Source organism: Taudactylus pleione, unplaced genomic scaffold, assembly GCF_031769625.1.
Source record: "Taudactylus pleione unplaced genomic scaffold, aTauple2 ptg000384l, whole genome shotgun sequence".
NCBI classification, from domain to species: Eukaryota; Metazoa; Chordata; class Amphibia; order Anura; family Myobatrachidae; genus Taudactylus; species Taudactylus pleione.
Window position 1 is genome coordinate 1,636,842 of NW_028284785.1, and position 72,089 is coordinate 1,708,930.

Consider the following 72,089-nt stretch of genomic DNA (forward strand, 5'->3'; position numbering starts at 1 on the left):
TTACTTTTTTTTTTACGTCCCATCCTCCTCCGCCATTGTGTCCAGAGAGGAGATGTATGAAGCTCTAGAATGTGATAAAGTGGAGAGTGATAAACGACCAGCCACTCAGCTCCTAACTGTCATGTTACAGGCTGTGTTTGAAAAATGACAGGAGCTGAGTGGCTGGCAGTTTATCACTCTCCAATTTAGCACTTTCCAGAGCTTAGTACATCTGCCCCCATGTCTTGAAAATATTTGAAATCAATAAAGTACTTAGAAACATGACGAGACTTTATTACAAAGCTGTATTGTATTTTGCTATTACATCATTTGAAGCTGGTTATAACTGAGAAAGCCACTTGAGGAGTTTATTAGAAATAATTATGTAGTTTTAGGAATGTAGCTGCTTTGAGTCATAACGTCAGAACAGAGGAATGGAGAGTTCCGTTTGGGTTTTTTGTTTTAAATGGCGCTTGCAGGCCAAGTAGCAACGTCGGCTATGAATACCAGGTTTGCGTTGTCCGTTCATGTGTCGCTTTTTCCCTGCAAAATATAGAAAATTAGCTCATACAATGATCCAACAAGAAGAGCTGCAAGCAATGACACAGATTAACAGCACGTTAAAGATAAGATGAAGCACAGAGTAGACGGTGTACCTGAAATGAGTACAATATGTACTAAGTAAGAGTTTAGGTGATAGATACATGTGTGGAGTTTGTATGTTCTTCCCGTGTTAGCGTGGGTTCCTTCCAGATATTCTCTACAATTTTTAAATAATTTAAGGTACTATATAAAAAAAACTATAATAATAACGATAATAAGTAGGTAGCAAAATCATAGTAATTGCTGACGTGGAAAGCTGGTCAGCAGAATTACTGTATCAGTGTACAATAAGTCAATGGTGGTGGGGAAAAATGAGAGACAGCAAAAGGAGACATGAAACATAAACTAATCACTGCAAAGATTTTCAGTCAGTAGGATGCAGGGCAACCAACCTTCACCATTTATTTTAATGAGTGCCCCGCGAGAGAGAACCAGAGAAAGGGAGTCTAGAGGGAATCAGAGAAGGGAAGACTAGAGGTAACCAGAGAAGGGAAGACTAGAGGGAACCAGAGAAGGGAAGACTAGAGGGAACCAGAAAAGGGGAGACTAGAGGTAACCAGAGAAGGGGAGACTAGAGGAAGCCAGAGAAGGGGAGACAAAAGGTAACCAGATAAAAATACAGACATTGATTCGTCCCTTTTTAGGGTTTTACTATATTTTTGCAACCAATGCTGCTAAATAACAACATCAGGATAAGTACATAGGATAAATGAATCAAAAGGTTATGAGTTAATAACTAACATCCTCCAGCTTTATAAATGGTTAACACTAAAGCTGCATACACACACAACGATTTTGTTACCAACGATTTTATGAACGATTTTCTGTCAGATTATCTGTCAGATTTTTTAAAGTGTAATGAACGATTTTATTGAACTACAAACGATTTTTGTATATTCCCTTAATGAAAATCGTTGAGTTGACAAGTCTGACTGAACTACAAACGTGAACGCGCATGAACGATTATCGTTCATCGTTTGACTCAGAAAGTGAACGATTTTTTCAAAAGATTATCGTTAAACCATATCGTTTAACGATAATCGTTCAAAAAATCGTTGTGTGTGTATGCAGTTTAAGATTAACACAATAAGGTAATTAAAGTGTTAACTATTGGGGGTACTTTCTCTGAAGACGTAGGGAACAAGTATTACAGAGATTTTGATACTGATCTATAATTAGCCTATCCCTATACTGTAATGCGTGTGGCATTAGAAAATGTATAAAATATAAACACCAATAAAGCACATCATAAACACCAATAAAGCAAACGAGTTTTTAAACACATCTTTATTTTTCTTACACACTCTATTCTGTTTTATTTTGCTTACTCCTCATTTGTAACGTGTTAGATATAAAATAATTCAATTTATTGGATAATTTAATAAAAGTTACGTTTTAACATAACATTTGTCCTGTTACCTGTGTGCACCAGCAAAAGGCTTCTTTTTCCTCTTTCCCCATTGCTGTTATGTGACAGTGTCTTTGGTAGCACTCCCTCCTTTATGATCGTCCAATTATTGTAATATATCATCTTAAATATATTATTGATCTATTCAGATGAGTAAGGTAACCTCAAAACTTAATATACTGTATATGAGGCTTCAGTGCAGTGGATACACTTTAGATTACATATAAAGAAGAGTAACAAGAACCATGGAGGGCACTGTAGAAGGAGGAGAGGTGACACTGGGAGCACCAATAGCCACGCCTCCTACCGTGGGATAGGGTCCTAATGAGCCTAATGATGGATTTCACATATGGGGCCTTTAAAGACAGCTCAGATACAGGTGGCTATGCATTATATTTATGATACATTTTAAAGCTATACATCCTGCTGGCTCATTTTACAGGATTATGACAGCATTAAGAGATGCCAGGGCATTCAAGTGGAATCGGTATGAAATGCCGCGATTCCCGGCAGCGTCTGGCCAACGGCAGCAGAGTTCCCGGCAGCGGAAGCCCGACAGCGCTGGAAATCCCAATCGTTGACAGGTATGTATTGACTAACCTACCCTAACCCCCCAACCCTCCTTAGGGGTGCCTAACCCTAACCTCCCCCCCAAGTGCCTAACCCTAATCCACCCTCTAAGTGCCTAACCCTAACCCCCCGTTCCCCGCTGCCTAAACCTAAGTCCCCCGGGGGGGTGCCTAACCCTAAGTCACCCCCGGGGGTGCCTAACCCTAACCCTCCCTCCCCCTAGCTTAACCCTAACCCTCCCGGCGGGGCTGCCTAACCCTAAGTCCCCCATGGGTGCCCTAAACCTAACCCTCCCCCCCGCAGCTGTCCGGTCGCGGCGCCCAGCATCCCTTCGATCGGGATGCTGGGCGCCGGCTCCCGGCGTTGGAGAAATAACAGGCGTCTACATCTAGACGCCCGGCATTTCACCCTCGCCGGGATATGACAGTCGGGAAGCCGATTGCCGGTATTAAGGCAGCCGGCTTCCCGATTGTATACCATTCAAGTTATACAATGTTGTTGGAGTCAACTTGTTTTAAATTTATGGCACTACTCCGGCATTTGTATTAGCGGCGCTCATTGCCTCGGCTTATCTGCAGCCTGTTCCCGGAGTGTGTGCCTATAAGGTCTGATAGTAACTTATTATCATTTGTTACAACATAGTGTGTGGGCCTCTTAGACTGGACATGTGCGTCCTTCTGACCCAGCGTGCTTTCAGGTGCCAATGTACATTTCGCAGGACATCCGGCTTCTTCAGGGCAAGCCGAGCGCTTAGCCTTACTCAGTTTAAATAACCATTCCTAGGCAACTGTAGTTAAGGGGTGTGTCTGCCCTGTTCTCAATAACTAATATTAGTTAATTTTTACTTACGTAGATATGGATGGAATAAATCCATTCTCAGGATATAATCGTTTCAGTTAATTTCTTATACTTTCAAGTATCTTATTGGATCAATGATCTCTTTACTATTATATAATAGATAGCTAATTGTTTATTAAGTAGCTGCATTGCTACAATAGGAATCGTAAGTTCTATTTTATATATATTTATACATATGATGTTAACAATTAGTATCTCTGATCTGATCAATTTTTAATATGCATTTATTATATACGTATAATCATTAAAACATTTGTTATATCCTTATATATAGTAATAAAGTGACTGTGCAAGGTGCTTCAACAAAAAAAAAAAATTATAAATATAAATAAAAAATAAATATTTATGACTCATTTTACTATATATAATACATCAATGAATTTGTGGTTGTATTAATCTATTGTATATTATATTAGATTCTGGTATATGCGATTAATTTAATTATCACTACTGTTATAATAATTTGATTCATTTATAAATTATTCTTTGTTCATATACAGGCATAATACATCATTTAATAAATTATCACATTTATCTGATATGTGTAAAATTGTGTATAGTGGTTGGAATAGGTGACATAATGATAAGTAAGAAAATTATTGTGTGTTAATAATTTATATTAATAAACTATATATAAATTAATATTATATTTATAAATATTATAAAATTATGTGAAAGTGATATATTATGGTGATAAGTGTAAATTAATATGTGAGACAAGTGAATGATATTAATATAAGTTTATAAGTATGCTGATTGATTACAGATTATTATTCTTAAATGCCAGCTACTGACTAGCTGGGGCGGAAATGTTTTAATCAAACCCTCTTTGTTGTAATGGAATCATTTATTCATAACTCAGATCCCATTTTCCTATTGTATAAATCACAATTGGAAGTACATATACTAGATCCATAAACTATAACATTCTTATAATGTACTAGTCTTTTGGGACTAAATACTCTTTCACTTATTTACAGTATGAACACTTTGTATAACTCGAAATTAGTCCAAAAAATACCCATATCATGAGAGCCCAGCCCCTCTCTTTTCTTAATCACCCGAGAGTGCACTCACGAGTCTCACATATTTTTTTCTTTTTTCTTTAATTAGTATACATTAGGTGAGCAGGGTCGCACCACTTCCTTTATTTCTTTCTATTGAAAATGACTAGATCAATGTAACTAGGAAGAGTTGACTAATTATTACAGAAATAGAAAACCAATTGGAAGGGTGAAAGAGGTTAAGGATTAATTCACAAGGTTCAGTGCGGATTCTTCTCACTATTCATGACTCAGGAAGTGCAATGATTGTGATATATATCACTACACTGTGACCTCTTCACCAGAGCAGCCTCTTATCATTGTGATTAGGGGCCTGATTCAGACCCGGTCGCAAGCGCTGAGTGCTCGCAACCAGGTCGATGGTGTCCCAGAGAGCATGCGCACGATGGAGCTGGCTCCATCGTGCGCATGCGCGAGACCCGGATAGCGACGGGCAAACCGTCGCTCCGGGTCTCGTACCAAAGGGGGCGTGCTGTTGATGTTGAGTGACAGAACGCCCCCTTTGGTGGGGGGGGGCGGGGGAATGGCTGCCCAAACGGAGGCGTTCCCATGTGAACACCTCCGTTTGGGGCCGGCCCCACTGACATCACGAGTGATGTCAGTGGGAGAGATTTCGGCTCTGTTAGAGCCGAAATCTCTCTGGGGCTTGCGGCAACGATACCCTACCACAAGGGTCTCTGTCGCAAGCCCGATGGTCACGATGGTCTTGACCATCGTGACCATCTTCCTGGCCGCTCGCTATAGCTGTGGGTGGTCACCCACAGCTATGCGAGCGGCCAGGAGGTCATTGTAAAAAAAAAAAAGACCAGCCCTGATTCAGAGCGACCGGCTCTGAATCAGGACCTCTATTCTGTTTTATTTTGCTTGCTCCTCATTTGTAACGTGTTAGATATAAAGTAATTACATTTATTGGATAATTTAATAAAAGTTAAGTTTTAACATAACATTTGTCCTGTTACCTGTGTGCACCAGCAAAAGGCTTCTTTTTCCTCTTTCCCCATTGCTGTTATGTGACAGTTTCTTTGGTAGCACTCCCTCCTTTATGATCGTCCAATTATTGTAATATATAATCTTAAATATATTATTGATCTATTCAAATGAGTAAGGTAACCTCAATACTGTATATGAGGCTTCAGTGTAGTGGATGCACTTTAGATTACCTATAAAGAGTAACAAGAACCATGGACGGCACTGTAGAAGGAAGAGGTGTGACACTGGGAGCACCAATAGCCACGCCTCCTACAGTGGGATAGGGTCCTAATGAGCCTAATGATGGATTTCACATATGGGGCCTTTATTTGCAAAAGACAGCTCAGACACAAGTGACTATGCAGTATATTTAGGATAGATTTTAAAGCTATACATCCTGCTGGCTCTTTTTACAGGATTATGACAGCATTAAGTATTGGGCATATTTATTATGCAATAATGCTGGTAATATCACAGATATCTCCTGCAGTCACATAAGTACCACCGTCCTCATAGTTCTGTTTTAGAATGATGAAATGGGAATAGCTGATGGTGTTAGTTGGTTGAGGCTTCTCCCCTCCCTCCCGTGTTTAATGTTTCCATGCGCAAGTGCACCATCACCCAGTACTGTAGGTATGACTCAGGAAGTGTACTAATTAAAGAAAAAAGAAAAAAATATGTGAGACTCGTGAGTGCACTCTCGGGTGATATGGGCTCTCATGATATGGGTATTTTTAGCATCATAATAAAAAATAACTTATTTATACATTTAAAAATGACATAAGATTGATAAAATATAAGAAGTGGTGTATAAAGTTAGGAAAAAGTGTTAATAAAAATTCCTGATAAAGCTGCTGGGTCATGTAGTAATCTAGAAGTTATTACTTCTGTATTAATTAGAACAGAGGATGCGTATCATTGCTCATTGATTCCAAACTTGGATTGTACTATCTTCTAGAGCAGGGTTGATATAATGTATCATGCAACAATAGCAACAATAGCCATCAGTTACTATGTTGCAATTATTTTTTATATATGGTGAAGGCTTAATCTGTATCAAAGTTCGTAATATTGCAGTAATTTATTCTGCCCATGGATGTGTTGTCCAGTTAATATAATATGTGACTAGCTTCACCAAATGTACTCATATAATTCATAATTCTTTATATATCAACTATCAGTTAACCCTTTGTTCGAGGCATACACTAAATGTAGTTCTATTCTCCTAGTAATGTTATTCCTGGTTGATTGAACCCACAGGGACCGTCATTAGAATCACATAATTTAGTTATTAACATGTATACCCTGACATAAATCTCATATACTTGGAGCAGAACTAGGTGTGCTATATAAATAGTTCTTACTGTCGCCAATGTAGTTTTACAAGCATGTTGCAAGCTGTGATTAGTGCTATTCAGTGTAAAATATCTTTTACTAACAGTCAATATATATATGAAAATATTAAAGCACCAATACCATGCTTTGGGGGTCATTCAGACCCGCTTGCGAGCAAGTGACGCTCACAAGCGGGTCGATATTTGCCTAATGCGCATGCGCACGACGGAGGGAGCTCCGTCGTGCGCATGCGCGAGACCCGGCGAGCGACGAGAAATACGTCACTCGGGGTCTCGCACCAAAGGGGGAGTGCTGTCGATGGTGATTGACAGCACGCCCCCTTTGGTGGGCGTGCCGGGGGCGTGGCTGCCAGGTGGAGGTGTTCCCATGGGAACGCCTACCGTCTGAAGCCGGCCCCACTGACATCAGTAATGATGTCAGTGGGAGTGATTTTGGCTCTGATAGAGCCAAAATCACTCCTGGGCTTGCGGCAGCGAGACCCTACCGCAGGGTCTCGTCGCAAGCCCGATGGTTGTGATGGTCAAATACCATCTCGACCATCTTTTTGCCCCGCTCGCATATGCTGTGGGTGGTCACCCACAGCTATGCGAGCGGCCAGGAGGCCGCTCCATTTTCAGGTAGGAGGGCACTGATTCAGTGCGAGCGCTCTGGTCAGAGCGTTCAGCTCTGAATCAGGCCCTTTGTGTGGCCATTGTATGATATATATCACCACAGTGTTAGAACAGCTGCCTCGTTACTGACATGAGTTAACCTTTGTTAACATAAATCATTGTGAGGCTATTATTGCATGCAGTGTGTCAGATTACAACTGAGATGCCAGGGAATTCAAGTGGAATCGGTATGAAAGCACCGGCGGTTTGATTCCCGGAAGTGCTTGGCCGACGTCAGCAGAGTTCCCAGCAGCGGAAGCCCGACAGCGCTGGAAATTCCAATCGTGGATAGGTAAGTATTGACAAACCTAACCTAACCCCCTAACCCTAACCCTCCTTAGGGGTGCCTAACCCTAACCTCCCTCCCAAGTGCCTAACCCTAATCCCCCCTCTAAGTGCCTAACCCTAATCCCCCCTTCCCCGCTGCCTAAACCTAAGTCCCCCACGGAGGGTGCCTAACTCTAAGTCCCCCCCGGGGGTGCCTAACCCTAACACTCCCTCCCCCTAGCCAGACCCTAACCCTCCTGGGGGGGTGTCTGACCCTAAGTGCCCCCTGGGTGCCAAAAACCTAACCCTCCCCCCCCGCGGCCATTCGCTCGTGGCGCCCGGCATCCCTTCGATCAGGATGCTGGGCGCCGGTCTCCCGGCGTCGGTGAAATGACAGGCGTCTACATCTAGATGCCCGGCATTTCACCCTCGCCAGGATATGACAGCCGGGAAGCCGGTTGCCGGTATTATGGCAGCCGGCTTCCCGATTGTATACCATTCAAGTTATACAATGTTGTTGGAGTCAACTTGTTTTAAATTTATGGCACTACTCCGGCATTTGTATTAGCGGCGCTCATTGCCTCGGCTTATCTGCAGCCTGTTCCCGGAGTGTGTGCCTATAAGGTCTGATAGTAACTTATTATCATTTGTTACAACATAGTGTGTGGGCCTCTTAGACTGGACATGTGCGTCCTTCTGACCCAGCGTGCTTTCAGGTGCCAATGTACATTTCGCAGGACATCCGGCTTCTTCAGGGCAAGCCGAGCGCTTAGCCTTACTCAGTTTAAATAACCATTCCTAGGCAACTGTAGTTAAGGGGTGTGTCTGCCCTGTTCTCAATAACTAATATTAGTTAATTTTTACTTACGTAGATATGGATGGAATAAATCCATTCTCAGGATATAATCGTTTCAGTTAATTTCTTATACTTTCAAGTATCTTATTGGATCAATGATCTCTTTACTATTATATAATAGATAGCTAATTGTTTATTAAGTAGCTGCATTGCTACAATAGGAATCGTAAGTTCTATTTTATATATATTTATACATATGATGTTAACAATTAGTATCTCTGATCTGATCAATTTTTAATATGCATTTATTATATACGTATAATCATTAAAACATTTGTTATATCCTTATATATAGTAATAAAGTGACTGTGCAAGGTGCTTCAACAAAAAAAAAAATTATAAATATAAATAAAAAATAAATATTTATGACTCATTTTACTATATATAATACATCAATGAATTTGTGGTTGTATTAATCTATTGTATATTATATTAGATTCTGGTATATGCGATTAATTTAATTATCACTACTGTTATAATAATTTGATTCATTTATAAATTATTCTTTGTTCATATACAGGCATAATACATCATTTAATAAATTATCACATTTATCTGATATGTGTAAAATTGTGTATAGTGGTTGGAATAGGTGACATAATGATAAGTAAGAAAATTATTGTGTGTTAATAATTTATATTAATAAACTCTATATATAAATTAATATTATATTTATAAATATTATAAAATTATGTGAAAGTGATATATTATGGTGATAAGTGTAAATTAATATGTGAGACAAGTGAATGATATTAATATAAGTTTATAAGTATGCTGATTGATTACAGATTATTATTCTTAAATGCCAGCTACTGACTAGCTGGGGCGGAAATGTTTTAATCAAACCCTCTTTGTTGTAATGGAATCATTTATTCATAACTCAGATCCCATTTTCCTATTGTATAAATCACAATTGGAAGTACATATACTAGATCCATAAACTATAACATTCTTATAATGTACTAGTCTTTTGGGACTAAATACTCTTTCACTTATTTACAGTATGAACACTTTGTATAACTCGAAATTAGTCCAAAAAATACCCATATCATGAGAGCCCAGCCCCTCTCTTTTCTTAATCACCCGAGAGTGCACTCACGAGTCTCACATATTTTTTTCTTTTTTCTTTAATTAGTATACATTAGGTGAGCAGGGTCGCACCACTTCCTTTATTTCTTTCTATTGAAAATGACTAGATCAATGTAACTAGGAAGAGTTGACTAATTATTACAGAAATAGAAAACCAATTGGAAGGGTGAAAGAGGTTAAGGATTAATTCACAAGGTTCAGTGCGGATTCTTCTCACAATTCATGACTCAGGAAGTGCAATGATTGTGATATATATCACTACACTGTGACCTCTTCACCAGAGCAGCCTCTTATCATTGTGATTAGGGGCCTGATTCAGACCCGGTCGCAAGCGCTGAGTGCTCGCAACCAGGTCGATGGTGTCCCAGAGAGCATGCGCACGATGGAGCTGGCTCCATCGTGCGCATGCGCGAGACCCGGATAGCGACGGGCAAACCGTCGCTCCGGGTCTCGTACCAAAGGGGGCGTGCTGTTGATGTTGAGTGACAGAACGGCCCCTTTGGTGGGGGGGGGCGGGGGAATGGCTGCCCAAACGGAGGCGTTCCCATGTGAACACCTCCGTTTGGGGCCGGCCCCACTGACATCACGAGTGATGTCAGTGGGAGAGATTTCGGCTCTGTTAGAGCCGAAATCTCTCTGGGGCTTGCGGCAACGATACCCTACCACAAGGGTCTCTGTCGCAAGCCCGATGGTCACGATGGTCTTGACCATCGTGACCATCTTCCTGGCCGCTCGCTATAGCTGTGGGTGGTCACCCACAGCTATGCGAGCGGCCAGGAGGTCATTGTAAAAAAAAAAAAGACCAGCCCTGATTCAGAGCGACCGGCTCTGAATCAGGACCTCTATTCTGTTTTATTTTGCTTGCTCCTCATTTGTAACGTGTTAGATATAAAGTAATTACATTTATTGGATAATTTAATAAAAGTTAAGTTTTAACATAACATTTGTCCTGTTACCTGTGTGCACCAGCAAAAGGCTTCTTTTTCCTCTTTCCCCATTGCTGTTATGTGACAGTTTCTTTGGTAGCACTCCCTCCTTTATGATCGTCCAATTATTGTAATATATAATCTTAAATATATTATTGATCTATTCAAATGAGTAAGGTAACCTCAATACTGTATATGAGGCTTCAGTGTAGTGGATGCACTTTAGATTACCTATAAAGAGTAACAAGAACCATGGACGGCACTGTAGAAGGAAGAGGTGTGACACTGGGAGCACCAATAGCCACGCCTCCTACAGTGGGATAGGGTCCTAATGAGCCTAATGATGGATTTCACATATGGGGCCTTTATTTGCAAAAGACAGCTCAGACACAAGTGACTATGCAGTATATTTAGGATAGATTTTAAAGCTATACATCCTGCTGGCTCTTTTTACAGGATTATGACAGCATTAAGTATTGGGCATATTTATTATGCAATAATGCTGGTAATATCACAGATATCTCCTGCAGTCACATAAGTACCACCGTCCTCATAGTTCTGTTTTAGAATGATGAAATGGGAATAGCTGATGGTGTTAGTTGGTTGAGGCTTCTCCCCTCCCTCCCGTGTTTAATGTTTCCATGCGCAAGTGCACCATCACCCAGTACTGTAGGTATGACTCAGGAAGTGTACTAATTAAAGAAAAAAGAAAAAAATATGTGAGACTCGTGAGTGCACTCTCGGGTGATATGGGCTCTCATGATATGGGTATTTTTAGCATCATAATAAAAAATAACTTTTATTTATACATTTAAAAATGACAAAAGATTGATAAAATATAAGAAGTGGTGTATAAAGTTAGGAAAAAGTGTTAATAAAAATTCCTGATAAAGCTGCTGGGTCATGTAGTAATCTAGAAGTTATTACTTCTGTATTAATTAGAACAGAGGATGCGTATCATTGCTCATTGATTCCAAACTTGGATTGTACTATCTTCTAGAGCAGGGTTGATATAATGTATCATGCAACAATAGCAACAATAGCCATCAGTTACTATGTTGCAATTATTTTTTATATATGGTGAAGGCTTAATCTGTATCAAAGTTCGTAATATTGCAGTAATTTATTCTGCCCATGGATGTGTTGTCCAGTTAATATAATATGTGACTAGCTTCACCAAATGTACTCATATAATTCATAATTCTTTATATATCAACTATCAGTTAACCCTTTGTTCGAGGCATACACTAAATGTAGTTCTATTCTCCTAGTAATGTTATTCCTGGTTGATTGAACCCACAGGGACCGTCATTAGAATCACATAATTTAGTTATTAACATGTATACCCTGACATAAATCTCATATACGTGGAGCAGAACTAGGTGTGCTATATAAATAGTTCTTACTGTCGCCAATGTAGTTTTACAAGCATGTTGCAAGCTGTGATTAGTGCTATTCAGTGTAAAATATCTTTTACTAACAGTCAATATATATATGAAAATATTAAAGCACCAATACCATGCTTTGGGGGTCATTCAGACCCGCTTGCGAGCAAGTGACGCTCACAAGCGGGTCGATGTTTGCCTAATGCGCATGCGCACGACGGAGGGAGCTCCGTCGTGCGCATGCGCGAGACCCGGCGAGCGACGAGAAATACGTCACTCGGGGTCTCGCACCAAAGGGGGAGTGCTGTCGATGGTGATTGACAGCACGCCCCCTTTGGTGGGCGTGCCGGGGGCGTGGCTGCCAGGTGGAGGTGTTCCCATGGGAACGCCTACCGTCTGAAGCCGGCCCCACTGACATCAGTAATGATGTCAGTGGGAGTGATTTTGGCTCTGATAGAGCCAAAATCACTCCTGGGCTTGCGGCAGCGAGACCCTACCGCAGGGTCTCGTCGCAAGCCCGATGGTTGTGATGGTCAAATACCATCTCGACCATCTTTTTGCCCCGCTCGCATATGCTGTGGGTGGTCACCCACAGCTATGCGAGCGGCCAGGAGGCCGCTCCATTTTCAGGTAGGAGGGCACTGATTCAGTGCGAGCGCTCTGGTCAGAGCGTTCAGCTCTGAATCAGGCCCTTTGTGTGGCCATTGTATGATATATATCACCACAGTGTTAGAACAGCTGCCTCGTTACTGACATGAGTTAACCTTTGTTAACATAAATCATTGTGAGGCTATTATTGCATGCAGTGTGTCAGATTACAACTGAGATGCCAGGGAATTCTAGTGGAATCGGTATGAAAGCACCGGCGGTTTGATTCCCGGAAGTGCTTGGCCGACGTCAGCAGAGTTCCCAGCAGCGGAAGCCCGACAGCGCTGGAAATTCCAATCGTGGATAGGTAAGTATTGACAAACCTAACCTAACCCCCTAACCCTAACCCTCCTTAGGGGTGCCTAACCCTAACCTCCCTCCCAAGTGCCTAACCCTAATCCCCCCTCTAAGTGCCTAACCCTAATCCCCCCTTCCCCGCTGCCTAAACCTAAATCCCCCACGGAGGGTGCCTAACTCTAAGTCCCCCCCGGGGGTGCCTAACCCTAACACTCCCTCCCCCTAGCCAGACCCTAACCCTCCTGGGGGGGTGTCTGACCCTAAGTGCCCCCTGGGTGCCAAAAACCTAACCCTCCCCCCCCGCGGCCATTCGCTCGTGGCGCCCGGCATCCCTTCGATCAGGATGCTGGGCGCCGGTCTCCCGGCGTCGGTGAAATGACAGGCGTCTACATCTAGATGCCCGGCATTTCACCCTCGCCAGGATATGACAACCGGGAAGCCGGTTGCCGGTATTATGGCAGCCGGCTTCCCGATTGTATACCATTCAAGTTATACAATGTTGTTGGAGTCAACTTGTTTTAAATTTATGGCACTACTCCGGCATTTGTATTAGCGGCGCTCATTGCCTCGGCTTATCTGCAGCCTGCTCCCGGAGTGTGTGCCTATAAGGTCTGTATATAGTGTATATAGTAATAAAGTGATTGTGCAAGGTGCTTCAACAAAAAAAAAATTATAAATATAAATAAAAAATAAATATTTATGACTTATTTTATTATATATAATACATCAATGAATTTGTGGTTGTATTAATCTATTGTATATTATATTAGATTCTGGTATATGCGATTAATTTAATTATCTGTTATAATAATTTGATTCATTTATAAATTATTCTTTGTTCATATACAGGCATAATACATCATTTAATAAATCATCGCATTTATCTGATATGTGTAAAATTGTGTATAGTGGTTGGAATAGGTGACATAATGATAAGTAAGAAAATTATTGTGTGTTAATAATTTATATTAATAAACTCTATATATAAATTAAAATTATATTTATAAATATTATAAAATTATGTGAAAGTGATATATTATGGTGATAAGTGTAAATTAATATGTGAGACAAGTGAATGATATTAATATAAGTTTATAAGTATGCTGATTGATTACAGATTATTATTCTTAAATGCCAGCTACTGACTAGCTGGGGCGGAAATGTGTTAATCAAACCCTCTTTGTTGTAATGGAATCATTTATTTGTAACTCAGATCTCATTTTCCTATTGTATAAATCACAATTGGAAGTACATATACTAGATCCATAAAGTATAACATTCTAACAATGTACTAGTCTTTTGGGACTAAATACTCGTTCACTTATTGATAGTATGAACACTTTGTATAACTCAAAATTAGTCCAAAAAATACCCATATCATGAGAGCCCAGCCCCTCTCTTTTTCTTAATCACCCGAGAGTGCAATCACGAGTCTCACATATTTTTTTCTTTAATTAGTATACATTAGGTGAGCAGGGTCGCACTACTTCCTTTATTTCTTTCTATTGAAAATGACTAGATCAATGTAACTAGGAAGAGTTGACTAATTATTACAGAAATAGAAAACCAATAGGAAGGGTGAAAGAGGTTAAGGATTAATTCACAAGGTTCAGTGCGGATTCTTCTCACAATTCATGACTTAGGAAGTGCAATGATTGTGATATATATCACTACACTGTGAACTCTTCACCAGAGCAGCCTCTTATCATTGTGATTAGAGTCTCTGCACACTGTAACACCGCCGTTGATTCTTGGCATGCCACCATCATGTGCACCACCTACATGTGCACCAACCCTATGGCAGGTGCAGTGTCTCCATCAGACTCTGGCCTCTATGCCTGCAGATCTGTGCATCTGGGAATGTAGCCGCTATCTCTGACACCCTCGCCACACTTCCATGAGACTTATTTTTTGCGTTCACATCAGCGCCCTCCCAGGAGCGGCCATCACTTTGCCTCCCCATATCCGATACCATATGTCCCGATCACAATAGAAGCTTTGAGCCTACACTCTGTGTAACACATGCGCCATAGGGGTTTGCTGCATTTTTCACGCATGCGCAGATGCAAATAATCGCTCAACTGCATAAACATCGGCTCTGTGTTTGATTTGCGTGCACCAGTGAATCAGGCCCATAGGATTTCTGTCAGGATTCTCAGTATTATCTGTGGCTTACTCTGTAAGGGATCAATGTCACAGACACATGATGGGTTTCTCCTCTTGTGCTTCAGGGATCCAAGAGAATCTGAATGAGGAAATACAATATGCAATTGATAAAAGTACATAAAATGAAGCAGCCACTCCCTCGCCAGTAATGTACAGTACATATAATTTTGTTAATGAATACCTATTCCATTAATTAATTTAATAATACATTAAAACAACCTGTGTATCATGGCAGTTATCATTGGACCTCTTACTTTTTTTTAGCTATCTACCTTTCTCTATATGGAGGTGGAAGAGCTAAATGTATCAGGATTTATGTTATTCTCAGATTTGCAATATTTCTGTGAAAATCTGTCCCAAAAAAGTCACAATGTTAGACACAAATATGACCTGTGCTGTTAGTAGTAATAGAAGTAATGATGCTTTCAGGGGGCACTATATAATGGGCACTACTGGGGGTACTGCATAGGGGGGGCTACTACTGGGGGCACTATATAAAGGGCACTGCTGGGGGTACTGCGTGGGGGGAACTACTACCGGGGGGGCACTGCAAAAGGGAGACTACTAATGGGGGCACTATATAAGGGCACTGCTGGGGGCACTGTATAAGGGCATACTTGCCTACTTTTGATAAACACCGTCAGGATGACTGTAGAATGCGGCAAGCTGTGCGCGGCGCGCTGTTGTGGGAGTGTGGTCTGCACTGCCCAAAGGGCGTGTCTAGCTCCACCTAAGGGCGTATATATATTCCTATAAACTGACACCCTAGCTCCCCCACTGACATTAAGTTATCTGCCCTACCACATTCACATTAACACTCGATCTCCGCCCTGTCACATTCACATTAATAGATCCCCTCCACACACATTCACATTAATAGATCTCTCCCAGTCTTCCTCCCCCTCTCCTGTCCCACAGCACTGACATTAATAGACTTTGCATGAACTACAGTGAGCTCTAAAGATGCGTACACACTAGTCGACTCGCACAAGATGCAATGTCGTCAACGATTTCCCTTGAACTCCCCTGCACTCCCAGACAAACGATATCGTGCATAAACTGTCCAATCTGACAAACGATTTGACCAATGACCTGAACCTTGTTAACAAGATTAGCAGATCTTTCCTGCTGTAGGCCAGATCTGAAGATGTGATGTACGACCTGCGGGGTCGCACATCAGCATAGTGATCGTGAGTGGACATATTTTACACGATTTGTCGAAATCGGGAAAATCGGGCAAAATATCTTCTAGTGTGTATGCACCTTAACACACACTGGCCCTGATTCAGAGCCGGACGCTCTGAAAGAGCGTTCGCTCTGAATCTGGGCATTTTTTTTTCTTGTGTGGCCTCCTGGCCGCTCGCTAGCTGTGGGTGACCACCCACAGCTATTGCGAGCGGCCAGGATGATGGTCGCAATGGTCAAGTCCACGCGGCATTGCGAGTGCTGAGACCCTACCTTAGGGTTTCCTTGCAATGCCGATGGTCGCGATAATCGTGACCATCTCCAGCCCGCTCACACAAGCTATAGGTGGGCACCCACAGCTTAGCGAGCGGGCAGGAGAGAAAAAATTTTAAATCCCCGCCCTGATTCAGAGTGAGCGCTCGCAAACAGCGAGTGGCTCTGAATCAGGCCCACAGTCTCATGCAGCTCTTCACTCCTCCAGCATCGGCTCCTCCTCCCTCTGTTATTACTGGCTGGCCAGGGAAAGCGGGGAGCATCTGTCTCTCTGTCTGTATTTGCCTGGCGAGTGAGCTGGGTGCAGGGGGGAGGCGTCTCCGGGTCCTGACTCCCGGCATCCGTGACCCATGGTGAGTACGCCCCTGCGTCTTGACACAGTCAAGCTCAGGCCCTGACCCCTTCACCTTCAGACTCGAACATGTGCGTCTGGATTTTTATATGGGCAGAGGGAATGCAGGGGATTCAGCCTACTTTGCGGGGTAGCGGGAGCTCCCACCTTAATGCGGGAGGGCAGGCAACTCTCAGAAAGGACCTGACTTGCTGTGTGACATTTTATGACAAAAGGTAGAATCTACATTTTGTTAAGTCCTGATTTATTCAGTGGTTGAGTTAATAGTGGTAACTGGTGAGCCAGAAAACCAAAGTAGAATCTAAAGATGGCTGTGAGTGGCATTATACTGTTTTAGCTTTTTCCATACAACCTGTGTTTTGGATTGTCCTTTCAGCTGGCCTCTCCACATTCTAACATTGGAATGCCCAATAACTTGTGGTGTGAAGCTTTGTAGAGAGGAAAATAAGGAGATTCCAATGACCAGCTCCCGTATAGTATTAGGTTTACAATAAACCACATCCGTCTTGTGAGCATTGAGACGTGCAGCCAGCTATAGGATGCACTGGGACAGTTCTTATCTTATTGTCCAGTTAAAGCCAGATGGTGGACTTTCAGCTGGAATGTGACACTCTGCACACGCTGGGTTTGTTTATGTGACAGATCAGTATTTGTTAGTTAGATAGCAGTAAAAAGAAGGAGCCGAAGGGGAAAGCATGGGTTTCAGGGGCTCCGGTACATGCAGTTACATACTGTAATATGTTATAAAAAAGAATCGAGGAAAGCTCTACATGTAAACTTACATTCTTATACACACAGGCACTGGTACAGCAAAAAGTAGATCCAGACACCTGCAGTCACTCTCACACTCCCTTCCAGACAGGAAAGTCTGCTGCAGCTCAGAGTCTCCACTCGCACTGCCTTTACTGTCACATGACACATTTGAGATCATCCTGTGCGGGACCGAGCAACAATGGGAGAATTTGGAAATCCCATACAGGCTATAACACCAAATAAGACGCCCGCGGCGTCCTCTCCTCCAAGCCCCGCCCACATCACTTCACGAATGCGCAGTCAGCTTCCCGACTTGGCAGTGGGGAATCCGGGGGTTTGATTAAATTTTCCGGGACAGCGGGAGGCTCCGCAGTGAAGCGGGAGTCTCCCGCAGGAATCGGGAGAGTAGGCAACTCTGTATAAGGGGCACTACTGGGGGCACTATATAAGGGGCACTACTGGGGGTACTGCATAAGGGGGACTACTACTGGGGGCACTATATAGGGGGTACTACTAGGCTCACTGCATAAGGGGGTCTACTACTGGGGGCACTATATAGGGGGTACTATTAGGCTCACTGCATAAGGGGGTCTACTACTGGGGGCACTGCAAAGGGGGGACCACTACTGGGGGAGGGGGAATCTTTAATAAATCCTGCTGGCTGTATTTATTTGCCTGCTGCATTCATGTTTTTTAGTGATATAGGTGTGTGTGTGTGTGTGTGTGTCTGTCTGTCTGTGTGTGTCTGTGTCAGTCAGTGTTTGTGTACCCCGTCATAGGCTGAGTGGTATATTTTACTGTAGTGGTCCATAAATCCTGTGTAAGCTGTTGTTTCGTTAAACAAGGATTTGGAAACCCCTCTTTCAAAATCCTGCATTTGCCACTTGTGTGGCCCCATGGCTTTCCCAGTAGGCCATTATAAATGGGAAACTGTCTGATGGGATGTTGGGCCCCATAGTGCAATCTGTCTGGGAACGCGGTCTGAGAGACGGAATGCATTGTATATGCAAGTAGGAAATTAAACCACTGAGTCTGTAGTCTGCCTCTGGACAATCATGGGTTAAGGTTTTTAGTGAGATAATGGGGGGAGGAGTTAAAAGGGGGTCGGCCTATTGAATGATGTTGTGGGAAGGGTTTCAGGGCCATTTTGTGGAGTGATTCAGATCCATTTAGTGTGTTCTGGTTTGGAAATCGGTTCCCGCCTGCCCTCCTCTTGGATTTTTGTTTGTTTAGGTGTCGGCTTTGTTAAGGCGGGAAAGAACGGTTGCAGTTGCTATCTGTCTTTTGCAGCTTGAGGTGCTCTCCCTCCCAATACATGGCTTAGACTGATTATACCCTACTGTGGTCAGCGGCAACCACCTAACCAGGTGGGCCTTATGTTGTGTCATTGGGGCGGGAGGTGGATACCTTGAGGATGGTAAAGTGCTGGCTGCTCGCCTCCCATTTGGAAGATCTGAGTGAGTGTGCAGATTGTGATATTGCTTATTGGGGCCATTCTTTCTGTGCCACCATACTATGTCTATTATTTCCTTCTTCTACCTTTAATTAGTTAGTTGAAAACCTAAATAGTAGGTTAAATAGTTAAATAGTTTATTATTCAATAAAGCTGACCTTTCTTTCCCCTTAAGTAAGTCTCTGTGTCTTTACTTCATTATGGTTAAAGTGTTAAGATGTTTTACTCATGTTGGTAGGAGGGAGCACATATCAGACGATGGGGAGTTTAGTGAAATATATTTGGCATTGGGGTCTGTGCAATTAGGATGCCAGTGGTATCAGTGTATTAAAGCCAGCAATGGGGTTTGTGTAGTCCTGCTGATAAGATCTGGATATTTCTGGATAGAATACACTTCTGTGCATCATACTGTTGTAATGACAGTGGGTGCCAACGCTCAACATGCACATCTCCTCCCCATCCACATCTACATATATTACATATAAAAGCATTTAGAAAGTGTATTATGGTGAAGGTTTCTGTGTTTTCAGTCTTCTATGCTTTATGCTCTGATGTTGTGTTTCATTTTCCTTTATTTACCTTTGTGATGAATCCTCTTGGCTAAGGCTCTGCTGTCATCCTTGGTTCCTGAAAGACAAGACTGTTTTTTAGTTGGAATACACAGAAATGTGCAAGAGTTTCACCAATCTGTAAGTCTTACTAAACAGCCTAATCCAGGGATATGCCAATAATGAGCCAACTCAAGTCATATGAGTGCCAGGGTATCAGGGGTATCAGCTGTGGGGCCCATCAAGAATGCTTGATGGGCCCCACCCGCTTCTAATGACACCGGTTGTGAAGCTTTGTGTATGTAGAGACCAATTCACGTCATACGACCAGGTCTATGTATTCTTTAAAAGTTTATTAAAATAAACAGCTAAAAAACATGTAATATGGACCATTTTTTGTTCCTACAGTATTATTAACATCAAAAACATTAATTTCCCATCATTTCCAGTCAATTTTGAACACCTCATAAATCACAATTTTGTTTTACCAATATTGACCAAAGGCTCCAGACAGCTGGCAGCTAAAATGATTTAGCACTATCTAAGAAACATGGTGTCACGGCAGTGGCAGACAGGATGGCAGTTTAATAAACTATATGACCCTATAGAAATTTTTCATTAATCAAGAACTAATAGCCTAAAAGTAAAGGCCTAGTAAAAAATATAATATATTACCAACACACTTCTCGAAACATCAAATCACAGTCCTCAGGCCAGTAGGGGTGATTGCTGCTGGAGTAAAGTCTAGTAAAAACTAGATCCCCACAAACTTATTCCAAACAGCAAATCACAGGCCTGAAGCCAGTACAGGTGATTGGAGATGGAGAGTTTAGAGGAAGGTAAAGCATTGCATGCTATAAATAAAATTATAATGGGGTAGAGGGTGCGGAGGGTGCGCTCGCCCTATGGGTGTAATGCTGGAGTAATAGTGTGTTGTGGTCTTTTGTGTTCGATGTTGTTTGTGGAGTGATGGGGTGTAGGGAGGGAAGGGGGTCTAATGGACTGGAGGTGGTGGGTGAGGAAATGAAGACAGAGGCAGAAATGGGGGCCAAAGGGTTTATTGGAAAAAAACAGTACTAATCCTGTTTGGTCCCAGGCACCCAGGTGGGGTGAGCGATCCACTTGGGGGTGTGTGTGGGTGGAGACAGGGGAGGTGAGTGGACCCTTTTAGGGGGCTCCTTTCCGTGCAGTTCAATAGACCGGCACGTTACCCCTGCTGGACCTTTGGTCAACAGTCTTAGGATGTCTCGGGGGGAGGGGAGTGGTGGGTTGGCAGCAAGGCCTTTCTTACCTCCTTGAAGAAGGCAGAGCCCCTGCCGAAACGCATTGGAGACCCCCTACATTCTGACACCACAGCCAGCTTACACCAGAGCTCTTCATTCCTGCGGAGAACTCAGTCGAGCCTTGCTGCTTCCAGAACCCTCTCTACCCACCACCCGCAGGGCCGGGCTGGGCATCACACCTAGCAAAGCCCTTCGCACCCCTCTTGATCACCACTCCACCTGCTAGACCCAGGCGACCACGCACCGCCCCCTGGGAGCAACCAACACCAGCTCCACTCACAGCTGTTCGTCCAGCAGCAATCCCTAAGCGATCCACACCAGCAGGCACCCACCAGGCAGCGGGAACAGAATGCCAGCAATGCGGTGCACCAAGCCCCACAGTGCACCAGCAAGCCACTACCACACACAGAGCTTCCTCCAACCGCTGACACCGCAACAGCCATCCAACACCGCATCTGCAAAAGGAAACTAACACCAGCTACCAGTAGCCCAAGCCTTTTTCACCAACAAATCCTACCGGTAGGTAAGTGACTCCGAGACTTATACCCCTGCGCGGGACGCCGCCAGGGTGTACATCCACAACCGCCAGACCCGCTGCCAACCCACCACTCCCCTCCCCCTGAGACATCCTAAGACTGTTGACCAAAGGTCCAGCAGGGGTAACGTGCCGGTCTATTGAACTGCACGGAAAGGAGCCCCCTAAAAGGGTCCACTCACCTCCCCAGTCTCCACCCACACACACCCCCAAGTGGATCGCTCACCCCACCTGGGTGCCTGGGACCAAACAGGATTAGTACTGTTTTTTTCCAATAAACCCTTTGGCCCCCATTTCTGCCTCTGTCTTCATTTCCTCACCCACCACCTCCAGTCCATTAGACCCCCTTCCCTCCCTACACCCCATCACTCCACAAACAACATCGAACACAAAAGACCACAACACACTATTACTCCAGCATTACACCCATAGGGCGAGCGCACCCTCCGCACCCTCTACCCCATTATATCGTTACACAGGACCCGGTACTCCTGCTTTTAGGAAGGTGCAGCACCCCGACACAAACAATACATCTCACATCCCATCTGCCCATACAGCAGAGCGCAGTTCTAACCCATCATTTGCAGTTATAAATTAAATTAAATTGGAAACATGGAACAAACTATTAAAAACCAAGCTTCTAAATGTGAGTTTCTAAATTTAAATTGAGCAATGGTCGCCAGAAGTTACACAATATTTATGTGCAATATTAGTGGTGAATGATGTGTCTATCATAGCTCAGGGTGTAATTTAGGAAACGGAGCCTATTTGCCTGGATGAGAAGCTAGTCATGGATGGTCTTGAAAGATACTAAACATCAATGCCTGTGATAAGTGGCTGTCGGGAACAAGATGTATGCTGCTGCCGTAACCGCCAAAAGTTTATAAGCTGGAGCTGATACTTCAACATTTACTGAAGGAGGAAAAACTGGAATGTGCATCTCGGATGGTCTGTACTTATGATAGTTTATTAGGCATTATAAAAGAGAGTCTCATTACCAAAGGGTGCTTATTAGTATTTCTATAAATTTGGTTTGGGTGAGAAAATCCACTGACCTTCATTTCCATAATAGTTTACACATATTCATATTGTCACCATCATAATTCTCATTCATTGAATGGAAACATTGGACCTCATTCAGAGTCGGTCGCAAGCGGCTGCTCGGTCATACGCATCCGATGTTTCCAAACCACGCATGTGCACGGTTAGTTGTGCGCATGTGCGTACGAGGCTTTGCGATCCAAAATGCTGTAGATCATATGGCTTACGAGCAGGAAGTGGCTTCGGGAGTTGATTGACATGAAAGGCCGTTTGTGGGTGTTGACGGGGGTGGTGGTCTGAAAACGCAGACGTGCCTCAGCGTTTTGAGGGCGTTTTAGGGGCATACGTAAATTACCTGCTACGACCGACATAGAAGGCCGGAAGTAATAAAACGTCACTCTGCAAGCAGGTTAGAGGGCTGGCTGATCATACAGCTTAAGGTAGGGTAGGAGCTCCCGCAAGCCACACAGTACAATCGATAGTATCAAATGTAACTGATGTTAGGATTGATGTTTCTAGTTTGAGCCACACAATGCAAGCAGCTAATAATCGATTGTTGAAGCTAATAACACTGCTAATTGGCTTCTAATTGATTCAGCTGCGTTTGCATTAGTGAATAATAAGAATAAATACATTTCATGGGGATGGCTTTTTCTATGCGTTTTTTTTATTTTTTGTGGGCATCAACACAACACAAGCGGCCGCAACCATCAGAAGAAAATTAACATACAGCGACTGACAATGACTGACAACGATTGACTAGATCGCTAGCTGCTATCACTCGTTAGCTAGAGGAGGTGCATTGTTCACATATAGGTGTCACTTTGGTTGCGACCGACCGGCCGTGCGATTGCTTCCTTTTTCAGTTTCTCTGTCATTAGGCGTACGACCGAGCGGCCACTTACGACCGACTCTGAATGAGGTCCATAGTGTGATAATTGCACAGAGACTTGAAACTTTGTTTTCATGCCGTCAAAATATTGCTTTGTGTTAATAGAATTTTGATTCAGGGGCAAAATACAGAGTAAGTACAGTTATGTAAGCTGCCTCTCAAAAACATAAAATGTTCCCTTGAAATGCCTAAATTGAATTAAAAGATAAGATTTATACAAAAAAAAAAAAACACAAGTTTTTCCCCCAACTTTTATTAGTTTGAGATGCAACTGACAGGACCACAACACCCCGCAAGTACAGTAATATATGCTACCTCTTAAAAACAATCGTCCATTGAAATATCTAAATTAAATTAAAGGACTTGATATTTGTATGTAAACCAGAAAAAAATACTTTTGATTTCTTATTGTTTTTGTGTGCTGCTGACAGCATTACAACAACCAGTAAGTACAGTAATATATTCTGTTGCTTTAAAAACACAAAATTTCCTATGAAATATCTAAACTGTTAAATAGAAAAACATAATTTTTTTAGGTGTGTACGGTAGCTCACTCAGCACAGTATGTTTTGGTCAGTTATGCTTGAAATCACATTTCTGTCTCTGCTCTCATGAGGGCCGCTGACAGCAGCGTTATGCCCAGGTGACAGGGGGCGTGGCCTAATTGCGGGAGGCGTGGCCATGCCCCCTTAGAAAAAAAATGGGATTTTTTTTTTGCAGCACCACAAAGCGGCGCTGCGTGCTGGGGAGGGGGGCACTATGTGCCCCTCAGCCTGATGCATAGCCAATGGGGGGCAGAATCAGCATGATCGCTCCACCCATAGACATAGTAGACTGCTCCGGTTGCTGCTTTAGCAGCCGTGAGCAGCCCCCCAGTGCAGCCCAGCACACAGCAGCATTTGCTGGGTTGCTGTGATGTAAGAGGGGGGGAGCGGTGCCAGACCCGGGCCCCTACTGGGCCCCTCCAGCAAGCCCAGGCAGGGGTAATTAGTACCCGCTCCCCGCCCCTCTCGGTGCCCCTGGCTCTCATACACAATATATTCTGTACTGCAGTGCAGCTCACTTCAAGTTCAAATAAACATACAGGAGAAACCTGTATTGCAGATTGTAGTTGCTATTGTCTGACAAACATACACTGGAGCCCATATTGTAGATTGCTAGCTAGTGTCTGACCCTCTGAGAGTCAGATACACCGATTAAGATGCCTGCTTTCATTTCCACCCTTCCCACATACTCCAATTACCAACAACTCTCTCTAATGGTGACTGTTGCACCACAACTACAGCCCACAACCTTCTCCATGCATTCTCCTGTGTGAAATGGCGTCTGAGGGATGGACTTATATGCAATCCAAAAATGAATGACATTTTCAGGAAAATTATGTTTTTCCTCGTTTTGAGACCTAAATTAGTGGATAAACAAGCCATGCATTGGTTAATCTCAGTACTCCAAAACTCTGTTCTTTCACATCTATCTGAATCCGATCCGCTCATCTCTAATATATATATAAATATATATACATTTTATATATGTTTATTGGACCTGAGTCACCTTAGTCTCTGCCCTATCTTGCCCCCCACTCTTTCCAGCTCTGTCCCATCTCTGCTATTTGTACCCCCCTTCTCTGGTGCTCCATACATACAATACAAAAAATGTAATGTAAATGTCAGCAGTAATAAGAGTGTCCGGTAATACAACCCTTTAACAATGATAGATAATATGAATATAGAATGTAACAGCATTAAAAACCCAGCAGGAAAATGAATTCCCAGTAATATGCTATTACTACTAGTAAAGCACAACAAAATTCTAGCAGATTTCGTATTACCCATTGATTTGCCAACAGTAAAGATGCATATCCACTACATGAGAGTAGAACGACTGTAGTTGTTCAATCGTTCATCATCCTGTGTAGTGGATAATGTGCCCTCCCTGACCGATATATGGTGTTCAGTGCAGGCACCCTCCCTCATCCCCGAACATGACCAGCCAGTCAATATCGGCAGGTTGGCCTGCAAGACAGATACAGGCAACGGCCAGTGGGAGCACGCATCGCTGCTCGTTGCCGGCATATTCACTGCACGATTAATGAATGATTGAATGATAATGATGTTGTAATCGTTCATTCGCTAATTTTTTTCATGTAGTGGATACGCGCCTTAACAATATTGCCCAGTAATAAGCCACCAGTAATTGCTTTGCCCAGTAGTATGTTATTATTTACCCAGGACTGGTGCCCCTGTCTCCTCTTTTCCACCACAGTAGTAGAGCTGCCTAAAAGGGTTGAGTCCCCAAATCACATGATACAACAGGCTTTTGCCACCATCTTCCAATTGGTCACTGCTAGCGGCCAATTAGAAGCTGGTGATTCCTACCCAATATCATTCCATGTGGCACTACTTCTCTCCATCTCATCACAAATTAGAGATAATAAAAATCTCTGTTTTCTACTGCTGCCCAGGGCAGTGGCGGATCCAGGGGGGGCGATTGGAGTGATCGCCCCTCCCTAGCACAGGCGCCAAACACTCCCCCAGTCCAGGTAGTGCGAGTCGCGTCCACAGAGTAACTTCAGTGGCTGTCCTGGCTGATGGGCCTGCCTCCCGCTTCGCTCCTCTCCTCCTGCCTGTGTCCGACTCCGGGCACAATGCACTGCTCCTGATGCCCGCTGTCTACTGTAGGTCACAGGAGGCTAGCGCGACATGACGACGGCTCCGGGTCCAGGCAGTAGCAAGGGAAGCAGCTCTGAGTAAAGAAGGCTTCACTCATGGACCCAGCCATGACTGAGAGCATCTCCTCCCTCTTTATCGCTTCTCTGTCCCTCCTGCTATGGTGACGTCCAAGTTTCCCCTCATTTTCCTCCCTCCACGCTGCCCCCCGTGCCGCACTGTGGGAGCAGCCAGTGTCTGCAGGCCTGGGAGGGATTGACGAATGGCTGTATGTGTCACACTCTGCTGTACATGCTGGCACCAACAACTGTGGAGCTGTGGGGGTAGTATATGCATATATATATATATATATATATATATATATATATATATGTGTATTTATACTGTATATATGTGTGTGTACACTGTAGACATATATATATATATATATATATATATATGTGTGTATACTGTATATAGTTATCTATATGTGTATGTATAGTGTATATATATATATATATATATATATATTTATTTATTTATTTATTACCAGTTATTTATATAGCACACACATATTCCGCAGCACTTTACAGAGAATAGTTGGCCATTCACATCAGTCCCTGCCCCAGTGGAGCTTACAATCTATATTCCCTACCGCATGCTCACACACATAATTTGTGTTGGGAGCCAATAAACCTACCAGTATAATTTTGGAATGTGGGAGGAAACCGGAGTACCCGGAGGAAACCCACGCAAGCACAGGGAGAATATACAAACTCCGCACAGTTAGGGCCATGGTGGGAATCGAACCCACGACCTCAGTGCTGTGAGGCAGTAATGCTAACCATTACACCGTCTGTGCATATATATATATATATACTGTATATGTATGAAAAATCAGTGTGTTATGAGTAAAATGGGACTTCACACCAAAATTGTTCGCACTGGACCCGAAAGGGGAGGTTCCATGATAGGAAAGAGGAGGAGTCATGGTTATCATCATTATACCAAACCCCCAAAATGAAAAGTCTAGATCCGCCCCTGTTGGTGGGCACCATTCAGCTATAGAATAGAAGCAAATATGTTCATTAATGAAGTAATTAGAAGTGGGCAATGCACCTAGACTTGATGGACAGTGCCCTTATGCACTAGTTGTTTGATGCCCATTAGACATTCTGCATATCCAAAAGTAAAGGTCTGATGCAAATACAGAACTCACAAATCTGTCACTCAGTGGCTGCAGGCAGATAGCATTGTTTAAGAAGAATTGGCTTGGAGAACAGGGGATTGACATACACCTATATTCCACATCAGTGGTTCTCAGTGGAAGACATCCACAATCCTGACGGGATTAAGAGTCAACCTACACTAACGCTATGATAGTGCCCTGATCTGTAACATAGAAAGTCATATGGAACCAGCTACGCTGGGGACTATGGCTTTCCAACAAATGTGTGATGAGTTATTTAAACTGAGTTTAGTGAGAGATTTGTTGAAATAATTTCTTACAGGGAATGGTACGAAATAAAAGAAATAAACTTTTCCCATGAAGACACATTGAAAAAACACGTGTGATATGTTGCATGCAATCAAGACTCAAGTTTCTAGCGTTGCCCTTTTCTTAGCTTAATAAGTGAGAGAGCAATGAAGCCATGCATTAGGAACATTAAAGAGCCAGGTCTGTACTTGACCACTGAGGACCAAATTGTAGACCATTGCTTTGTGACACACAAAATTTAAAAAATGTTACTTTGAAAAAGTTATCCTACAGGACTGATACCTCTAGGTACGATTTACCTGCACTCTTATGGCCATGAGTGGTCCAGCAGTAGCACAGTGCCAGGGCTGCGGATAGCATGAAAACCGTGACCACCTTCATCCTGAAAGAGGTTTCTGTTAGAGGAAAAGCTCTATCACCATTACCTGTCTGTCACACACACCCTCTCCGTGCACTCACATTGGTTTCAGATCCACACGGGGAAGGGCCATGCAACAGGTTTTACTTTGAAGGAATGTCAAGTATCCCCAAGTCTTAACCCTCTCACTTCAGAGATGTATAACAATGGTCCTGCATGATAGTGAGTCAGGTGCCAACCACCATGCATTGGGTTGCTGTGTGCAGTGTCCTCTATGTGTACGAGAGTTAAAGAGTTTTATCACAAAAGCAGCCAAACGGGACAGAAGATTTGAAAAAAAATAAATCTGAGCTTCATGCGAAACATGTTTACTCAGGATTGGGCCAAACAAAAGGGGTTTTACAACTCACTGTAACCTACAACATGCAGTTTAAAGAGATCATACAAAAATGGCGTGCATGGGCTACTGAACTTCTGCGCAGAAAAAGATACACATATTCGCCCACGTGCACAGTTGTAGACAGCATCAGTGTGCACGCCCCTTATGTGTATAGTTTGCTACTACTCATTATCATCAGCGCGCACTTACTGTACATCTACCCTATACTAGAGATGTGAGCGAACTCCAGTTTCTTGGTAAAATCATCCTCAAATGTTTTTGGTTTGGATTTGTTTTTGGATTGATTTAAGGGCCTGATTCAGACCCGCTCGCTGATTCAGCTCTAACGACAGCTAGGGTGATGGTCGCGATGGTCATTGACCATCGTGACCATCGGGGCTTACGATGAGACCCTAGGGTAGGGTCTCACTTGTCGTAAGCCCCGTAGAGCTTCTGGCTCTGTCAGAGCCGGAAGCTCTCCCCTGACATCACTAGTGATGTCAGTGGGGCCTCCCCCAAACGGCAGGCGTTCCCATGGGAACGCCTCCGTTTGGGCTGCCACCCCCCCGGCCCGCCTTCCAAATGGGGCGAGCTGTCAATCAACATCGACAGCTCGCCCCCTTTGGAAAGAGACCCGCTACGACCGGCGCTGTCGGTCGTAGCGGGTCTCACGCATGCACACGAAGGAGCCAGCTCCCTCGTGCGCATGCGCACTAGACAAAGATCGAGGCGGCCGTGCGGTTGTAGACCGTACGGCCACCTCTGAATAAAGCCCTCAGTTTGACTTGGATCCGCTAAGTTCGGCTGTGTTCTTTTTTGAAAAAAACCAAACCGCACATCTCTACCCTATACAGGGTGAATAGACCTGGAAAAGCCGAATATACACTTACGTTCAGTGCTATTCTTCAGCAGAAACAAGCAGGAACTCATTCCTGAGCCGCTCAGTAACTATGCAGTATTGTCCTGGGCATAAATGTATTTTCCACAAGATAAGTTTTATTTAAAAGGCCCTTTTGAGTGCCTTCTTTTCTAAATTATATATATATATATATATAATCAGTCCAAAATGGTGGCACTCACAGGGTTTGTTAAACAGATAAAGGGTGGTGTAAATACACCTAACTCACAGCAGGAACCTTACTCAGGTCAACGTTTCAGTTATTCAGGACAAAATTTAAAAAAAAATGAAACGTTGACCTGAGTAAGGTTCCTGCTGTGAGTTAGGTGTATTTACACCACCCTTTATCTGTTTAACAAACCCTGTGAGTGCCACCATTTTGGACTGATTTTGGATTATGCAAGTTTGAGAGGCAACCCGAGTGAGATGGACATGTAAAGTATTGAGTGCCAGCGTTTTTTGAATCTGTATATATATATATATATATATATATATATATATATATATAATTGTTTTGCTATAGTTCCATCCACAGTAGCTCAACCCACAGTTCCTGAACCTATTTTTCCTGAAAAATAGCCCTGCTTACATTTAACTCTCAATTGCATTGACATGCCCTCACTGAACTTTGACTACGTGGTAATGCCCTGTTACCGGTCAGTTACTTATGTATGCACAGCTCCATTATATGCACAGTGCACACAAGGTAGGCTCTGCCAACAGCCATCCATTCACCTTTCCATCACCCCATTGTCTAACAATATCCAAATTACATATTTCTAAGTAGAACAAAAAACATTTGTGTTAGGCAAATTAATACAATTATTCAAAATGTAGGTGCACTTCTAACAGAGCTACAGGGAGACTTTGTTTTGTTAAAGTGGTGACAGTCATTTCATAGACTGATCCACTATTCAGCTTCATCAAGTGACTAGGATTTAGTGACATCAGTGAGGCATGAAGCACAAAGTGGTTACCGGCTGTCAGTAGCTGTGTTTACATATAAAAGACATTAAGTGTAATTTACAGAAATGTAAAATCCAGCTATTGTATTCATAGGTGGACAGCTACACCCAGTATTTGGAACTGTCCCCGGGAATTCAATCCATGCCCACGTTTGTGGGATTGCAGGTCTGACTTTCAAAACACATGATGGCAAGAGGGTAAATCACTTTACAGTCCATTCTATCACTTCTCCTTCATTTATCTCCAGGCGCCCTGCTCTGCCAACATGCTGAGATGGCAAAGTGTCCCATGATGCATGGACATGCCCCATTTTGTGTGTGCTGCTGATCTGCCCCAAGTCCATCCCTGATTACATGAGCCAGTTTTGCTCCTTTGAATGTTTATATATATATATATATATATATATACTGTATATATCATACCTGCCGACTTTCTGGCTGCTCCTTCCGGGAGGGAGCAGCCAGATCAGCAGGACGGGGGGGTGTAGCCGGGACAAGGGGGAGTGGCCGGGCAGGTGACGGGCACTTGTGGGCATGGCAGGGCAGGGGGCACGCGATCGCGCCAGTTTGGCCTCGCCTCCGCTACACAATGCCGATAATATAGGCATTGTGAAGCAGGGGGCGGGGCCAAAATGACGCGATTCGCATCACCGCTCCCCCACTGCTGTGGGGGTTGCTAAGGTAATTGCGGGGGGATAAAAGGGGTGGGCAGCAGTCAGGAGGATTGCCTGCCTCCCCAGGAGGTCGGGAGCGGCACCCGATTTTCGGGAGGCTCCCAACCAAATTGGGAGGGTAGGCAAGTATGAATATATATATATATATATATATATATATGGGTTATAATGCGCCTAGATGAGATGTGAGCTGTCTCATTAAACAATGCATCCCATTAAAAGTACATGATGAATCCCATTTACAGGAACCCACTTATCACCCACAACATTCAAATATTTTTCAGCCAGGACATTCTGTGTGTACCTCACCCCAAAAATAAATAATGGGATTCCCCACTCTGTAAAAGCACCTTTCCATCCTTTTCCATGCCTTGGATCTCATTACAATCTAGTTTCTTCCTATGGGTTCATAAGTAAGCTCATTCATGCACCGAGCTATCAGCAGGAATCTTCCCAGCTCTTCCCTCTATATCTCACAGTGGTATTACCTAGAAGGGGTAACATAATCATTAGACATACAGGTATGCACACAGTATTCTTCATGTGAAGCACCACTTATACACAGTACACAAGCTTCTGGTTTGTTACAGAGTGCAAACAGTTCCATTCTGATATATACAGCATCTTAGATGTTCAAAACTCACATCAGAGTTGAGCTGAGTTACACACAAGTCTTGTCTTGTATAACCCTCTTTTCTGCAGGAAGCAGGACAATGCACCTCTATTTTTAAGAAGTAATGCAAACATTACTTAGTGTGCAACCACTTAATGTGCTAAGAGAAAGGTATGAGGGGGAAATCCATGGGAACTGAACTGACTGGAATATAAGAGAAACAGGATTAAATGTAATGGACAGGGAGTGTCAGCGTCAACATCGAAGGAAGAAAATACATTCTTCTTCTTCTTATACTTTAATTATATGATGCCAGAAGGGTTCAGCAGCGCCTTACAAAGTACATAAACAAATGAGCACACAAGAAAACAGTTAACAGTACAAAACAATGCAGGACAAGTACATAGTTTATAAACATTGCTGCATTAGGCTTGTGGGCGCATGCCTGCGGCCAGTGTTTATTGCGATTCCCTGCAGTCTAGCCTTTCCGCATGGAATCTCCTGAAAATGTCCCCTCAAAAATGTCCACCACCTAGGAGGAGACAGATGCTAGAGGCCCTACTGGACCTCTAGCATCTATCAGGGAAGCAGAGCGCACACTCTGGATACTGGCTTCGTTAGGAGAAGATGCAGAAAGCTGCATCTTCTGCCATGAAACCCTTGGCAACAAGCATGAAACCCCTGGCAACAAGCATGGAACCCAGAGCATGAAACTCCTGACAATGAGCATGAAACCCTTGGCAACAAGCATGGAACCTGGAGAATGAAACCCCTAGCAATGAGCATGGAACCCATAGCATGAAACCCATGAAAACAAGCATGACATCCCTGACAATGAGCAGATAATTCAAAAGTAATTAGAAGCCTTACTGTGGTGCATAACATTGTGTCATGGCATACCTGTGTGTGGCATAGTGTGTAATGGGCGTTATGGTGTTTGGCATATTGTGTAATGAACATTATGGTGTGTGGCATAATGGTTAATGGTCATTATGGTGTGTGGCATATTGTGTAATGGGCATTATGGTGTGTGGCATAATGTGTAAGGGGCATTACAGTGTGTGGCATAATGTGTAATGGGCATTATGGTGTTTGGCATATTGTAAAATGGACATTACAGTTTGTGGCATAATGTGTAATGGTCATTATGAAGTGTGACATATTGTGTAATGGGCATTATGGTGTGTGGCATAATGTGTAATGGTCATTACGGTATGTGGCATATTGTGTAATGGGCATTATGGTGTTTGGCATAATGTGTAATGGGCATTACGGTGTCTGGCATAATGTGTAATGGGCATTAGGGTGTGGCATAATGTCTAAGGGGCATTACGGTGTATGGCATAATGTCTAAGTGGCATTACAGTGTATGGCATAATACGTAAGGGACATTACTATAAGGAGGAAAAATTACAAATAATGTAAGGTGTATGAATCAGTATTTTTTTTCCTGTTGCGGCCAATGTCTGCGCATGCAGGTTGCAATATTGGGGTATAAGGTAGTCTTTTCCTGCATGGCCATGCCCCTTGCAGCGAGGCCACACCCCCTCTTTGGAGTGTGCAAAGTCTTTATTATTAAAATGTCTGTGGGGGTGGGGGCACATTTTAACTGTTCGCACATGGAGTCAAATTGCATAAAAACAGTTCATTTTACCAACATGCCAAGGGAGTGGCACCAGAATTCCCTAAATGTAATAGTGTGTGACTGCAGCGTATATCAATCAATTTGCTGTGGTTCCACCATTATCATTCACAAAAGCTGGGCAGCCCCCATTGGGGGCTATTAAAATATGAAATGTACCAGGCTCTAGTAAGAGTAGCTTTCCGGAGCTCGGCCCTGATAGCCAACCGTTAGCCATTTTAGCCAATGGGCTACATTTTGACATTGAGGGATCCGAAGACAATGTCTACTTGCACATGCGTGGTTGCTGTGCCTGGACCAAACCTCTAAGCAAAGTGATGCCAGTATTGGACCCTGTGTCCCTGCATGGTGGTTTTGGTTCATTCCCCCAATACATCATTTCTTATTTCTGCAAAAACAGACAATAAAAATAAATGATGATTATCAGGGCTACAGTGTGAATTGTAATATATATGCCCCTAATCCACCAGTCAGTGATGCAGTAGCTGAAAGGGTTTCACTTAAGAAAATCCCTGTAGTGAGCTAGTACTATGGTGTGATCTATTACAGCAGGTACATTTACTACTGACAATCAAAGTGCCTGAGATAATAACATCATGTTCTGTGGAATGGAACAATTTTATTACAGATGGCGTGATTCAGATGTGGACAGTATTGCACAGCTACAGGAAGCAGCTGTGCAATACTGTCCAACTAAAATGCATACACAGCAGTAGGTGTCTGTAAGAAATAGACAGCTCCTGCATTCATCTGCCATCCGAGTGCAGCGTCCATAGATGCTGCTTCAGATCACCATCGCGTCTATCGGACGCGATGGTCACTGCCCTCAGCCAGCCTGCATAATCTGAAGTTTATACAGCCTGGCCATCTTATCCCCTCTAGCAGGTGCAGGAAGTCTACATCCAACAACGCACACCTGGCGACCCCTCCCTTTTTTGAAGAACGGTCCCGGTCACCGGCCCTGCTCCCCCCCCAAATGCTGCAGGTATGCGCTGACCCCTGAACATTGGATATATACGTAAACCAATGACCCAGAGAGTATTGCTGTAGGTAGCGATTTCCGCTGTTCTGTTCCTGCATATTTCAGCACCGCCAGGTGATGCGATGTTAGCAATTTGAATTGTAACTATATTCAGTAACAAATTTCAGTAACATTCTTACCGCTCGGGCAATTATTTTAGAATCCTTTTACACTACCCTCACTGGATGGGGCATTATAAATCAGAAAATGTGTTTATATTTAGTTCACATTTGAAACAATATCAGGATCAGATCAAATTTACTTTAATAATATTAAGGATTAGAAAATTCATTGTGCCATTGGGATAATTCAACTAATATATCTATATTGATTTGTGATTGAATTGCAAATTGTTTATAGCATTGCTGAGCTTATTTACAGAAATTAGTAATACACATTATCTGTATATTATTGAGATGTTAGAATGTTTACACATATCCAGATTGCAAAGGAAATAAATGCTATTATATATTATAAAGTACATCATATCATTATATTGTACCAGATAGGCCACACTCCACTCGCATGTAACATCTGTATGGAACTTCTTACCTCTCTGTTTGTGACTGAAGGGGAATCACCGAAACGGGGCATTCATACAGTACATAGAGTAATATCAGTGAGGGCGTTCCACCAGAACTGAGCGCGAGGCAGAGTTGTCTGGAAGCATAAATAGACCCAATACTAATCAAATCTCTTGCACAAAGGGTAGGACTGGGGCACGTGCACCCTGATATTTATGACGGCTATGAAACCAAGTGTGTAGATACAGCCTATCAACTCCTAATTGTCATTTTTTCGACTACAGCCTTTAAAATTATAGATAGAAGCTGCTTGGTTATTACTTGATCTCTCTCCAAGGTCTGATACATTTCCCCCTATGTTGCTGACACTCATCACACCCTGCGCATGTCTATGGAATGCAGTAATGTTAGGTATTTTTGCCATCTACATAATATTAAGCCTGTTGGTGTGGGGCAGTTTATGCTTTTTTTGTATGATGTTTAAAGACAAGAATAATAGTTATAAACAGCGGAGGCTCCTGCCCTCTTAGATGAGGGGGGCTGCCGCCGCTGAAACCGAGAAGGTCACTCTTCATGTCGGTTCCCAGCGTCATTCTGTCAGGCGTCGGGACCCGGCGCATGCGAACTAGCGGCTGTGAGCCACGCATGCACATGTAACCGCCATCCAAAGGGCTGCATCGTCTGCAGCCCCTAGGAGCCGGTTAGGGCTGGCGAAAAGGCAGAGTAGCGGCTTCCTCCTGCAAGCTGCTCTCTGTCAATAGCAGCCTGGACTGGCAGTCACAGGGGGAGGAGACACCTCCCCCTGAGACTGCCTGTTGTATATCTGACTGGCAGGTGGCACTTCCAATAGGAAGCCGCTGCCAGGAGTCAAATTCCTGACACCTATCATTAGCCCAACTACAAAATCCCGACACCCGGCATACTGAACAAAAGTAAGACGGGTGTCTTAGCTTCTAGTCACAAGGGGGGGTCAGGTTTATAGACCCCTGGAGGGATTTAGAGTTAGGTACCACCCTGGACGAGTTAGGATTAGGGGTGGGAAAGGGAAGGTTAGAGTTAGGCACCACTAGGGGGGGTTAGGATTAGGCACCCCCCAGGGGAGTTAGGTTTATGGTGAGGGGACAGGGAGTTAGGTTTAGGCACTAACGGGAGAGATTAGGGTTAGGCACTAGGGGGGGAGGTTAGAGTTAGGCACCACTAAGGAAGGGTTAGGGTATGGTGAGGGGAGGGTACTTACCAGCCCCAGTTGGTAATTAGGTCCGTCAGTGTTCCACTGTTGGTATTTGATACACCGATTCCAGTGGAAGACAAAAAAAAAAAGAAAGTAATATGCAGTCAGTATTCATTTTGAAAGAAAAAAGTTACCACGGTTACAGGAAATGTCAGTATAAATTTTGACAAGGATTTTAAACTTAGTATGAGTCTTAGGGGTCTATTTACTAAGCTGTGTTAGGAGATAAAGTGAACGGTGATAAGGTATCAGCCAATCAGCTCCTAACTGTCATGTCACAGGCTGTGTTTGAAAAATGGCAGTTAGGAGCTGATTGGCTGGTACCTTATCACCGTTCACTTTATCTCCTAATACAGCTTAGTAAATAGACACATTTTAGTCTCTCTTTTTTGCTTTGTTTTAGTCAAGATGTAGTCAGTGGACCTCAGTTTTCATTTTAGTCTAATTTTAGTCAATGTTTTAGTAATAACTTTTGCAAACAGTTTAATGATAGTGTAATGGATTTTACTGAAGAACTTTTCTCTAAAAGTCCCTTGAGAACTTGAAATCAGCATACCTGATAGTGTATTTTCTAATACAGCTAAAACCATAAGTTTCTGTTTTTATGTACAACCAGTTGGTTTTTAACCATGAGGGGGTGACTCTCAGAGAATGCTAGTATAATTAAGGTCACTAATATAATTCACTTCATATGACATTTAGTTCCTCCTTGAGATATCCCATACATTGGTAAGTGTGATTCAGGTAGTGAAATTATATTAAATCTTTATTTCAGATGTATCTAATCACATAATCCTCATTCATTTATGAAAGTGCTTCCTGGGAAATATGCAAATTAAATGATTCATCTATAGTAATGAAAGTCAGCAGACTTATGCTGTTCAAGCAATATAGTCTCGGAGCGAACGAGCTGCCGCTTACGAGTGGCTCTGAATCAGGCCCATAGTCTCAAACTACTGTGTGGTTCAGCACTCTAATTCACACTGGTATGTACATAGATTATCATGGATTTGCTCAGAAAATGATTATAACAACATGTAAATGAGTAGTAGAGGCGCCGACGCAGCGTTTCGCTATAGAGCTTTTTTTAAGGTCAAGCAGAGCTGTTCTCCAGACCTCCCTTAAATACCCCTTGATGTGTCACATCTCCTATTACATCATTGATGGATCTATGGGCACCAATCGATTCATGCCACGTCCTTCTGAATCCGCCCTCCTTGTCTAGATTGACATGTTGTGACTAATCACATTCCCAGAGGCTGTATTGGGTGATCTCCAATATATGGATACTTTTTAAGTCCAGAGCAATCAATTACCGATCCGTGCTCTGCTTTTCTAATATAACTCCATTTGGAGATAAAAAATGGTAGTATCTATATGTTAAATATGTGTTTCTAACATTAAAAATGTAGATAGGGGACTTCTCCCATATCAGTAATGAATGTAAAATAAGAAATAAGTTACTGCTCTATAGGTCACATGACCACTAGTCCAATGATAGAGCCTATCCAGGTTTACCTAATCGAAAATAGATCAGGGAGTTCTTTCCAGGTAAGGTAATAATAATCAAATATCTATTTAACATTAAAACAGGTTGATAATGGAGAAAATATAATATAAGTAGGTAAAAAAATATATATCGAATATATAACAACATAAAACTATCTTATAAATGTTACATAATATATTGTGAAAACATATCTAATAATAAGGTAATCAATCATTATAAAACGTATAATATTACAGGGATCTTAAATATTGCCATTTATATATTCTTTCTCTCAAAAATCTAAGTCTGAAAAAGATACTGTATATGATAATTCAGATCCAATAATATCTCTCATTATAAAGTCATATATCATTCTATCTGGCATATAGAATGTAAATCCACACCTACGTGTATATAAATGTGTATATGTGCATACTTATAAGTGTACATCATTTCATAATCATGTTCCTAAAACCGGAAACAGAAAATGTGATAGTGAAAATCCCAAAACAATCAAATATATGTGATACCGTCAAAAAATATGATAGGTCAGTGAATAAAAGAACAAAAAATTGGTGTACCTGAATAAGGAAAGGGATATTTCCTTTTCAAATAGTGAACATAAAGTGAAGGTATAAGGGTGTGTAAATAAGTGAATAGGTGAGTGTCATTAGAATAGACATCTATATATATACCCTTTTGGTATTCAATATGTGTAAATTGTTTATATATAACAAAAATATAATATACATAATTATTAAAAAATGTCAAAAAATATTAATACACAATATTCATAATATTCAATGTATAAATATATATAAATAGAAAAATAAATAAATGCTTAAATAAACATGTAATTCCTCCATTTCATCCAAAAAATATATAAAGATCATCATCCCAGGAAAGCTGTATAATTGTTCTCTTCGTTCAGTCCTTTTGGCGCTAAGGTATCCATAAGAAAAATAAATTTGGTTTCTTGCTTCAGGAGCTCGCGGTCTATATCACCACCCCTGATATTCATGCTGATCTTTTTTATTCCAAAAGCCTTCAAGCCCTTGGGATTACTGCCATGATATCTGAGGAAATGTCTCGCAGTAGGTGTCAAAGATTTAAACATCTGTTTGTCCCGTTCCACATTTCTTATGCTTCCTATGTGTTCTAGGAGTCTCTTCTTGAGGGGTCTTTTTGTCTTCCCGATGTAAATTTTGCCACATGGGCATTGTAGATGGTAAATAATTCCAGTTGAGTCACAATTGATGTGTTCCTTAATATCCCAAATTCTATTATATCTGTCACGAAAACTATCAGTGGTGTCCATAATTGAACATGCTTTGCAGGAACTACATTTTCTAGATCCTTTCTTAAAGTAGACTTGTTTCCTTGGGGCTTCTAAATGACTATGGACCAAAATGTCCCTAAGATTTCTGGACCATCTCCAACTCATTTGAATTCTATCTCCAATCACTTTAGTCAGATCCTGATCAGTATGTAATAAATGCAGATGTTTATGTAGGATCTGTTGAATGTTTCTCCATTCATGACAAAAAGTCCCCACAAATCTTACACATTCCTGCTCCTTCTTTTTCTTTTTTGGGATTAACAGTTGGTCTCTTGTGTACATCTTAGTCGCTCCATATGCTTGCCTGATCATCCTAGCACTATATCCTCGAGTTTTTAATCTAGTGCTCAGTTGTTTAGATCGTGCATGAAAGGTTTGTTCTTCAGAGCAATTTCGTTTCATGCATAAAAACTCTCCCTTTGGTAATCCCCTTAGTACAGGAGGAAAATGTGAACTTTTGTTGTGGAGAATACTGTTTGTCGAGGTCTTTTTGAGAAAGAGGTCCGATGAAATAAGTCCATCCTTTTCAATGGTCAATGAGATATCGAGAAAATTAATTTTTTCTTTGTTTGCCTCATATGTCAATTTCAAATTTAAACTATTTGAATTTAATTGAGACAAAAATTCCTCAAACAATTGTATATCACCTTCCCAAATTATGAGTAGGTCATCAATATATCTCAACCATAATAGAATGTGATTCGTATACTGATCATTTTTCTCATTAAAGACCCATTCCCTCTCCCACCATCCCAGGTAGAGGCCAGCATATGTGGGAGCACAAGTGGTCCCCATTGCTGTGCCCCGTACTTGGAGATAGAAGTTGTTATTGCACACAAAGTAATTCTTGGTGAGGACAAATCGTAGGAGTGATATGAGGAAGTTGTTAAATTCATTATTTCAATCCATACTTTAGAAGTATTCTGTCACTTTTAATCCATATTCGTGGCTAATGCTAGTATAGAGGCTTTCTACATCACATGTTATAAGCCAAGTATCAGCATTCAAATATATGTCCTGGATTTCACTCAATACATCAGGAGTGTCTCTAACATATGATGGTAGTTGTAATACATGTTTTCTCAAATGATGATCCAAGAATTTACTAGCATTGTCAGTGTGACTGCCCATCCCGGAGACAATAGGTCTGCCAGGTGGGTCAGTCTCATTTTTGTGGATCTTGGGTAGCAGGTACAAGGTAGGGATTTTCGGATTTTCAGTTTTAAGGAAATCATAGTCCTTCTTCGTTATGATACCTCTACCTCTAGCTCCCTCAATGATGGTATTGTATAATTCCAAAAAATCTCTAGTAGGATTGAATAGCAGTCTCTTATAACAAAGTTTGTCATCCAATTGTCGATTCAATTCCTGCACATATTTATCCCGCGACCATAGGACAACATTCCCTCCCTTATCTGAGGGTTTTATGATTGTATCACTCCATTTCTGCATCTCCCTTAGTGCTTCTCGCTCTTCTTTATTGAGATTATACTCATATTCTTTAATCTTGGTTTTATTCTTGTATAGGTAATCCAAGTCTTTGCTCACTAAATCCATATAAATCTTCACTTGTGGGCATATGGAGACATCTGGTGAAAATGATGATTTCTTCTTTAGTGGATTCAATGGGACATCCAAAAATTTCTGTAAAGTGGATGTTAAATCTGAGTCTATGACTTGTTGTTTGGATTCCTCCTCCAACTCTTCCAAAATAGAGACTATTTGTAAATCATCTCGTGTGAGGGCATCTGTGGACGGATCTCTATCGTTCTTTTTAGCCATAAAGAATTTTTTTAACAGTAATTTCCTAGCGAAAAGGTTTATATCCTTTTCAAATTCAAACCTATCAAAAGATGCCGTAGGTGAAAAAGACAATCCCTTATTAAGGATCTCAATTTGTGCTGATGCGAGAGTCCTCTCCGTTAAATTTATAATTCTTAATGTGTCTATTTCATATATTTTCAGTATTGACGCACATCCCTGGGTTCTTCCCTCCATTCTCGAGAACTTCTTTTTCCTCTTCTTTCCTCTTCTGGTTTTCTTAGGATTAATCTTGTACTGTCCCTGGTTCCTCTGGGGGTAAGCCCTAAAAAATCCCTCTGTTGTTTATATGAGGGAAATCTGTCATTTGTGGATTCACTCTCAGAGGAATCTATGTCTGATGTAGTATAATTAGGCCTATTTTCCGGTGTTCTTTTTCTTATATTGCTCCATCTATAAACTGTGTTGGACATGAAATCATTCTTATCCCTCTGTATTTTTCCTCTCTTCCTATTAATAATCTCTTGTTCAATTTTTTCAACTTCTAATTTATATTTATCATATGTTTTCTGAAACCTATCCAGGTTTTCAAAATTTTTTAACTTGCTACCTAGCAAGGTAATCTCCTGTGAATATTTATTCAGTAGTATCTCATCATGTTTTATTAAAATATTCATAAGGTTCAAAGAACAAGATGTGAGGGTCTTTTCCCACTTAGGGCCTGATTCAGACCCACTCGCGAGCGGCTGTCTGCTCGCAAGTGGGTCGATGGTCTGCACTGAGCATGCGCACGACGGAGGGAGCTCCGTCGTGCGCATGCGCCAGACGCGACGAGCGAAGGACTTTCCTTCGCTCGTTGTGTCTGATCAAAGGGGGCGTGCTGTCGATGTTGATTGACAGCATGCCCCCTTGGGTGGTCGTGCCGGGGGCGTGCCTGCCAGACGGGGGCGTTCCCAAGGGAACGCCTACCATCAGAAGCCGGCCCACTGACATCACTAGTGATGTCAGTGGGGGTGATTTTGGCTCTGATAGAGCCAAAATCACTCCGGGCCTTGCGGTTGAAAACCTCAACCGCAGGCTCCGGCTCGCAGTGGCGATGGTCGCGAGGGTCACGACCATCGCGGCCATCAAACTGCACGCTCGTATAGGCTGTGGGTGGTGACCCACAGCTATACGAGCATCCAGGAGGACGCTCCATAATTATTGAGGGCGGCCCTCATTCAGAGCGTGCGCTCGGCTCAGAGCGTACGGCTCTGAATGAGGGCCTTAGTTTTCATCTAGTACAGCCTCTGGGAATGTGATTAGTCACAACATGTCAATCTAGACAAGGAGGGCGGATTCAGAAGGACGTGGCATGAATCGATTGGTGCCCATAGATCCATCAATGATGTGATAGGAGATGTGACACATCAAGGGGTATTTAAGGGAGGTCTGGAGAACAGCTCTGCTTGACCTTGAAAAAGCTCTATAGCGAAACGCTGCGTCGGTTTCACAGCGCCTCAACTACTCATTTACATGTTGTTATAATCATTTTCTAAGCAAATCCATGATAATCTATGTACATACCAGGGTGAATTAGAGTGCTGAACCACACAGTAGTTTGAGACTATGGGCCTGATTCAGAGCCACTCGTAAGCGGCAGCTCGTTCGCTCCGAGCGATGTTTGCCCAACTGCGCATGCGTACGGATCGTTATACGCATGCGCGAACCAGTCAGTGCGGCCGAAATTCATGTGCTCACAAAATAGCGAATGCCTGATAATTTGAGTGACAGGATGAGGCGTATGTGGGTGGTAACAGGGGAAGGTGCTTGAAAACGGGGAGTGGAGATCCGATCGCAGGTGTGCTTAAAGGTCAAAACGGGCGTTTTATGGGTGTGCATAATTAAAACAGCAGCGTCATTGACCATGTCACTGGGTTATTTTTTAGCCAGAACTGCTCGCAAAATTGTGGTAGCAAAAACCAACCACAAGAATAGCGAGCAGCTCATACCCTGTTCGATGTACTCGATTAATCTAATAAATAGCGGACATGACGTAGGATGCGAGCGGCCAGGGGCGTAGTTTCCCAAAAAACGACCGCAAGTTTTGTTCGCTCATTCAGACCTAGAGGCGTGAACAGACCACAAACAGCGAACGGTTCATTTGAATAGCCACCCCTATTTTCTGGACGAGCGAGCGCAAATAGCGACCGGCTCTGAATCAGGCCCTATATTGCTTGAACAGCATAAGTCTGCTGACTTTCATTACTATAGATGAATCATTTAATTTGCATATTTCCCAGGAAGCACTTTCATAAATGAATGAGGATTATGTGATTAAATACATCTGAAATAAAAATTTAATATAATTTCACTGCCTGTATCACACTTATCAATGTATGGGGATATCTCAAGGAGGAACTAAATGTCATATGAAGTGAATTATATTAGTGACCTTAATTATACTAGCGTTCTCTGAGAGTCACCCCCTCATGGTTAAATAACAACTGGTTGTACATAAAATCAGAAACCTATGGTTTTATCTGTATTAGAAAATACACTGTCAGCCAATCTTAGGCTGATGTTGATCATGCATTAGATGAATGTGTTGATGAGGATATTTATATTGCTTGTTGGTGTGCAACACACTGAATGATATTAGAACTCAGCAGTGATCCAACTGTAGTCAATATTGCTCAGCTGTAACCAGGATTTTTGACTGAAGTGATACTATATAGAAATGTGGGGACACTATATATACATATAGATTAATCACTATCAGTGTATACACGGAATTATATGACACTGTAGAGGCGCCGTTATTTATGTTCCTATTGGAACAATTTATTAATCACTTATTTCTTATCTTTTGACACTACTTACCTGTATTTTAAATAATTTTCACTGCTTTTCCTGTTGTAATCCAGGTACCGTATATACTCGAGTATAAGCCGAGTTTATCAGCACAAAAAATGTGCTGAAAAAGTACCCCCTCGGCTTATACTCGAGTCAAGTGTAGCGGACGGAGTTCGGTCAGCGCTACACACTGCCAAACACACAGACGCCGGAGCCGGCAGCTGCGTGTTTGGTGTAATCAGCAGCCGCTGAGAGTCTGTCAGACTCTCAGCGGCTGCTGCTGCTCCCACTGCGGCTCCCGCAGTGGGTGATGGGAGACACGTCATCATGACGACGTTGCAAAGCGGCCGGAGGAGCGGACAGCGGCGGGACCAGGAGCGGGAGTTACAGGTAAGTGATTTTTTTTTTTATTCTTGTCCCGTCTCTCTACTGGGGGGTGGGGACTACAGGGGGTACTACCAGGGGGCGATTACTGCAGGGGGCACTAAAAGGGGTATTACCACTGGGGGAACTACCAGGGGGGGATTACTACAGGGGGCACTACCAGGGGGGAATTACTACAGAGGGGGATTACTACAGGGGGCACTAAAATGGGGGATTACCACTGGGGGAACTACCAAGGGGGGATTACTACAGGGGGCACTACCAGGGGGGAATTACTACAGGGGGGATTACTACAGGGGGCACTAAAAGGGGGGATTACCACTGAGGGAACTACCAGGGGGGGATTACTACAGGGGGCACTACCAGGGGGGGATTACCACTGGGGGAACTACCAGGGGAGGATTACTACAGGGGGCACTGAAAGGGGGGATTACCACTGGGGGCACTACCAGGAGGGATTACTACTGGGGGCACAACCAGGGGGAATTACTACTGGGGTCACTACCAGCTCCTGCCATTTCCCACACTAGGCTTATACTCGAGTCAACAAGTTTTCCCAGTTTTTTGGGGTAAAAGTAGGTACCTCGGCTTATATTCGGGTCGGCTTATACTCGAGTATATACGGTATATATTTTATTTGATATATAACAATAAAAGTTATGTTTTAATAATAATATTTTTGAGTTAGTGCACCAATTTTGGACATTTCATTCCCTCTCTCTCTTTTCCTTTGAAACTATGGACCTCATTCAGAGGCGGTCGCACGGAGCGATTGGACGTAGCGAGTGATGTTTTTTTCAACTGTGCATGCGTTTACCTGGCAGTGCACGTGCGCAAGCCAGTCTTCCTGACCGCAATCCTCTTGCTCGCTAGTCACTACGAGGTTGTAGCTGTGATTGACATTTCGTGCCTATTGTGGGTGGTTACAGGGGAAGGTGCTTGTGAACGGGGGTGTGGTGGTGTGCACGCAGGCGTGGTTGACCTTAAAAAGGGTATTTTAAGGGCGTGTATATATTACTGAGCGAGTCATCACACACGTCATCTCGTTACAATAATGACACTACTGCTCGCAGAGCTAAGGTTAGCCCAGGGTCTACCTTAAGCATTGCGAGTGCTGGCGATGGTTACTGCCTCAACCGATGTTTGTAGGCAATTAACAATGTAACAGGTGTTAATCGTGCTGACGTAGGTTGCCGCCTGCGACCGACTCAGAATTAGGCCGCAGCGATAGGAGGTGTGCTTTCATTGTTGTGGGTGTTTCCGCGCTTACGATGTGCTTTGCGACTGAGCGCTCGTTTTGCATATTCTCGGTAACTTTGGGTGTGACCGATCGCTCCCGAGTGACCGCCTCTGAATGAGGGCCTATATCCCAATATTTAAAGGAACCCAACAAGATTCAATTAATGTGGGAAATAATAAAATGTCCTACTGTACATGATTTTAATATTTTGCTTTTGTTTAAAAAAAAACTTTTAGTAATTCATGAGCAATAATAAAAGTTATTTTTCAGCATTGTGTATATCACCTGCAAATCCCGATACTGGCTGCCTGAAAGGATGAAGATCTCGACAGAGGCAGGTAAGTACCCTAATCTCCCCTGTCCCCCCCTAGTGCCTAACCCTAACCCCCCCTGGGGGTGCCTAACCCTAACCCCCCTTACCACTCCCTAAACCTAACCCTCCCAGGGGGGTGTCTAACCCTAACCTCTCCCTGGGGGTACCTTACCCTAACCCTCCCCACTAGGGGTGCCTAATACTAACCCCCCCAAGGTATCTCACTGTAACCTTTAACCCTCCCGGAACAGACTCACAATTGACAAGTCTATGTTATCTGTCTCATTTCCACCTTGTCTCTCTACCGGTTGGTTGACCTTCTTACAGTGAGTGGAATGGACCCAGGTATCTCTCTCTGCCACTTTCAAGGATGTTGTACTTGTCAGCAACACCTGATACAGACCTTCCCACCGATCTGTCAAACAACCTGAACGCAAGAAATTCCTGATCATAACAAATTCTCCAGGTTGAACATCATGACAGTTTGTTTCTGGCATTTCATGTGACAACAATTTCAGTTTCTGCTGTTGCTGCTTCAACTGTTTACTCATTGTTATAAGATACCTTACAGTAACCTCGTTGTTACTTTTCAAATCTTCCTGCGGACTTATAATCAAATGAGTTTGTCTACCTATCAGTATTTTAAAGGGCGACAGATTGACAGTCAGTGTCAGTCAGTGTAGATATTAGCAGATTTGTGTTTTGCTAATTCACACGCTCTTCTTAGTGCCACCAGCTCTGCCACTTGGGCCGAGTGAGGTGGACCTAGAGGTTTAGCTTCTATGATGACTTCGTCATTTACAACAGCATAACCTGTACATAACTCTCCAGTGTCAGTCTGTCTATGACAACTCCCATCTGTGTAAAATGTCACATCTACATTTTCTAAAGGTGTATCCCATATGTCAGGTCTTGCAGTAAAGGTCTGATTCAAATATTCCATACAATCATGTGCATCAACATACCTGCAGAACTCACCTTCCGCCAGCGACTCACCTCTCTCCACCCTTTGTGCATCCTGAGGCACATATGGTAAATACATTGCTGGATTTAACGTATTGCACCGCTTAATGGTGATGTTTGCAGGTGCTATTAGGGCTAGTTCCCATTTGGTGAACCTAGCTGAGGAGACATGTCTGTTTTGGGCAGAATTTAGCAAAGCAGATACAGCATGGGGTGCATAGACAATCATATCATGGCCTAATACTACATCCTCACTCTTACTGACCAATAGAGCAGTTGCTGCTACACTTCTTAAACACGTTGGGAGTGATCTTGCCACAGTGTCCAATTGTGCACTGTAGTATGCTATGGGCCTACTGGCATCACCATGTTTTTGTGTGATGACACCTGCTGCACAACCATTAGCTTCCGTACAGTACAAATCAAAAGGTTTTCATAATCAGGTATTCCCAAGGCAGGTGCTCTTGTCAGACTATCCTTAAGATTAAGGAAAGCCTGCTCTGTTTCCTCTGTGTATATGACACAATCGGGCTTTGAGGAAGAGACTAAGGGTCTCATTCAGACCCGGTCGCTAGCACCGATGTGCTCGCAACCAGGTTGATCCAGAGCTCACTACAAAAGGGGCGGCTGTCGATGTTGATCGACAGCTCACCCCATTTTGTAGGCGGGCCAGGGGAGTGGTTTCCAAAACGGAGGCGTTGCTTAAGGAACGCCTACCATTTTGTGGGCGGCCGCACTGACATCATCAGTGATGTCAGTGGAAAGCTTCCTGCTCCATTAAAGCAGAAAGCTCCCTGGGGCTTACGGTTGCCGAGACCCAACCTTAGGGTCTCGTCGCAAGCCCCGATGGTCGCAATGGTGATCACCATTGCGACCATCAACCAGGTCGGTCGTTAAGCTGTGGGTGGTAACCCACAGTTTAACTAATGACCAGGAGGCCGCACTTCAAAAATGAAGCGGCCGCCCTCATTCAGAGGGAGCGATCACTTCTTGCGACTGCCTCTGAATGAGGGCCTAAGTCCTGTAATGGTAAAGCCAAAATAGAAAAACCTGGGATCCACATTCTGCAGTATCCACACATTCCCAAGAAGGTATGGATTTGCTGTTGGTTCTGCGGCAGTGTCATGGTCCGTATGGCCTGGATTCTGTCAGTGGTCAGATGTTGTAACCCCTGGGTTAGGCAATGTCCCAAGTATTTAAGTCTGGACTGGCATGGCTGTAGTTTGTCCTTAGCAACCTTGTGTCCTGTTTGCGAGAGATGGAACAATAAAAGTTTAGTATCATTTAAACATGACCTAAATGAATCAGAACACAACAATAAATCGTCCACATATTGTATTAGAACAGATCCATTGGCAGGTTGAAAAGATTGTAAACAGTCGTGTAAAGCCTGGGAGAAGATAGTGGGGCTGACTATTAAGCCCTGGGGAAATTGTGTCCATGTGTATTGAACCCCCCTGTATCTAAATGCAAATAAGTACTTACAGTCAGGGTGAAGAGGGACAGAGAAGAAAGCAGAACAGAGGTCAATGACAGTAAAATGGGTTGCATTTGGTGGGATCTGCATGAGAATGACAGCTGAATTTGGCACTACAGGGAATTGGCTCTCTACTACCTTATTAACCCCTCTAAGGTCCTGTACCAGTTTATAACCCCTGCCACCACTCTTCTTCACAGGAAAGATGGGACTGTTGGCTACACTCACTGTATGGACTAAAATTCCCTGTTGTAATAACTGCTCAATTATGGGATAAACCCCTATCTCTACCTCCTGTTTTAATGGGTACTGGGGATTTTTTGGAGGTTGCCTACCACTTTTTAGATTTACCATTACGGGAGCTACATTTGCCATCAATCCAGTGTCCTGTCCATATTTGGTCCAGAGGGACCCCGGTATATGAGATAACATTTGTTCTACTTGAGATGGATTTTTAGCTAAAACAGTAGAGTGAATCATTAACCTTTGGGGAGTGTCCAGTATATCCCTTACCTCGTGTGCAACTCTCTCTGGGATATCTAGAAATATACCATCAGGGGTACAATAAATGACACATCCCATTTTATATAACAAATCCTTTCCCAGTAGGTTAGTAGGGGCCGCTGCTGCCAGGAGAAAGGTATGTCTGGTATGCAATGGACCGATAGTAACCTCTGCAGATTTGGTTAAAGGATAATGTTGCACTTTACCCGTTACACCCATTGCTGGTACTGTTTCGCTGGTCACCTGTAAATTAGATGGAGATTTTACCACTGATCTGGTTGCCCCTGTGTCTGCAAGAAAAGAATGTTTAGTACCAGCTACATCAATTAACATTATAGGTTCTTCTCTAACATCCCCAGTTAACCTGACTGACTGTAGACTACAGGTGTGACCTGACCCCTAGAGCTGACTATCCTTCCAGCAAAGCATTCACTGCTGCGACAGGAGCAGGTGATGGCTGGAATTGTCCTTTCTGTGGTGGGTGCCCCTTCTGTGGGTATGTCGGTGTTCCCTGGTTTGGCATTTCCCATTTCCTAGCCTTACAGAACTTACTTATGTGGCCCTCCTGGTTACATCTATAACACCTTCGTAGTTGATGTGTTGTAAAAGGTGGTTGTTGTGTGGATTGGGGAATGAGGAAAGATTGTGGCTGTGTATAGGGATAAGGGTTTGGAGGTTGTATGTGATGAGTATATTGTGGCTGAGTGTGATAAGAGTGCTGCTGTGTTATTTGCATTCCTTCCAGAGCTTGAATACTGACAGCCATTAGTTTCTCGCTCTGCATTTCTCTCTTCCTCAAGATGTTTTTATCATGTTCAATTGTAGATTCCCTGAGTGTGTCTACCGTAACTCCCCTCCAACCAGGAAGTGAGGTCTGAACCCTGGCTTTTAGAGTGTCCTTAAGTCCATCCATAAGCACTGTGATTGTCATTTCTCTGTGATGGGTGTTGTCTTTTATATCCTCTATACCTGTGTATTGGGTAATAGTCTGCAGCGCACTGGTAAAATAATCTGCGGCAGACTCACTCTTTTTCTGCTTAATCATGAAGATTTTACTAAAGTTAACAATTAATGGGAAAAATAAAGCCAATTGGGTAACAATGTGGGTTATATTGTCCTGATTACCTGTATCAGTTTTAGGACTATCTCCATCCAATACACAAGCTGTGATAAACTTTTTCACGTCGGTATTGTGTGGAAGACATACCCGTAATACCACTCGCAAATCTTTATTGGTTGGCTCATGAGCATTACCTAAATCCTTTACAAACCTCTGGCACTTTGCTAGTTCTTTCCTAGGGTCAGGGAAATCTGTCATTATAGAACGTAGTTCTGCTCTTGACCATGGACAATGCATCGCTACATCCCTTGTGGCCACTACACCATGTGCATCCAGATTCCCATTGGGAACAGTTATTGTCCGGATGGGATGGATGCCTGCCATAATGCTACCTTTGGCCTGGTTACCTAGTTGAGGGTTCAGCCTACTACTACTACGTATGGTATTAGTAAGCTCCGCTACTGTTAAAGTGGGTGTTAATACTTCCTGTACTAGTGGGGCTACCTCCATTTCTGGTACTAGTGGGGCAGCTACCTGTGCTTGCTGTGATGGTACATTTAACATTTGTGCAACATGGGAAAGAGCGTACATTACAACAGGTTCATTATCTGCATCATAAACATGTTCATTATAGTTACTTAGAAGAGGGTACAAATGACTTGTTACATTTTTATGAGTTTTTAGATCGACTACCTACACCCCCATCCGCATAGGGTGGTGGTGGTGCATGTGAACTACTGACATTACCTTCCGCAATGCTACCTTGCTGTGCATGTGCGCTCTCTTGCGTCGTGCAAGAGATGCTAGTTTGTGTCACGTGCACACCGCTAAGCCACATATCCCCCTCGTGTTGCCACAACTTCAAGCAATCGTTAAACTTTACCCTTTTCTTCAGAGACTTCACTAAACATATACTGTCTCTGAGATTGTTCAGAACCTCCAAATCAAAGCTCCCAATCTTAGGAAATAGCCCTTCCATCTGCAGCACATCATCGACCATTACTAGAGATGGCTTTGCACCCATCTGGGAAAATGCTTAGCAATTTCTAGAGAATTTCGACTGGTGAATGATTTTCAGAGAGTAACGTTTACTCACTCCCTCCCGTTATACCCAGCGGACTCACCTGGCATTACAGTCGGCCTGCACAAGGAGGAGCAGACTAACCACCAATGTATATTATTCTACTTGCGGCTGTATTCAAACAAGCTTCAGCCGCTCGCTCCTTCCGGCTACACACCACTTCACCACTACGTTATGATCCATGTGTATACACGAGGAGTAAGGTAACCGCCTAGCGAATTATTTTACTTGTGGTAAATTTAACCCAAGCTTCACCACTAGCTTCCTACTTTGAGTTTACTCCCACTGGTAGCATCTAGAAGTTCCAATAACCCTTAACCTTGCCAGCAGAGTCACTCCCACGACACCCACTTCACAATCACAATTTATATAATCATGCGGTCCGATCGCATTGCCCAAGGAACCTAAATGATCAATGGACTTTGCGATAAATGGGTGCCGGACCAAGAAACCCCTTAGTTTCTTGATAACCTAAACCACAATGTACCTGCTTTGTACAATGGCCCAGTAGTTTGTACTGCCCCGTCGGGCACCTACCAAGTTTACACTGAGGTTTAACACAATTAAAACAGAGAAGAACAAAGTATTCTTATACGGGGCAATCACAGGCTAAGCATAAATCAAAATCAATTCTATAGTGACCTTAAGAAAATTGTTAAAATATAACTTTAATTAGTTCATATGTAAAACAGCAAAATATTTATTTGAAGTTTTATTATACAATAAAATTATTATTAAAACTGTGTGTTGTCCACAATTATTCCGCTTTTATATCACTATTGTATATCACTTTTTATATCGCACTATTGTGAATATACTCCTGGCATCTAAATATTATCACATTCTCACAGATCTAGAATACAATGTGTCTTGTTAATTTACCACCCATAGCCTTCAAAAAGGGGATGTAGTATAATGCCCCTTCCTCAGATTTATTTAAACGTTTAAACGTTGGATAAACCAGTATGTAGTTAAAGCATATAGTACAGACCTACATCATGTACATATAATTATCCCATAACTACATATTCTCTCATCAGGAACAAATACAAGTTATTGTTACTTGTGGTCTATAGTACAAGTCAAGTGACACATTGTATTCTATAAATCGTGGAATAGTTATATTGTTACAGCTGCTCTCACTGGCATCATCCTAAGATTAACAGTGAACATGCCTGCAGCCCCTTATCCAGGCATAATAGCAGTCACTGAATATATCTTCCTCAGGTAAGTTCAATACAATATCCTGAGGGACAAATATATAGTATTAATATTGCGCATCATACGCTTTCATATCCTCCCTCTATGTTCAGTGCGGCGTTTCCACATGCATCTAGTATGATAGGGATATAGCGTGTCGCAGCTATTTCATGATCTCATTCAAGATCAACAGTAAGCGTGTCTGCAGCTCCTTATCTAGGCATAGTAGCAGTCACCAGGTAACAATATTAGATTAACGCATCATACACTTTCATATTCTCCCTCTTATCTAGTGCAGTGCTCTTCACATACTGTACATTTATACAACAGGAGTATAGCGTGATTAATTGCAACACATTAAAAACCACGAGGCATGCTAGTGGCGCACGCCATGTGTATTCCTGATGCGCATTTCGCTATGTCAGCTTACTCATAGGAGCAACCCGTCCTCTGGGTTGCATCAGACTATAACTATCTCTCCCACCAATCATCATTTCAGATCGGTTAGTGACACTTCAAGCGGCCAATGAGTTACAACCTCCATTGTTTAATCACCATGCCCGCCTTTTGAAAGCACGGAAAACTCTGGGGAATATTGTGCTGAAAACAAAGACAAACAGTCTAGCGCTGAAAATAATAATAAATTAATCACACAGCTGATTTAGAAGACCATGAGATTGCAGCTTCAAATATCAAAACAGGCTGTACTCTACCTGTCAATATGAACAACAACTAATTCTAATAGAACAATGAAGCGCAATCTCAATATCAAATAATGTTTAATAATATTCATATAAAAAATTATGTATATAGAGATGGTCACAGTGGAAAAATGCCTCATGTAAACAAATCTCAACTTAGAATCCAAATGGATAATGATAACAATTATAATGTGACAGATCACAATTGAAATAAAATTATAACAACTGGACTGGGTAACATTTAGAAATATTTCTGACACATTTAAAAGAGAATAATACATTAAGAGGAAGTCCAGAGTAGTTATAATTGGATGTTTGTCAATTTCTATATAACCAGATAGTCTTGTGAAATGCCAATTGATGAATTATAAAACTGTGCAGCCAACTTGATTTAAACTGGAATCCAGTGCATAAACATTGCTTCAGTAAGTATGGGGAAATCCCTCCGATATGTATGGAGACTGGAGTGTCCAGAATATATACAACTTAGATAGTTTTATTCATTGCAATGGTATAAGACTGAAATGTCAGTCCATACAGCACCACCGGCAGTGGAGACTGCTGGTGAACAGACCTCCGTGGAATAGAGGAGAAAGGTCCAGTACTCCTTACAAAACGTGAGTGCACCACGTGTTGTCAAATAGCAAATTATTGCTGTATGGACTAACATTTCAGTCTTATACCATCTTGGAGGAGATCCTTCATACTATAGATGTATTGACTCATTATCGGATTTTAGCGCATATAGCGCGAATAGAGCTGGCTATATTGAAGCATTCCCACGGATACCATTTATAAGACAAATGAGTTCATTGCAACGAATAAAACTATCTAAGTTGTATATATTCTGGACACTCCAGTCTCCATACATATCGGAGGGATTTCCCCATACTTACTGAAGCAATGTTTATGCATTGGATTAAAGTTTAAATCAAGTTGGCTGCACAGTTTTATAATTTGTCAACTGGCATTTCACAAGACTATCTGGTTATATAGAAATTGACAAACATCCAATTATAATTACTCTGGACTTCCTCTTAATGTATTATTCTCTTTTAAATGTGTCAGAAATATTTCTAAATGTTACCCAGTCTGGTTGTTATAATTTTATTTCAATTGTGATCTGTCACATTATAATTGTTATCATTATCCATTTGGATTCTAGTTGAGATTTGTTTACATGAGGCATTTTTCCACTGTGACCATCTCTATATACATACATATTTTTTTATATGAATATTATTAAACATTATTTGATATTGAATATTGTGCTGATCTTCTAGTACAAATGATTGACATTTGTACTGACCAATGGATACAACCTATATGTATATTTATATATTATCGTTGGTGGTTCCGTTCTTTCTAAAATGTACACAAGGCTATATTGACTCCACAATGCCAATAATTAAAACTCATAATACCCAGGATTTGCAATCTATATATACTATATTAATTGGTTCATTCTGCACATTACATTGATCATATAGTTACATTGGCTCAAGTATTGAATGATATAGGATATTTACTTGGGAAAGGCAATGATGAGATGAGGGTCTGTACGGATATCTTGTTCTTCTTGAATATTACGATTGTGTGCTGAGATCTTTTCTCAGATCTTTGATATCCAGCACGACCCAAATAATTATAAATACATTATTATTTAGTGACCTTAATAGCTCCCTATCCAAGATGCCTAGCTTCAGTTTATCAGCTGAATTCACAAGCAGGAGGGAACATTGGAATAATGAATTAGGTTCCATTTTCCCTGAAAATATGAATGGAGACACGGTATTAGCACACTGTTGGCAAGAGGAACTCATACAACTAAAATGAAGTCTATTTAAACAAACAAGAACATGGTGGGAGATGACCACATTTGAAGATTACATAAAGCAAAAAATCAGCCATAGAGGTTTAAGACCTAAAGTTTTGCATCTTTCAAATTGGCCACTAAAAGCCTGAAATCTGAATGGGAAGAGGTATTGAAAAAATATGCCCAAGATCTAATGCTAGTATTGATAAAACATGATAATCTATTAATGGATCAATATACAAAAGAGATAGAACATCTGACTAATAAATACATGAACAAGAAATCAGGTTTCAACAGACCTTTGAGCAATATAAAAAAGAGCTTGTGGAATATGAAATAGAGATAATGGAACGTAAAAAGAGCAAGTTTGTTCGTGATAAAAGGGATTACTCCCTTAATCAAGTCTTTAAGTGGAACCATAAATGGGTGAACAAGACTGGTGGGATAACAAAGGGACCCACACAGGGACACATGTCCACAGATCAGGAGTCTTCAGAACTGAAGAATCAGATCACTCATTTCATCTGATAGATAATTTACCCTCACGTTCATCTAGGGATTTTTTAGATTTATCCCAAGACCCTCCATTAGATCAGAGACCTCCAAGGTCAGGAGAGGCAAGAAACACCCGCAATCAAAACAAATGGGATATGCAGGAAGATCAGAGGTATCGGAGACGAACACAGAGGAGGAAGTAGAATCCAGGGATCTGGAAGAAGATAAGTTAAGGATTATTACTCTCACTGATAGGAATCTAAGTAAAGCACATGTGGTTGTCCTAAGTAAGGGATTATCATTTTCCCCTGAGACACATTTGAACCGATTTGGATGGGAAAGGGATCTCCATCTGTTTGGAAGGAAGCTCCTTCTCAATAAATTCTATTCCACCATGTCTATAAATGCTAGTGGCTCTACACAATCAAACACAAATCGTGACATTGATCTCCTAGATGATGTATTTTCTATTGAAAAACTTGAGGTCATAAATGATTTACAGAGTCTGGCCGAGGAAACAGACATTCCACAGTCTACAATATGACCCATCTGTAAGAGGAAAGGAACTTTCTTTTCACAGACCAAAATTTGTCCTGTTGTAGGTACTTTTATAGATTTAGTATCTAGGGATCTGAATGACTTATGGAATAAGAAAAATCATAGATCTCCCACAAATTTGAATAAAGAACAACAAGTTGCCCTAAAAGAGATCCAGTCATGGGAATATAACAGTGGTGAAACCTTCCGATAAAGGAGGTAATGTAGTATTATGGGCTAAAGAACAGTATATAGCGGAAGCTAAGAAACAGCTAAAGGATACTACATGCTATAGGAATTTAAAATTAACCCACTGGAAAATTACAGGAAACAATATGAAAACATCATAGACTCAGGATTTCGGGAAGGAATAATTACTAAAATGTAATATCAATTCCTGAAGGTGGAGGATCCGGTGGTAGCTACATTTTATTTACTACCAAAGATTCATAAAAATTATACTCTACCACCAGGACGCCCCATAGTATTGAGGATAAAGAGCCTAACGGAGCAGGCAAGTAGATTTTTGGATACACACCTGAGGAAATATGTAGTAAATTTACCCTCTTACATTCAGGACACTGTGGATGTTTTACGGAAATTGGATGAAATCCATATTGATGAGGGCTTCTTATTGGCAACTTGTGACATAGAGTCACTGTATACGAGCATCAAACATGAGAAAGGTGTACAGGCGAGCCAATTTTTCTTGGAGAAAAAAGGAATGACAGATTTTGGCCATTTTCATTTGCAATTATTGACCTTTGTATTAATGACACATTTCTTTGTATTTGATGATCGATTTTATTTGCAGGTGAGGGGCACAGCAATGGGTTTGCCTTTGCCCCACCTATGCCAACATCTATTTAGGCTGGTGGGAGGAGACAGTAGTGTTCAGTGAAATACATGAGGAGTATACCCATCATATAATGATTTGGATGAGGTATATTGATGACTTCTTGATAATATGGGATGGCCCCCAGAACAAATTTAGGGAGTTTGTTTATCTCCTGAATGATAATGACTTGAACCTCAAACTCACATATGAGATCAGTGATGTGGAGGTTACATTCCTGGATCTGAGGATACATAGAATGGAAAGTGGCAGAATGTATACAGATTTACATAGGAAACATACGGCAACCAATAGTGTTTTGCACAATAGTAGTGCACATTTCCCACCAGTCTTAAAAGTTATTCCCAAGAGGGAGTTTCTACGCCTCAAAAGAAACTGTTCGGATCCTTCACAATTTTCAACCAGGTCTGATGAATTAACGGACAGACTATTGAGGAGAGGCTACAGTAAGCGAGCAATAAAAAAAGCAAGGTATGAAGCTAGTAACAGAGATACAAACTCTCTCCTTTAGTCTAATAAAATTAAAAATCCTAAATCGGAGGTTATTAGATTGGTAGGTGATTTCTATGCAGAATGGCAAGATATTCAAGGAATAATACCAAAGCATTGGTCTATATTGACATTGGATCCAGACCTTGCAAAAACTCTTGGACCAAGACCCTCAATTATCTGGAGGAGAACATCCAACTTAAAAAGATAAATTGATACGTAGCCACTTCAGGAGTGGGAAGAAAAGGAAACCAGTAAGAGAGGGTTCTTTCAAATGTGGGGGCTGTAAGGCCTGTAATTATATGATCCGTGCCACAGAGTTTAAAGACAAATATGGCAACAAACACAAAATACGGGAGTTTATCAATTGTAATACACCTGGTATAGTATACTGCATTACTTGCCCATGTGAAAAACGGTATATTGGGATTACCACGAGACCCCTGAAACAAAGGGTCCTGGAGCATGTGGGGAGTATAAGAAACTCAAAGACCGATTTAGAAAAATTTAAACAATTGACATCTGTGGCCAGACACTTTCACGATCATCACATGGCCAACCCAAAGGATTTAAGAGTCCATGGTATAGATAAACTGCACTTTGGTATTAGAGGAGGTAATCTCACCCAGGAATTATTAAAAAGGGAAAGTCATTGGATTTTTCTTATGGGGGGGTTACAACCTTGCTGGACTCAATGACAATATTAATTTTGGAGTCTTCCTGAAATAATAACCTATTATCATGGATTAGACAGTGAAGCTGGCTTAATATGGAAATAATAATTAACATAAGTAACCATATTATTATGAACTATTATCTAATATTGACATGGATAATTGATTTATATTATATTATTAATAATTTATTAGGGGTATAGGGTAATAGTTATATGTTTTATTTATACATAATGTTCTTTTTCACATGTAATCTATTTTATGCATGAATGACACACGTATTAATCTATTTGATTATATTTATAGTATAATCATCTTAAATTTATTCACATATTACTATTTCAATATAAATATATGTATTAAAAAAATGTATTTATTTATATATAATATTAGTATCACTGTATAAGTATTTATTTAATAAAAAATATCACAAATAAATATAATTGATTTCACTTTGATAAATAGAATTATTTAACACTAATACACTTTATTTAATATTAGATTAAGGTTTGTGGTAAGCGGTAACTATTATTATAGGCTATTGTTATAAGTAAGAACCTTATTTAATTTAATTTATATTTAAATTATATTTATGGAATGTTGATCCCACTTTTTTAATTAATCTTTTCCTAGGTTTCCCTATTTGATAAGAATCATCAGAGCCAATGTAACTATATGCTCGATGTAATGTGCAGAATGAACCAATTAATATAGTATATATAGATTGTAAATCCTGGGTATTATGAGTTTTAATTATTGGCATTGTGGAGTCAATATAGCTTTGTGTAAATTTTAGAAAGAACGGAACCACCAATGATAATATATAAATATACATATATTTTGTATAGGTTGTATAGTCTGACGCAACCCAGAGGACGGGTTGCTCTTATGAGTAAGCTGACATAGCAAAACGCGCATCAGGAATACACATGGCGTGCACCACTAGCATGCCTCATGGTTTTTAATGTGTTGCAATTAATCACGCTACACTCCTGTTGTATCAATGTACAGTATGTGAAGAGCACTGCACTAGATAAGAGGGAGAATATGAAAGTGTATGATGCGTTAATCTAATATTGTTACCTGGTGACTGCTACTATGCCTAGATAAGGAGCTGCAGACACGCTTACTGTTGATCTTGAATGAGATCATGAAATAGCTGCGACACGCTATATCCCTATCATACTAGATGCATGTGGAAACGCTGCACTGAACATAGAGGGAGGATATGAAAGCGTGTGATGCGCAATATTAATACTATATATTTGTCCCTCAGGATATTGTATTGAACTTACCTGAGGAAGATATATTCAGTGACTGCTATTATGCCTGGACAAGGGGCTGCAGACATGTTCACTGTTAATCTTAGGATGATGCCAGTGAGAGCAGCTGTAACAATATAACTATTCCACGAATTATAGAATACAATGTGTCATTTGACTTGTACTATAGACCACAAGTAACAATAACTTGTATTTGTTCCTGATGAGAGAATATGTAGTTATGGGATAATTATATGTATATGATGTAGGTCTGTACTATATGCTTTAACTACATACTGGTTTATCCAACGTTTAAACGTTTAAATAAATCTGAGGAAGGGGCATTATACTACATCCCCTTTTTGAAGGATATGGGTGGTAAATTAACAAGACACATTGTATTCTAGATCTGTGGGAATGTGATAATATTTAGAAACCAGGAGTATATTCACAATAGTGCAATATAACATTACAGCACAGTGATATAAAAGCGGAATAATTGTGGACAACACACAGTTTTAATAATAATGTTATTGTATAATAAGATTTTAAAAAAATATTTCGCTGTTTTACATGTGAACTATAAAAGTTATATTTTAACAATTTTCTTAAGGTCACTATAGAATTGATTTTTATTTATGTTTTAGTCTGTGAGTGCCCCGTATAAGAATACTTTGTTCTTCTCTGTTTTAATTGTGATTATTCCTATTCTTGGGTGCACCTCCCCTACAGCAAGTAATGAATGATATAGGATATTTATTTGGGAAAGGCGATGATGAGATGAGGGTCTGTGCGGATATCTTGTTCTTCTTGAATATTACGACTGAGGTTTAACAGACAGTAACCTCAACTTACACTTAGGCTTAACAGACAGTAGCCTCCACTTTGCAATCACACGTTTCAGTTATACACTCCTTTTCTGCGCAGAAAATAAAAAGCTTTTTCCCTTAATACGGCAGTATAATTCAGAGGTTTTAACAAGCAATCACGCTATACATACAAAGATCGTTGAACATGTGGCAGCAATACAGGAAATATGCGTACGCTATTGTGCGACTTCCCCTTTTAACACTAACCTATATCAACGAAGCAAAACAAACTTTTTCCTTCCTTGTCCCTGGATTCTAATCAGAGCTCCTTGAACTCACACAATAACAGATAGCGGTCTCTCAGCATCAAGTGGTAGCATGTTTTCGAAGGCACAATGCTTTCTTTCCTGCGTATGGTGCCTCCACCCTTTGCTGAGAGATCGATAACCGTGTGTTACTGTGTGAAATGGTAGCGTGATCTCACTCTACGAGCCCTCAACTATGAATTCCTAATGATCTATACACCCTAAATGTCGCTATTTAGTGTTGTAAGTCGCACAAGAATTAATTGCTTTCCAGAATTTGATTGTGGTTCCAAAGCACAAAAATATATTATTCACCAAAAAGCATATAGTTACACGTTGTGATCTAAATACAATTAGCACAAACAAATTATACAATCACTAGGTACAGTCGAATATATAAGCATGCGCTCTGGATCCAGATTTCCGGCATCAAAGGTGAAGCTCCGTCAATAGCAAGAAAACGATGACTAACTATCAGATTCAGAGTGCCTGTTTATGTACCCTTACAGAGATAGGCAATACAATAGAACAAGTTGGCATAGTCCCATTGGTTCTTCTTCCTGGTTCTCCTGTTACGATGCAGTTCATAGGTCAGTTTGTATTGTAATAGTTCAGCCTCCAACAGTTCTTTGTGTCCGTTTTACCACCGAAGAACAAGTCTAAACTGGCTAATTACATTACATGAACAGAGTACATTTCAATGCCTATCTCCCTATGATCCATAATTTGCAGACACATGTTGCAATTTCCTTGCCGATGGAACCGGAAATCTGCAAATAAACAGTGGTTCAGAATGGCACCAAACACGGTCTGCTTATCATGTACTAAACCCTAGATATCAAAATACCTGCATTTCACAATAGATTTGATAACGTATAAACCTTTAATAGTTACCTTAATGCTAGGGAGCCTTTCTATGTAAGTGTGCAATACGTAAGTGTATGGATATTAAGAAAAGACGCTAGTTAGCGATGTGCGACTACGTGTTTGTGGAGTACACTGTGGTACATGTTTTGCAGGATTGTTCATATTATATGTTTTAGTAAATGTATGTACTTATATAATGAGGACTTTTAACACTGTTCTACTGCGTGGGAATCGCACGACGCTAAATAGTAACATCGCCGTATGTACTGATATTGTGTGAGATTCGCTAAAATGGCGCTGGGCGGCCATTCGCAAAATGGCATCTTGTTGCCATTCGCAAAATGGCGTCGTGAAGATTTTGATTTTAACAGATACTGTCTCAGTCAAAAGAGTGCTTAATAAACTTTAAAAACAAATGGAAAATATGTACAGTTAACATCCATGTTGTTAGAATCTGAAATTAGCAGATCATATTGTGCTGTTCTCATGTGTTTATTAATTACTGCCTGTCTGGGTACAGTATTAGCTGCATACTAATTAATTGCCCTGTCTGTGCACAGGCCAGGTGCACTAATCTGTCATTAGGGAGGCTTGCAAGGCTTGCTCTGATTGGGCCCTGTATCTGTTAAATTGCAGCCAGTCCTCCACTCCATGCCGGTGATAGCGTTCACATGTTTCCGGTTGTGGTCAGTGTCCTGAGTAGTCCAGTTGAGCTCCAGTACTCCTGTTTGTATTCCAGTCACTTGCCATTTGTGTCATCCAGGCGGCACAGTCCGTATATCAGCTACCTGCTGTTTGTGTCATTCAGGCGGCACAGTCCGTATACCAGCTACTTGCCGTTTGTGTCATCCAGGCGGCACAGTCCGTATACCAGCTACTTGCCGTTTGTGTCATCCAGGCGGCACAGTCTTTATACCAGCTACTTGCCGTTTGTGTCATACAGGTGGCACAGTCCGTATATCAGCTACTAGCCGTTTGTGTCATCAAGGCGGCACGGATCGCACACCTGCGTCCTGAGTGCGTTAGTCAATGTGCTGCTGCTTGTATCAACCCGGCACCACAGGCCACACTCCTGTGTCCAGTGTGTGCCTTCTAGTGTACTGCTGCCAGTGTCATCCCGGCGGCACTTGACGCACATCAGCGTACAGAATACGCAATCTTGCATACCACCGCTAGTGTCATCTCTGCGGCATTTAGCGCATCCTAGCGTCATCTTGCCAAGCATTCTAGCTGCCACACAACTCACGGACTATTACATTCCTGCCCTCAAGACTGTGCTGTACTAGGCTCCTAGGTAATCGTCCCTACCAATCCTGACATGTGTATAAGCCCTATAGGACATTTATGAAAACCAAGTACTCTTGTTTTTTTATTTGCAGAAGTTTGCTCACTTTTTTGAAAATGCTTTTAATTTGCTATTATTAAATGTATTTTTAGCAAAGGTGCAATTTTCGGACGTCGCCTGTGTAAGCAGCACATCCAGTAATAGTTCTTGAAAATGTATTATTTCAGCAATGGATTTTATTTCTTCATCCAGCCACTTCTGCAAATTAGGAACGGTCACAAGCAATAAATATTACATAAACCTCCTGCACCTGTTACAGGAAGAGAAAACATAGAAACCAACTGATATCAACCTACTGTATTGTGCTGTGGTTGAATAACGGGATGTAGTCTGGAACCCGACGGTCTAAATGCCGACCGCCGGCTTCCACTCTGCTTTATCCCGACTAGGGACGAATGACAGGCGTCTAAATGTAGACACCTGTCATTTCCCCGACATCTGGAGACCAGCGCCCGGCATCCCGATCGAGCGGACGGCCGCTGGGGGAGGGGGAGGGTTAGGTTTAGGGCTCCCGGGGGGACTTAGGGTTAGGCATCCCCCTTGGAGGTTAGGGTTAGGCTAGAGGGAGGGAGGGTTAGGCACCCCCAGGGGGGACTTAGGGTTAGGTACCCCCCCGGGGACTTAGGTTTAGGCAGCAGGGAAAAGGGGGTTAAGTTTTAGGCACTTAGAGGGGGGGGTTAGGGTTAGGCACAAGGGGCGAGGTTAGGGTTAGGCACCCTTTAGGGAGGGTTAGGGGGGTTAGGTTAGGTTAGTAAATACTTACCTGGGGACGATCGGGATTTCCTCCTTTGTCGGCCAGCCACTGTCGGGAATTGAACCGCCGGACATGCGGCTGGCGGTAATACATATCACACCCTGAATAACATATACTGTAGATGTGTTGAAAATTATTATGTAATAAATGTTATCAGTGACAACGCAAACACTAAGGGGCTTATTTATCATTAAACATTTGCAGCATATTCAACAAGGAAAACACCCATTATCAAGGGATTAAAGGGGAATATTAAGTATCACCATAATATTTAAAGGAGCGACCGAAGCAAATATCTCCGATATCTGCTGTAGTCCCTCCATATTCGACAGCAGCCGCAGCGCCAGGTTTCTATGGGGGTTGCAATGCTGTCAGATTTACCAAGCTTTTCCTCTGAAACCCTGCCCAGCAATAGTGGCCGCACATGTGTGGCCATTAGACTGTGTATGTGCTGGTGTCCCAATAGAGGAGTGAAGAGGTTGCTGGAGCAGTCACTTCACTCCCCGCTCACATCGCAGGGATGGGCTCCTTTAGGAAACCCTAGCCTGGCATGTGTTATTTTATACATTCAGGTAGTATTATCAGCATTGGCTCATACCCACTTGGATGCAGGGGTGTCGAGAGTGGGGGTAGCAGTCACTAATTACCTTGATGGATGGGCCGACAGGGGCCCAGATCTGCTGTATGACCTCCCCCCTTACCTGTCAGCAGCAGAGTCACTGTTTCCTCATCCCAGCACATGCTGCTGTGTGCTAAGCTGCGATGGGACCAGGGAGGCTGCTGCCACTGATCAGCAGCAGCCAGGGACAAACAAAAGGGCCTCACGTGAAAAGGGGCATGGCCTCACCTCATGGGGGCCTGGCCTCACAGCATGCCCCTGTCTTTCAGTATCCCAGCCGAGCAGAGCAAAGCTGCTCGGCCAGGGTTTGACATCGGACTGGCCCATCTGGCATTTGCCAGTAGTGCCAGATGAACAGTCTGGTCCTGGCAGCAGCAGTCTCCTCTTGCTATGTGGGGGGAAGGGGAGGGGAATGTTCACACTGATCTTGCACTACTGGATTTGCCCCTGGCTGGTTGGCACATGGCGCTCCCCTGTGTAGCGGTACAGCAAAAACTATTCTACTTTTTTTTTTTTTAAGTAGACATGGCCAGATCTACTGACATTAGTCCACGCACCTCAAAATGACTGGTGCCTGGCAAAGCTCACTATGGCCCTGTTTGGATGAGTGAAGCTGCTGCTGCTGAAGGAGAAGGTGGGACTGTCATAGCTGGCACCTGCGCAATGGATCTGGCAGATGCCAGGACGGGCACATATGTACAAGCAGCAGTGGCGGATCCAATGGGGAGGGGGGCGATAAGGGCGATCGCCCCCCATAAACACAGCCCCACGTTCCCGAAATCCTCATCCACTTATTAGCACTGCAGTAGTGTCAGCCAGGCTGTCAGCCGGCTCAGCTGTGCAGCCGCGCGGGCAGGTGGTGCAGCACCAGCGCAAGTGTCAGACTGTCTGTGACAAACACAGACAGACTCTCTGGGATGGGAGCGGGCCGGGCTGGGCGGGGGGTCAGCTGAAACTGAGGTAATAGTCTCTTCCGCCGCTGGCCCCAATGTCCTCCTTTACGAATGCACAAGGTAAGAGATTTCTGACATGCGCAGTGAGGAGTGACGCTAAGGAGCAGACTGGCCTGTGTGGGCTGTGCTGGCAGACTGTGCGGTCGGATAGTTGCAGACTCGTCTTCTTCACTTTTTTTACAGAGTGCTGTAAGTCATTGGCATACCATTAGGGGTCAGGGGGAGGATCTAGTGCACATATGGGGGGGACCTGCTCTTTGAGGCATATTATTATTAGGGACTCAGGGGAGGTCTGGTGCACATGTGGGGCTTGGGGGAATGGGGTGAGAATGGGGTGAGCCTGCTCTTTGGGGCATATTGTCATTGGGGGTGGGGGTCTGATGCACATGTGGGGCTAGGTGGAGCCTGCTCTGTGGGGCACATTATTATTGGGGGGCCAGGGAGGGTCTGGTGCACATAAACCCCCCCTAAAACCGCCCACCCTAAAAGTAAAGTCTAGATTCGCCACTGACAAGCAGTTGGTGGTGCAGCACATGTGTAAAACACAGGCTCCTAGGGACTGCTTCAGCTGCAGCCCCTAATAGCCAGGTAAGGCTGTCTGATAGGCAGAGAAGCGGCTTCCCATTGGAAGAATGCTCTCTGCTAATCATAGCGCAGGCTGGCTGTTCCAGGGGGAGAAAACGCTTCCAATGGGAAGTCACTGCCAGACACAGGGTGTTGTTAGTGCAGTCATGGACTTCAACTGGCTCACTGAGATGACTGATTTTCCTGCTGCCCTGTAACCCTCAGATCGCATTCGGAATGTGATTATTGATAAATGGGCCCCTTAAACTGCTTACACACAAAATACAAACATTGACTGACTTTATAATTAGGTCTCATTCATTCTACATGCCACAGGTTTTAGTATGCAAACATATATGAACTAATTGCAGTGCATTCATACAGTGTGTATTGGTTTACATGTACATAGAAGATCAGGTTTACATATAAATAGCAGATCAAATTACCCTAAGAAATAGTTACTTATTCCCCTTTCTAACATACGACCCGGGAAATTTCCTGCTCACACGCGGGAATTTCTCCTGTGCAAAATCCCGGGTACTTGCTCGAGACCCCCTTTCACACTACAGCGTCTACCCGGGAAATTCCCAGGTAGACCCCTATCAGACATAATCTGGGTTTTTCATATTACCTGCCTCTCCTCTGCCGTCTGCCCCTCCTAGCCTATCCCCTTTCTGGCTGCAGCTGATGATGTCATCAAAGTGCAGCAGGCAGCCGGCCAATCAAAATGCAGCATTTTTTTATATTATTTGATTATTAAATTATTTGTTTTATTGCCCTGGTGGTCCAGCGGGAGTGCGGGTGGCCCGCTATGGTTGAGACCAGTCGGAGCTCTCCAGTGCAGACGGGTGTCCTCGGCGTCCGGCTGGGGTCCTGTGTCGCTGACTCGAACTACAGCGACACAGCCATCGACGCGGGGGTATTATACCCCTTTCATACATACCGTGAATCCCGGGAATTTGGCCTGCCTCAGCCAAATTCCAGGGTTGCCGCGTATGTCTGAAAGGTACCTACCTGGGAACATGTTCACGGGTAACCGACCCTTCAATCGACCAGGGAATTTCCAGGGACTCAAGTCCCCGGGAACTTGCCCTGCTTATGTCTGAATGGTGCTACCCGGGAATTTACTACTCCTGGGCTGCACCAAGCAGATTTTACATTGAGTTGGCAGTGCAGAGCATCCTATAGGACGCTCAGCACTGCCGCTCACCATCCCCTGCGCCGATGGCTGTGTGGCTGTAGATTGAGTCAGTGACACAGGACCCCAGCCGGACGCCGGGGACACCTGCCTGCGCTGGAGATCGCCGACTGGTCTCAGCCACAGCGGGCCACCCATACTCCTGCTGGACCACCAGGGCAATAAAACAAATAATTTAATAATAAAATAAAGTAAAATAAAAAAATGCTGCATTTTTATTGGCTGGCTGCCTGCTGCACTTTGATGACATCATCAGTGGCAGCTGGAGAGGGGATAGGCTAGGAGGGGCAGACGGCAGAGGAGAGGCAGGTAATATGAAAAACCTGGCTTATGTCTGATAGGGGTCTACCTGGGAATTTCCCGGGTAGACGCTGTAGTGTGAAAGGGGGGCTCGAGCAAATACCTGGGATTTTGCACAGGAGAAACTCCCGAGTCTGAGCAGGAAATTTCCCGGGTCGTATGTCTGAAAGGGGTATTAGGTATATACTTAATAAAGATAATAGTCTAGATTCAAAATGGCAATATTTATACATGTAAGATCAGCTTGTTTTGAATATATTACTATTGCCCTTTTAAATCATTCCTTCAAAGCTGCTGAGAATCTGGATGTTAATTAGATCTGAATAGTAATATTATAATAAAATTGATAATATTGTTAATGCATTTTTCCACATGCCCATAACCTGATATGGTTAATGCTAGGTACAGTAGGCTGAATTTAGTAAGCAGTGAAAGCTAAGCTTCTCATCATTAGATAACATGTGATGGAGCTGCAGTACCTATAACCGGCAATGGGGGACAAGAGAACCAAGAGAGGGGGCCTGATTCAGAGATGTACACGACTATCACATTTGAGTGATTACCGGTAAACTGCGCATGCCTCTATGGCAAGTTACAGGGGCGTATTTAGAGAGGAGGGGGCCCATGTTCACTCACTGTCTGGAGCCCCCTCCTCTCTCTCCGGCAGCCATGGCGCACTGACAGGTTCAGTAGGCTGCACATGCTTAGGACACCGGGAAAATGGCGCGGCAGCCATCTTCCTTACTGCGCATGCGTAGGACACCGGGAAAATGGCTGTGATTAACATTTTCCAGGCATTCTGTGTAGCGCCTTTGTGGCTGACATGGGAATTCGGGTAGGTAAGTAACAGAAAGTAAGGATGCAGGGTGTGCGGTGTGGGCCCCCCTGGACCCAGGGGCCGTGTGCACCACACACCCATAGGAAGGAGATCCTGCCACTATTTCATACAGCAGGGATCCAGCTACCATCTGCAAACACCGCTGTAAACCAACTACCACAGCACACATCAATTGGGTGACTGTGGCTACAGCCTCTCATCTCCCCTGGTATAGCTTCAACTGCACAATTTTCCTTCATAGACGCCGGCCTTGCTGTGTGGACAGAGCATGGGCGAGGTTACCGCGGCAGATAGCCGACGGTCTGAGGACTCATATTGGACATTGCCGGAATTTTCCGAGTGACCAGCTATAGGCTGTCCAGCTCCATCCCCTGCACCCGCAGCCTCACGTACGGCAGAGACGTTGGTCTCGCTGTGCGGACACAGCGTGATCGCGGGGACTGCTTTTGGAGGCCGAGGATCTGGTGACCCTGATCGGACACTACCATCCAGATAAGCTACCCTGTCTATATGTCCCATCCTCAATGGGCTACTAAAGGATTACAGCGGAATTACTGTGCAGACAGGGTGAGAAACTGTATCTTTACATATTTATAATACAGGTATTGCCGCAATTCATCAACAGACTGTTATATTATTATAAGTTGGAATAACAGCAGTGTTTCTCAGCAGAGAATTGGATATTTAAAGGCTACATTTTATTATTGCAGTCATTGCAAAATATTTAGTCTCTTTTAATTGTGTATTATTTTTTCAATTATTTTTTGCTGGGACCCATGCAACACTATATGTGTATATCTTAATAAATGATGTCAATTGTGATTTAAATTGTCTGTGTATGGGATGATTTAAATATCTACTAATTGGTTAAGCGCAGTTCCTATACAAATTCTTTTACCATTATACAGTAGATAGCTGTTTACTCACACTGTGATTGAAAGCCTGGGAGTGTTTGTGGGAAGTAATGGGGAATGGTGACAAAGAATGCAGTGTGTCGCGATCGTTTTCTGGGTGCGGCACAGCCTGCATCTGGGAGGCTCCGGTGTCTCAGTTCCTGCGGGCAATATGAGTAGCCATAGGTTTACTCAGCACTGTGAAAGTGGAATGAGCTATGACTGATGCTAAGTCTGTGTGCGCAGATGTTTTTAATTTATTGGTGGGCGTCTCAATACAAACACTGGCATCCGCGACATTTGCATATTTTCGCACAGTGGCTGCGTACACAGACTCAGCAGCGGCAGCCTTAGCATACAACTCTGAATCACGCCAAGGTTTCACTGGATCCCATCTGGGTCAAACCTCAATGCGCATACAGTATGTGGACAGCATATATCCCTGGGACCTTTCACCAGCATTGTTAGGCTACTGTTGTGGGGGAGAAAAGCTCTGTTTAGGAGTGAGGACTTTGCCGGGACTTCAGGAGGTACTGGGGATTGTTAAATAGGGAACACACTGAGGGCCTGATTCAGAGCCGGACGCTCTGACAAGAGCGCTCGCTCTGAATCAGGGCCGTCCTAACTAAAATTGGAGCGGCCTTACGGCCGCTCGCAAAGCTGTGGGTTGCCACCCACAGCTTATGCGAGCGGCCAAAAAGATGGTCGCGATGGTCAAGACCATCGCGACCATCAGGCTTGCGACGAGACCCTTGCGGTAGGGTCTCGTTGTCCGCAAGCCCGGAGTGCTTTTGGCTCTATCAGAGCCCAAAACACTCCCACTGACATCACTAGTGATGTCAGTGGGGCCGGACCCAGACGGTAGGCGTTCCCATGGGAACGCCTCCGTCTGGGCAGCCACGCCCCCAGCACGCCCACCAAAGGGGGCGTGCTGTCAATCACCATCGACAGCATGCCCCCTTTGGTGCGAAACCCGGAGCGACGGCTTCCCCGTCGTGCTTCCGTCGTGCGCATGCGGACTTGGGCAACATCGACCCGCTTGCAAGTGCTCAGCGCTCGCGAGCGGGTCTGAATCAGGCCCTGAGTTCTGTTGTAGCGATACAGAATGCACCCACTGACACACCAATGATAAATAGACTCCAAAGTCTCCGTGGTGTTCCACAGTATGTCTCACAGTGCATGAAAGATTTTCGTATGCAGTGTTTAAACAGACCATCTGATGTCCTGACGCAAAACCTTTAAAAAAGAACAATTTTAAAGAGAGTAAAATAAATAAACACTTAAGACAAACATGCCAGTGTCAGTGTAACCTACTGGGGCCATTGAGAGCCTTTCTACTGTTACTGTTTAAAGGCAGAGTTGTCCCTAGACAGGGGTGCGAAAGGGGGGGAGGTGCAAGCTTGTACTTAATACCCGGGCCAGTGCCTCTTAATAGGTGCCCAAACCAGCTGCTGAGGGGGACAAATGTCTCCCTTTGCAGTAAGCACAGAGGGTCTCATTCAGACCCGCTCGCAAGCGCTGAGCGCTCGCAAGCTGGTTGACGTTGAGGCCCCGCGCAGCGGCCGCACTGCGCGTGCGCAAGCCCCGGAGCAAGAGAAAAATGATCTCGCTCCGGGGCTCACTACAAAAGGGGCGGCTGTCGATGGTGATCGACAGCTCACCCCGTTTTGTAGGCGGGGTGGGGGGGTGGCTAGCCAAACTGAGGCATTCCCGAAGGAACGCCTGCCTTTTGGGGACGGCCCCACTGACATCACTCGTGATGTCAGTGGTGAGCTTCCGGCTCTATTAGAGCCGAAAGCTCACTGGGGCTTGCGGTAGATGAGCCCCTACCACAAGGGTCTCGTCGCAAGCCCAGATGGTCGCGATGGTCTTGACCATCGCGACCATCAACCTGGCTGCTTGCTAAAGCTGTGGGTGGTCACAGAGGCGCCTCCGTCGTGCGCATGCGCGAGACCCGGCAAGCGACGGGCAAGCCGTCGCTCTGGGTCTCGCACAAAAGGGGGCGTGCTGTCGATGGTGATTGATAGCACACCCCCTTTGGTGGGTGTGCTGGGGGCGTGGCTGCCCAGACAGAGGCATTCCCCTGGGAACGCCTACCGTCTGGGTCCGGCCCCACTGACATCACTAGTGATGTCAGTGGGAGTGTTTTTGGCTCTGATAGAGCCAAAAGCACTCCGGGCTTGCGGCAGACGAGACCCTACCACAAGGGTCTCGTCGCAAGCCCGATGGTCGCGATGGCCTTGACCATCGCGACCATCTTTTTGGCTGCTCGCATAGCTGTGGGTGGTCACCCACAGCTATGCGAGCGGCCAGGAGGCCGCTCCAAATTTAACTAGGACGGCCCTGATTCAGAGCGAGTGCTCTGGTCAGAGCGTCCGGCTCTGAATCAGGCCCTCTGTTTGTTATAGATGCCACTTGAATAGTCTGCATTAAGTCCTAGTCAGATGAGAACCACACCTGCTAGGACTGCTGGCTGTTGTATTTAATTATAGCACTGCAACATAATTTTTTTTATATAATTATTTGACTATATAAAACCACACCTACATTAAACACACCCTGCCCCCATGTTTTTGTCACACTCATTTTATGTTGCAAATGACTTAGAGGTGTGCCATCAGAGAGCACATTTAGTGTAGCAGTTGGCATAAGTACATTACAAAAGGGTCTTCTTTCATGCTACTTCATTTTATGTTACACCAGGTCTACTGCATGATAAGATTAAATAAATGTATAAATGACATATTCTAAAAAAATACATGTTGAATCCGGCTGTACCTGCTCCAGTGATAAACCCGCTAAGAATAGCTATGTGCCATGAATTTATAGAACAATAACAAGCTATCCCGGATCTTTCATTTTACACTTCCTTAGAACTGTTTCCCCCTGAGGGTATATCTCAGACGGTACTGGGCTGTTTGCCTGTGCTTGGCACCCACTAGACTGCTTTTTTCCATTGCAAATATACAGCTCCATGTGATGTTAACTTCATGCATATGGCTGCACCAATGTTTCTCAAATACAGTATCTGGTGCCACCTACAGGACAGGATTTCAGATACTTCTGTTTAAGCTTGGGATATCAAGTGTTGCAGCTTTCACAGGACAGTCACTTTTTTCTACTTGAAATTTTTAAGTTACTTATTGATGGACTCAAATACCATACACTCCACTAAAATAAACACACAAACAATGTAGTTGGTGATAAGGGTCACAGCTTTATTAAATTGATAAGTTTAAATCAAACTACTGGGATGGTCGAAAAAGTATGGCAGACAATCAGCTACAGCCTAACACTACACACTAAAGAAGGGAGTGGAATGTATGCTCCAGAGATATCCTGAGATTTGAGAACCCCCTCCCCCCTCTTAACTGGCCAGGCTGGTTTCTTCTCAAGGGTGCACACTGATCTCCCTCTAAGATCGGGACACCTTTGTCTCACTTAAAAGTGTTGATGCCCAACAACCACCTTTTACTTCAGCTGTGGCTGCTGAAAAGCAATTTTTTGCCACCAGCAGCCGGGATGTAGTCTGGAACCCGATGGTCTAAATGCCAACCACCAGCTTCCAGACTGCTTTATCCTGACTAGGGACGAATGACAGGCATCTAAATCTAGACACCTGTCATTTCCCCGACGTCTGGAGACCGGCGCCCGGCATCCCAATCGAGCGGGTGCCGGGCACTGCAGCGGACAGCCGCGGGGGGGGAGGGTTAGGTTTAGGGCTCCTGGGGGGAACTTAGGGTTAGGCACCCCCCTGGGAGGTTAGGGTTAGGCTAGGGGGAGGGAGGGTTAGGTTTAGGCACTCCCGGGGGGAGGTTAGGGTTGGGCACCCCCCCGGGGGACTTAGCTGTAGGCAGCAGGGAAGGGGGGGTTAGGTTTAGGCACTTTGACGGGGGGTTAGGGTTAGGCACAGGGGGGGAGGTTAGGGTTAGGCACCCCTAAGGAGGGTTAGGGATAGGGTGGTTAGGTTAGGTTAGTAAATACTTACCTTTAGGACGATCAGGATTTCCTCCTTTGTCGGGCAGCCGCTGTCGGGAATTGAACCATATCATACATATCACACCCCAGCAGCCAGTCTAAATGATCTACAGCACACCACCCATGTCATCTCAGCCAACCAACTACAGAAAAAAAAGAAAGCGGCTCCGAGAACAAAATCAGATCAACCTCATTCAAATTTACTCCAACAGCCCTATACAGGTGGTTCTCATCAGCACAAAACAGGTGACGATGAACTGCTACACCACCCCTTTTCACCACAAATTTGGCTACCACCAAATTCAAACGACACTGCAGCAAATCAATCACAACAAA

General features: G+C 43.1%; 1 protein-coding gene across 1 annotated transcript; it reads right to left on the reverse strand.

Moving 5' to 3' along the window:
- Positions 1-252: 252 nt before the first annotated feature.
- LOC148507793 (uncharacterized) lies at positions 253-27,995 on the reverse strand. Its single transcript, XM_088445609.1, has 4 exons — positions 27,849-27,995; positions 19,687-19,734; positions 15,102-15,170; positions 253-522 (listed from the first exon to the last, which is right to left on the reverse strand). The coding sequence occupies exons 1-4, from the start codon at positions 27,928-27,930 to the stop codon at positions 401-403; spliced, it is 321 nt and encodes a 106-aa protein (XP_088301735.1). The 5' UTR covers positions 27,931-27,995; the 3' UTR covers positions 253-400.
- Positions 27,996-72,089: the final 44,094 nt, after the last annotated feature.

What these genes read in the sequence shown, in the direction of transcription:
- LOC148507793 (XM_088445609.1), bottom strand. Translation starts at nt 27,930, where the DNA reads ATGAAGGTGGTCACGGTTTTCATGCTATCCGCAGCCCTGGCACTGTGC. An exon ending in CAAGAGGATTCATCACAAAG is followed by an intron (nt 15,171 to 19,686) that starts GTAAATAAAGGA and finishes TTCCTCATTCAG; the next exon opens with ATTCTCTTGGATCCCTGAAG. An exon ending in TGACATTGATCCCTTACAGA is followed by an intron (nt 523 to 15,101) that starts GTAAGCCACAGA and finishes TATATTTTGCAG; the next exon opens with GGAAAAAGCGACACATGAAC.